The sequence below is a fragment of the Crocuta crocuta genome, unplaced genomic scaffold, assembly GCF_008692635.1.
Source record: "Crocuta crocuta isolate KB4526 unplaced genomic scaffold, BGI_CrCroc_1.0 scaffold317, whole genome shotgun sequence".
Taxonomy (NCBI): domain Eukaryota; kingdom Metazoa; phylum Chordata; class Mammalia; order Carnivora; family Hyaenidae; genus Crocuta; species Crocuta crocuta.
Genome location: NW_027530984.1, coordinates 7,022,429 through 7,094,517, shown reverse-complemented (window position 1 = coordinate 7,094,517; position 72,089 = coordinate 7,022,429).

Here is a 72,089-nt window from a genome sequence, read left to right as displayed (position 1 = left end):
TATAGGGTAGCTGAACTTTACTTGGTGGCCTGAGGTTCCAAAGACACAAAAGGAGCTACCAGATCTCTCAATGCCTAGAACTTAAACTGGGACAGGATCACTTGTGCCACATGCTGCTGATCCAAAGGAGCCACAAGGCTTTCTCAGATTAAAGGGAGGGAAAATTGATACCACCTATTGATGGGAGGAGATACATGTGCATACAAAGAAAGTTTTATTGCGAGCCATTTTGGTGACAATCTACCACACTTTATTTCCACTGTTTTGTTTAAGCACTCATTACCTTTCTGTTATCTCCAGGCTTATGTTTCTACAAAGCAATTTCCATCTTGAAACCAAGTTGTTGTATTAAAATGTTACCTTTAAAAAATCATGATTTGGACCTTCCTTAGTTCTCCACATTCATCTCTTGACCTTCTCCCTTTCTATTTTCTGCAATAACATTTGGTCACCTTTTAATTTCTCACATATTTTCTCTTGAACTCTTGCCTATTTTATAGGCCCTTCTCTCTGGCTAAAATACCATCGCTACTTTGCTTACTACACCATTTTTCCATTCAGGATTTAGCTTTGCTCCACTAAAAATATTCCCTGACTACCATCAGGATAGTATATTTGCCCCTCCAAACTATGTTATACCATCCCAGAGAAATCCTCATACTTCAACTTTAATCCTTATACCACTACTAAAAAAATCATCTGCTTTTTTTCCAACTCTCAATTTCTGTGCTTTGCTTGAATCGTTTAAGATTTTTGGATGCCAAGCTATCACTATATTCCTATATAGTCTGCTCTGCTTCAAAAATCTGTACTTGGCCCTTAAACTGAAGTATCATCTATTTGTGATTAAAAGAAACTATAAACCATTATAAGTATCCTTCAAGTCTCTTTCCTTTTCAGTTATTTATTTCTTTGTATTTTCCTCTGTAGTCTAAAAAATATATCTTTTACCCAAGTTTCTAGAAGACACCATTCTTTTTCAATTTTAAATCATAAGATTCAAAAACCATTTCTGGCTTCATACTATATGTTTTTTGCTTCAATTTTGTTTTATTGATCACTACATTTTTCTTCATTTCTCTAGAGTAGTCACCACATTTTTTTATTTGTCATATTAGGTTTCCCCTTCCAGTGCTAAATTCATTTAAATATATATAACAATTGCTTAACCTACTATATGAATTCAATAGCAAATGTGCAGGTCTGATTTATAGGGTCTTGTGTGCAGTCAGTACACAAGCAGCAGTAGAAAAAACAGTAATCTTTGTTAGATGGACCAGTATGTAGTGATTAAAAAAATGGGAGCTTCACTCCCTGAGACAAGAAATGCAGGGATTAATAATCTAAAACTTTGACCAGTATAACTGAGAGGCCAGTTACAAATGACAGCGGGCCACTACAATTGCAGGACCAAATGCAGTTCAAGCTAGGAATGCAGTATGGTGCCACGGTCCCCCCCTCCCCCCGCCCAGGGGCCAGGAGAATCCTGTGGACCTCCCAGAAGATAGTACACCGTGGCTTGGGAAATGGACCCTCCTCCACTTGCTCTTCAGGTTTCGAAACCATTCACTAGCCATGGCTGCTCTGGTAGCTGCAAAATCTGCTCTTATTGTTTTTGACCCTCTTCCATTTGTCTGGACAACAAAGCTCCTCTGCTGTCTTCTCCAAAGGAATTGCAACTTCCAGTGTACATGCTACATGAACAAATTGATTTCATTTGTGGACTCCTTCCAGCAAAGTTGAGAATTACAGGGATCTGGCATACCCTTGAGGACTCCGTCCTCTCAGAATGTCCGTAGGCACAGTGTAAGCCATCAGTGTACAATGAGCAAATAGTACTTCCACAGCTAGGGTAATCTGAGATATCTTAATAAATGTGGAAGTTTATATGGGGAGTATTTTTTCTTGATTTACTGTTTTTAGAACATACTTAATGGTTATTCCTAGGTCTTTTTAATCTGGAGTTTATACCAGTATACTAAAAAGTAATGCAACTAAATGTCTCCTGTAATATTGATAAAGTTCATTTTATTTTATTTTATTTTTTTAATAATGGCTGAGAACTTTTTTTCTAATTTTTTTAAATGTTTTATTTATTTCTAGGAGAGAGAGAGAGAGACAGCGTGAGCAGGGGAGGGTCAGAGAGAGAGGGAGATACAGACTCTGAAACAGGCTCCAGGCTTTGAGCTGGCAGTCAGCACAGAGCCCGACGCGGGGCTCGAACCCACGAACCGCGAGATCATGACCTAAGTGAAAGTCGGACGCTTAACCGACTAAGCCACCCAGGCGCCCGATAAAGTTCATTTTAATGTGTATCAGTTTCATGAGACAATTCTCTGCTACACTTGTGTACTTTAGTTATGGACAAAATGAATTGGATGCACAGTAGTATATAAAAAGATGTGATTGTCTGGGTCTTTTTTGAAGTGTAAATTCTTTGCAAATAAAAGCAGTGAAAAAAATGTCCTTTCAATGATACTGTACAATAAAGTTCTCAACTTCTATAAAAGACACAAGGGAAAAATGTATGTGTGCTTTTATTTTCTTTTGATACAAGATGGTAGTGAAGCAACCAAAAGAATAAAGTAGGCATTAAATAATTTCAGGTTAATACCAATATTTAACTTGGAAAATAACTTTAGCAACCATCCAGCATTGATTTGCTATGAAAATTGAGGCAATCCAGCATGCATATAAGAGCACAATCTTTGAAGCACCCTGTTTTCACTGTTTGAATCTGGCTCAAGCACTCACTCACTACATAACCTCAAGGAATTCCTTAGACTGTCTTTGATTGGGCTTCAGTTTTCTCATCTTTCAAACATGGAAGTTGAGGGGGCACCTGGGTGGCTCAGTTAGTTAAACATCTGACTCTTGATCTCATATCAGGTCTTGATTTCAGGGTTGTGAGTTTAAGCCCCGTGTTGAGGTCCACACATGGAGCCTACCTAAAAGTAATAAAATAAAATAAAATAATATCTATTTTATAAGTTATGAGAAATAAATGCCTTAAGATGTGAAAAACACTTAGAATGGTGCCTGGCACATAGCAAACACTGAATAAGAGTCCATTTTTTCCTCTGGTGTCATGTCTTCCATAATGTCCAGGATCTGTGACTGATATTTCCCAAGTGTCTAGGAGAGTGAATACAGTAGTTAATCAATAGTGTTAGCTAAATGAATGACTATGCTAAGTAATTCTTATTCTTGATATATATGAAAAGATGATAATGACCTTTTTTCTACATGAAATATATCATTATGGAAACATTATTCATAACTATACAGGGATTTGGCCCTATCATAACAGAATCAATTTCTAATACATTAATCTCCACTGCCAAATAATTTATTGTGAACTATTTTAAGTAAAATCCCCCTGTAGTGAAATGTCATTCCATTTCAATTGTGACTGAATTACAGGTACATGTTTCAGTATCTATATCCATTTGTAAATCCTCTATTATAGATTGAAAATATTTTTATTAACATATTATTGAGAAGACCACATTGAAAAATAATTACTTACGTGTATATACAAATCCATCTTATATTACAATTACAACTGTACTATTATTTATTACATTAAGAAATAATTTTCTACTTGTTTCATGACATTTCAATTATTCATTAAAATGCCATTTTAGGTTTGATTATACATTTAAAATGCATTTATTTTCTATGTTTATAATTTTCAAAAACTGTATATATATAAAATATATATGTTTTATTGCAAATCATGATAAAATACAAAATGCTAAGGAAGAAAATAAAAATAAAAATCTTAGAATAGAGATCTATAGAATAGAGTTTATAGAACTGGGATCATCCTCTATCTTCAGCTTTAAAGATAACAAAAAAAAACCTTTAAAACAATTAGAAAAATTTTAATATACAAAGATTCACAGAAAAGGAAAACAAATTTTATTTATAACTCAACAACATAGAAATTTTTGTAGATGGGTTTTTTTTTTGCTCTTTTAAAACATTTTAAAACATTAATCAACATGTTGACTATTATTTTGACCTATATGTATGTAAGCAGAAGTTATTCAAAGATAGAATATATTTAAGGTTTATCACAGTTTTATGCATTTACTGATATAGTAAAAAAAGCTTTTTATTTGATTAATATATTTAATATTAATGAACAAATGACTATTTCATCATTTAAAAAAAAAGAATGAACCATAAATTTATAAATCTAATAGGTTTGTATGTCATCTAAACAACTGAAACAAATTTTTTAAAATGTAATACACTTTTTCAGTAATGTGATAATTCATATAAACAGTCTGTGTAGAATACATTTATAATGTTATTAAATAAAAACAAGATTNGGATGTGGGGGGAGGGGGGGATGGGCATGGAGGAGGACACTTGTGGGGATGAGCACTGAGTGTTATGTGGAAACTAATTTGACAATAAACTATTAAAAAAAAAAAACAAACAAGATTGTCAACTGGTGATTCCCTAAAAGACTTAAAGGAAGGAAGGGAGGAAGGGAGGAAAGGAGGGAGGAAGGAGGAAAGAAGGGAGGGCAGAAGAGGGAGGGAAAAGAAAAGGAAAGGAAAAGAAGTCTCACAATAGCTGTTCATCAACCAAGATCTAGTTTCTTACTGCCGTAAGGGAGAATACCTCCTTCACTGAATCTTAGGAGTGTCTCAGAAGACTTCTAAGGTCTGAGTTGCAATACCCTAAAGTAGAACTTTCAATGCAGGAATCTGCTTCCTAATGGGTTAAGTTCTTGATATAATACTTTAGGATTGGTGGAAACATCAGATTGGGGATGTTTGAGCCACATTTGGTTAGTAAAGTATTATTTGAAAGGGAGCATGTTTGCCCAGTTGTTCTGAAAAGGAAGCCACTGAACCAGATCAGCAAGTTATTAGGCTGAGAAGGGGCCTCGCTGAGCAATTGTGGTAGGGTCTCCTCCCTAAGAAAGAAAAAAAAAAAGAACATCTCAAGGCAACCTTGCTATTCGGGTATGTGACAACATCCCTCACAACCTTGTAACATGAGAGACCACATTAGTCAGACTACATGTTTGTGTGTTACCATATATGGGAGACAAAGAAGTAGAAGATAGATAAAAAATGACAGCACGTGGTGTTCAGGGCTCAGTTCTCTGGGTACCAACCCTACTGAGCGACACTGATACCGCAGGCTGGAATAAAGTTACTTCCTGGGAAGAAAAGCCTCGGTGTCATGACTCTCTGTGCGGGAATGCTGCTACACAAGCTATTGTTTGGATAAATGGACTTGGGGGAAGTTCCTGAAGCTAGGGATAACATTATTTACTGGTTTGCAGTCTTATTTTAGTTAGCACGGCTTTTCTGGAACATACAGTATAACAGTTTTGTAGAAGCTTTTGTAGGGACCAAGGGCAGGCTGCCCTAAAATGTGCCACGTTGGCATATTGATTATTTTAAATAAAAGTTACTTAGGAAACAGCAGTGCAAGGACACCCGGTCCCTTCTCTCTTCCACTAAAGGCAACAAGCAAATCTTCCTTATGACAAATACCCTCACTATCCTTCTTACCAGAGATAGAACTTTACAGCTGAAAAAGCTGTAGAAATAAACCTTTTTACTTTTTTTAATCTATTACCTCAGCCTAAATTCTGCTTTAAATTCTCTACTAAAATCTCCCAAATGCCCATTTTCTTTATCCTGTCAATTCCTCACAAATTTATTTTCTCTTTCTCTAAAATGTATAAATACCGTCTGCTTTGGTCATTTCTTTAGGTCTCAATTTTAATACTGGGCTTCCACGTGTACATGATAAAACTTTGGTTTTTTTCTCCTGTTAACCTGTCTTATGTAAATTTAATTCTTAGTACAGCTGGAAGACCTTGAAGTGTAGAGGGAGAATTTTTCTTCCTCTACCTTCATTTCTAGTCCTGGAAGTTAAGTGAGGGAGGACAGTAATCTCAGTTCTGAGGATGAGAATTCCAATTCTTGGACTTCACTGGCAAAAGAGGAAAAAGAGTCTTTATCATCAGTATTTGGTTATTATAATGATTTAGGTAACACTCCACAAAATATGAGTTCTAAGGTAATTTTTACTTTTATTTTGAATTCAGCTATTGAATTATATATATTGTTCTACGATTGTCAAATAAGCGTGAATGACTATTACCAATAAAATTAAACAAGAAGACTTGGTGAAAAGTCTGAAAATATTGAGGACACGTACTGGTTGAGAAGGGCAGGTATAATGTGTATAGTTTTTAAACTAAAAGAGAGTTTATTGTAATTAGCTAGTGGAGATATAAAAGCAATAGCCATTAAATTTCACATGTTGTTGACCACTTAAATCAAGTTGAAAATGCACTTAAGATATAAACTGGTAAAACATCAAAACGGTTCATGCTTAAAATTATAATGCAATTAATTCTACTAGCAACCTAATATGATTTTGACAGATTGGGAAGTGATGAGCAAATCAAAGAAATTCCAATGGAAACAATACTGTAAATAACACCACTGTCAGGAGCATGCTGTGAAAGCGCACACACGGACTGTGTCTTTGTAGGGAGTCAGCTTTATTCGGTCATTAGGCAAGGTTAACATCACTATAAAGCAGGTTCAGTGACATTTCACCACGTGATTACCTTGGCTTCTTTTTTTTTTTTTTTAATTTATTTATTTCTAGGAGAGAAAGAGAGGGAGAGAAAGACAGCGTGAGCAGGGGAGGGTCAGAGAGAGAGGGAGTCACAGACTCTGAAACAGGCTCCAGGCTCCGAGCTGGCAGTCAGCACAGAGCCCGACGCGGGGCTCGAACCCACGAACCGCGAGATCATGACCTAAGCGAAAGTCGGACGCTTAACCGACTAAGCCACCCAGGCGCCCCGTGATTACCTTGGCTTCTTAATGACACACAGCACAGAACGCAAGACAAGTCACACGACAAACAATAGCACACAGCGTGTAGGACGTTAACAAACCAAACGTAAAGTCAGTCACCCACTGACTGCGGGTGCACAGTTGAGAAAAGTCCAGTCCAGGTCAGCTCTCAGCACCTACCGCTTGTTACACTGGAGCAGTAAAGGTGCTCAGTTGTGTTCGGTGAACAATTCAACAGAACCTTCCGCGGTAACTGCCTTTTTAAAGTGTTCAGACATAGAAGGGTCGGTGTCTGAGGACTCTGACACTTTGTTGCAAAATTCCCCCTTTTTCAAGGGATTTAATAGTTTTAGGCCCTCTGCTTCTGCCTACTATCAGCTGTGAGGTGTTGACAGCTGGTGCTGGTCCCAGGGAAATCTGGTGTAGCTGCAGTACCCTTACTTAACTGCTTGCATCATTACTTGACAAGGATGGGCCCCTGCTTGACATGAGTGACTCCATCTTGTTCTCTACAACACTTTCCACATTTTACGAGAAAAGTATTCAAAAGCAGATTACAACTGGCAGCTTAGCCATATCTCTAATCAAATTTCCAAGGACATATGGATCATCTTCAAAGGCAAAACAAAAATCACCATTTTTTCCCCTTTGATTGCTATACCAAAATGTGTGATCAGAGTCATAACTAAATTGAGAATTTTGCTTCTATTCCTGCTATACCATAGATTTTTTTTTTCTAATTTGCAAGGAGTTTGATTATTTAATTGCCACAAAATTTTACTCAGTTTAATCAAATGTGAGACATTAAAATTAACATTTCTTTCCTTAAATAGACAGAGATCAGTAGCTAGAAGGGGACTTTGAAGTTATCTTGCCCAGTGTTTCCCAAAACTTGCTCGTCGCAATTGCTAGAGAAGTGTGGTGCTTTTACCCAGACCTTCTATTGTAGATTCTGCTTCAGTAGACCTGAGATATGGCACAAAAATCAAATCTGTTCCAAAGGTTTCAGGTGATTTGATAATAAGCCACCATTGGAAAACACAGATTTGGTTCAATAGCACAGGAGAAAAGTATTAGATTTAGAATTAAACATCCTGTATGTATTGTGGATTTCCAAGGGATTAAAACTTGGTCCATATATTAAATGACCCTTATTTTTCTTTTTTTGAGGATTTCATGAGATCATGACCACTTTGTAAATTTCAAGACTCTAATTTTATTTTTGAAAAAGAACCCTTATGTAACTTATCCAAAATCACAAAGTGTCTTGACCAAATTGGGATCATGTAAAATAATTATCTGCTTAAAAAATGTTTGCTTTATGAGGAATATTCATAAAAGCTATTATAAATATTAACTTGTCTTAGTTTATTCAGAGCTTTTTTTTAATGTTTATTTTTGAGAGAGACAGAGACAGGGACAGAGAATGAGTGGGGGAAGGACAGAGTAAGAGAGAGGAAGACAAAGAATAGGAAGCAGGCACCAGGCTCTGAGCTGTCAGCACAGAGGCCAAAGTAGGGCTCAAATTCACAAACTATGAGATCATGACCTGAGCCAAAGTTGGACGCTTAACCGACTGAGCCACCCAGGCAGGCCAGAGTTATTTTTTTAAACTTAAATTTAGATGCAGAGTTTTTATAAGTTTATTTTTATAAAAAGTATCACATTTATCTATTTGACAAATATTAGCTTTCGTTTTCTAGTCACCAATTTTGTTTCAGTCCATGAACTGGGTATTGCATTTATTTTTGAAGCCATTTGGAAAGTAATATTATTCCCATATTCTAGGAGCAAAGCTGCAGTTTTTTCATAGCAGGTCTATGAAAATAGAAAGCTGAAACAGTATTGAGTGACAAAGTGATATTATTCAATTATAAATTTGGTCTGTACAGGTCCAGTCTGGGGGTGTCCAGAGGTGTTATGATCTGTTTCTACTGAAAAAAAGAATAGGTCCAGAAGAAGGAAGAAAGAGAAAATAAAGAAAAAGCTAACATCTTGAGGAGTACAAAGGAGAATATCTGGCAAATTGACAGGACACATGAACTTTTGACATGCCTTAATACATTTTTAGGATGATTTGCCAAAGACTGTGTTATAAACACAAGTCACCAACCTCTTGGTTTCTACCTTTCCTTGAGACTTCAGTAAGCACTTGGGTTATTTTCTAATTGGCAGGGACAGTAACATTATAGATTGCTTTGGAATATGATACTCCATAAAGTTGTGCTTTAAAAGAATGAAGGGATTCAGGAAAGGTTCCCCCCAGAGGGTGCCACCTTGGCATATGAATTACTTTGTACTGAAGGCAATCAAGACCCTGCAGGCTTAAGAGAAACTTTTGACCCCCCCTCAACACAGAAAAATCTAAATTGGGGGTATACCAGATTAAGGGTTATTAGGGAAGATAAATTTTATCTGAGTGACCCATTTCTATGGCAGGGCAAACATCTAATTACCAAACATCTGCTCATCTTATTGCCCTGCGAAGTAGATTCCTTTCCTCTGAAGTCCTAGACCCCTAGCCCTTTCTTCTTGGTTCAGATGACATACATACCTTATTTTGCTTGACTGTCTTTGAAATTTCCATGTCTGTGTGGATACCTTGTACCTATGCTATTAAATTTGATTTTTTCCTGTTAATCTGTCTCATGTCAATTTGAATCTTCGTCAGCCAAAAGGACCTTTGGGAGGACAGGAATTCTTGCTCCTGACAAGAGTGACCCCCAAAGCAAGATTTATCTTTTTTTAACAAATGCCAAATATCTTTAAATTCTATGAACCCCTCAGCTTTTCTATATCTATTTGATGTCAAATAATTTACATTGGTGGGAGTTAAAACTTGGTGGGAATTTTGATCAACTATTCAAATATTATCTTTCCATTATTCCAAACATATGTAGTAGTTTTGAAAGATTTTGTGGCTAATTTTCCATATGTCACCCAAATGTTCAACATTATTTAAACACCCTCCTCATTCTCTATAAAGTAGATATTCCAATCATTTAATGGTCAAATGTTTATCTATGAAATAAGGTTTTCAGAGACAGCTTCAGTATACATACAACCAGAAGACTGGCTGTGACCATTCCTAATAGTGGTTAGTTCACGCTTTAAAGTTTTACTCACAAAGACAGATTTTCAGGTCCTAAAACAGGTCTCTGCTCCTGAGTTAGGCCACAAACACTCTAAAGTCTCTGGAAAGAAGAGCACCGGATGCAAAGCTTTGTTATTAGGTGGCAATTAAAATGGAAATGTTATTTTATCAATCTGCTGTATGAATTTCTTCTTGTCTCCATATGAATCAATTTCCATAAATCTATTTAAATCAGTAACTCTGTATAACCATAAAGAAAGAGAAAACTGCCATAAATTTCAGGACATGTTTTTAGATTGTTCATGCTTTTGCATTTTGTCAACACTATTAAAATATATAGGCAGCAATTTAGTGAATGATATAAAATTTTATTGCAGATAACTTTTAAATATAGAGACTGGAGACACATATTCAACTCCTTACTCTTCTAAATTCCCAGAAACATAATCAAAGAAGGAAAACATACTTGAAAATGCCTGTAAAAATAAGCAAGGGTATAATGAACAAATCTAATATGTTTAGAAAGTCCTTCAAGTGTAGGAAAGATGACACTATCTCATCTGCAGAGTAATTCTAAATTCAATTGGGAAATAAATGGGTAGAATGGCAGGAGAACTTCTAAATCCCTAGTCTGAAGCAGCAGCAAGGAATGAGGAGGAAGATGGCGCTTATGCGAGTCAACTGGAAAAAAATCTGAAGTTTGCAAGAGACTTCCTGAAATACAGAGGAAATCAGCATTAGGAAATGACCCACCCTGTCCTAACTAGGTGAGAGTCTATAAAATAAGAGAGGAATCTTCTTGCAGAAATGTTCCAAGACTCCTGGCCCGAAACTACCAGCCCAGTTTATGCCCCCTCTGTCCTATTGTGTTGTATCTATTCCTAGAATCTCTTCTAGATTTCTAGAAGATTCTAGAAGCAATGATATAAGTCAACATAGATAAGAAAAAAGCTGAGAAAGAGAAGAAAACAAGCTGGTGAGAAAGTAGGAGAATGTTTTATGGTTCTGGCATAAAAGGATCAAGACTGGGGGATGTGAAAGGGTTGGAGAAAAGAGAAAAGGAGTTTTAAGAAATGTTAGTGTTATGACTTGCACCTCCTTTTAATGTATTATGCAGTACAGGAATAAAAATTACAGTATCTTTTTAAAAATTAAATTTTAGGTATTAAATTCTCAATCTCAAATTAGATAGAGTTCATAAATTGAATTATGTAGGAAATAACCTCTCTTTTGAGTGCTCAGCCAAGATGTTGTACTTAATGGACATTCTAGATAAAAACCATTGATTTAGATGTTATGCAAAGCCACATGTAACATCTGAATTGCTAACACTGGAAGGAAACAGGAATCCTTTAAATAAGAGGCGTAGTGGGCATAGTGTGTACTCAAAAGGTGCCACAAAAAAAATTCACTGGATACTTGCCGACTTCAGAGATGAAAATAATAGAATGATCTCCTTGGATATGGGTGCTTTTGTCTAAGAATGAAACCGACACAGCTCTAATGTAAATTTGTTTCAGGAGATGTTCGTTTTGACTATTCTGTTGGCCTATTTAATAACCACCCGTGTCTGTTTTGAAGTCCTTGTCAGTTTGAATGTTGCCATTTGACAGGTAGCAAAAAGAGGCTTTTGGGCTCAAAAAACATAAACTGAATTCAAAAGAATCAGAAATATACAATGTTAGACATGATTTCTATTCTCAGGAGCCATGTGATCTTAATTTTAGTGGGTGACTAAATAAATTAAACCTGAGGAAAAAAATATATGTGGACCAAATGGCCACTATGGAGCAGGACTGACCTTAGAAATTTACAAACTAAGACTCTAGAGAAAACATAAGATGTTAGAAGAAATGGAGATACCACTTCATTCAATAATAACCAAGGATCCAATGAGTAGGAAAAAAGTGGGAAATACACAAAATATATGAAAAAGGTAAAATGGCACAAAAGTAGGAAGCCCAAAAAAGCAAAAAAAAATGGACTTAAATATAAATATATCAGTGATAAAAATAAATCTAAAGGGTAATAAATCTATGGAAAATAGAGCTAAAAGATACTCTAAAACATAATAAACATGAGAAGTGAACTTATTTATAAATGCTCAACTTACTTAACATGACTTTACTGTTCTATATTCTCCATTTTTTAAGAAAGCTGCACTTGAAACATGAGATAAGCAATATATTTCTTTAATATTTACTAGATCAAGTGACATGCATAGTTGAACTACACAAATAAAAATGTTGATATATTTTAAACGCACAGAATATTGCCACAAATATTTACCATCTAACATGGACCTTTCACAAAAAGTGATTTTATTCCAGTTCTAAAGCAAGTCTTAACAAATCTTTAAAAATCAGTAACATACAGACCAAGTTCTCTTACTTAACCTATTGTGATTAAATTCAAGGCCATGAAATACAGCAGTAACACCTGGACCGAAGCATAGAGCAGCTACTTGTGGACTCTGTGAACAGATTGGGGAAGAAAGCCAGAATTTGTAGTGCCACCAAACTAGTGGTGAGATTAGCAGTTTTTTTCCTTATATCTTCACACCACTTCAGCCTGAATGGAACCATAGTCCCAGGCAGTGCACAGAAGAATAAATAAGTAGAGCCCCCCAATTTCTAACAGTAAGAACAAAAGGGGGAACCACAGGGAACTGGAAAACATCAGCAAGGCTGAAAAGATGGAGAGCTTGGGAAAATTAGCCTTGAAAGTAGCACACAAATCCCTGGGCTCACCTCTGCCCTTTAGGTCTGATTGATTTTAAGTATCTTCAGAAAGACTTTGAGAACTGAGTTAATAAATAGATGACTACCCAGATCCCAGATTAGTCACTGGGTGGCCCCACATGAACATGGAAGTGTCTCAAATGAGTACACTAAATTCCAACACTAGGCTGCAAAATAAATCCAAAGCAAGCAGAAGGAAAAAAAAATAAGAGCAGAAATCAATGAAACTGAAAACAGAAAAACGATGCAAACCACCAATGAAACCAAAAGCTGAAAAGATCAAGAAAATTGATAAACCACTAACAAAATTGACAAAGAAGAAGAGAAAGGGTACACACACATCACTAACATGAGTGGAACCCCATAAAAAGTAATTATTATTTCAAAGACAAGACAGACCACTCAATAAAATATTGGCAAAAGAGTGAAACAGAATCTTCACAAAAAGATAATCCAAAGAGCCAATATATATAGAGAGAGTCATATTTAGTCTCATGAATAGTCAGGAAAATTCACTTTAAAATTATAAATGAATACAGCTGAACACCTAGATAAAGATGAGGAAAAACTGTGAAATCTGACATCTAGGGTAGGAAAATTTTTTGATCCATAAGTAATAATAACCGTTGTCAGTGCAATTGCACTATAAATTTATATAGCCATTGTTGAAAAGTTGGGGATTATCTAGTAAAGTACAAACCTCAGCAACCAATAATTTCATTTCTAGGTTTATATATCTTAGAGAAATTATTCCATATGTGCACATAGAGTAAAACCAAAGAATATTCAAAACATCACTGTATAAGAAAAAATAAGATAGAAACAACACAAATATTAATCATGACTGCACTTGAAAAATATATAGTGCTATGTTTGCTTAATGGAATAATGCAGCATTGAAATAAATGAACTCAGACTACATACAACAACATGGATTAATCTCACAAAAAAATGTTGAGAAAGAAGCAATTTCCCACAAATTCACACACCATAATTCTATTCATATAATATTAAAAATTAAGCAGGATTCTTTCTTGAAGTTCACGCCTAAAAATGACTCAGGATCCTTCTTTAAAAATATAATGCACACCATGTGTTAAAAAACACATGGCTGTTTTCAGATGCAAAAACCTAACTGCCAAAATAACGTATTTAGAGATATAACCATGGCATGTACATGAATGCTCTCACACACACACACTCACACCCATAACCATACACTTACATTGAATTCAACACAAAACTAAATCAGTAAATTTGGAGTATTTCAAAACTTAAGGGAAATGGGTAAAGGCATGGACATAATAATTACAGATAAATAAATTAAGTGATATATAAAAGAGTATGTATTTATACATATATTCCAGTTTTACATATATACCATGTTATTATATATATATGCATATGTATAATATAATATCAAAAGATAATAATAAACCATTCAGTAGAGAAGCAATAATCAATACATAAACTTTTTTGTATTGATTTGTACATAAAGGAGTCAGTGATCAGAAAAAAATATAACCCTTTCTAGACGTACTTTGGTATCAGTTTTTTCAATGGTAAAAGGAACTGATTCAAGGCTGGCATCAAACTTTTCTGCATGGAATGTTGATAGTGGGGAAGACTGGACATGATGGGACCGGAGGAGGGCTCACTGTGCTTTCTATTCTATTTTGCTGTGAATCTAAAACTGCTCTAAAAAATAAAGTCTATTCAACAAACAACGAGAAATTAAGAAAAACAACTTTTCAGTGGCCTCAACTAATCACTGTGGAATGTTAGTGGAAAAAAAATGAACCTCATATCTAATATCATGTACGTATTACAAATTCAATGGACTTTGGACATATTCTCAGCTAGGTAAGAAATTAGGAATCATCTTATCCTTTGTACATACAAATTGTAAGAAAACTATTTGTAAGAAATACCATTAATCTGATTCCTCTTCTAAATAATATTATTCAAATAGGTTAACACTTATTTGGGAAAGAAGTTTAGATTTACTCAGGAAAGGCAGACGGGAACTGCTAGCTACATTGCTTCAGCTGGCATTTGCCAATAGTAAAACAAAATGTCTGCAATTAATAACTGGATTTAGCCTCCTTAGAAAGCTGTATAGCAACCATCTGTAACTGATTGCCTAACACCTTACCCCAAGAGTCTTCCTGTCCAGTATATAAAACATCTTCCTTCAGTGAAGTCCTAGTAAATAATTTTTCACTCTTGTCTTTACATATTCATGAATGTTTTACTGCCCCATGATATTAGTTCCCAGAAAACTGTCCACCTGTTCAGTGCTTCAATCCAGCAATATATACAGCTTATAAACACTACAAAACTCATCACCAGGTTGTGCAAAACAGTATATTACCTAAATGCTTAGGTTATAGAGAAAGCTTTCTTATTCTTTAGAAGATTTGTTTTGTGTTTAGAAAACAATTTGGCATTTATATTAAAAGAAAATATATGTGGACATTAGGCTTCCTACAGTGTAAAGTCCAGATGAGTAAGGCACATATTTACAGTAGTGATTGTTATAGATAAACTTGAAAAGCATTTCCCAATAGTTGCCATGGTATCTGACATGTCAAAAAGAAGTAAGTTGTAATTAGCAAACCAGAATCTGTTTCCATTTTTTATATTCTATTCTAATAAAGTTATATAACTGAATTTATTTTATCAGCTGGTTACGTTTTTTAAGATTGCTTCCTGATAGACAAGATTAGATGATACACCCAATCAATGTTCATGTCTGATATTTTAGTTTTTGACTCTAATAGTCTTTTAGGTAACTAAAATAGTGAATTTGTTTAAATTCTCATTTAGCACCAAGACTATTTGCTGATGGAATCATTTAATCAAAAGCACATTTAATGGGGCGCCTGGGTNAAAAAAAGCACATTTAAAACTAAATTACCTAAATTATAAGAATAATTAAGCACACTGGAGAATGTAGCCTAGAGTAAGCTGAAATGAAAACCCACTTCTGTGCATATTCATAAATTTGTGTTTTTCATATTGGAAAAAATGAAAACTAGTTATCTTTAATCAAGACATTATGTCAACTCTGGATGTGCCTAGTTTTGCTTGCATATATAGTTTAAATTAAGTTAAAAAATCATAAAATGGATCTATTAAATACAATATAATTAAATGTTATTATACTTTAAGGACAAGCAAAGAAAGAGTCCTGGCTTGAGAACAACAGCTACAAAAAAAAAAAAAAAAAAAAAAAAAAAAAAAGAAAAAAAAAATAGATACAGAGAAAGAGAAAACAATTAACCAAGATATCCAACTCAGAATTTCCCTAGAGGAAAATAAAATAGAGCAGCACATAAACCATATATTAAGAACAATACCCCTTCATTCATTTTTGTTGTTGTTAAATAAAATATAAGATTTAAGAACCCATTATAGGAATGACATATTAACTACAATTGCTTCGTTGCTGCAATGAAATCAATGGAAAACGTTGGAAGGAAAATGAAAGACATTGGAATAAGTTTGAAAGTTAAAGCTAAGGAAAAAATGACAAATAAAAAAAGGAATCTGGTTTTGAAAACTGGTAGCCAAGAGCTAAGCTATAATGGTATAACTGAGCATTAAAAACTTTTGCAAAATACAACAATAATTAGATAACATTCCATGTCTGCAGTAGAAACAAAGAAAACATGACGACTTGGAATCATGTCTGAACATAAAACAAAGACAAGGACCCCACATCAGAAAAACAACCAATCATCCCCCTCTCCAGATTTACATGAGTGAAGGCTAGTCCTTTACCAATGACAGATCATCCTCCATTTGCCCCCTGCCTCCTAGGAAAAGCAAAGATACCTCATCGTTAACTCTCCTCTGTATTCTAACGAAACTAAGCAGAGCTCAGGGAGATGAAAAGACCTAGTGTTGTAACAAGGGCCGAATCAGCAGCAAGTTATTATCAGCTGGCACTGAGAGTTTGGGACACCCACTCCTGAATTTAGTGGCTGGTGGCACCTTAAAGTTTCACTGTCCTTTTGCAGTTCTGTCTTTCCCAAGGAACTGGGCTTGCAAGGAAGTGCGAGGGTACTGGACCGACTACCTGACAAACCCATGTGGGCAACTGCACCATGTCCCGTGACTAAGCCCTTGACACTGGACCTATACAAAGCACATTACTTGTTCATTCCATTCTTTGGGTCAACCATATTAGCTAAGTGTTAATATATCCCCATACGAAAGGTAAATCTGGGTCTTAGGTTAAGTACTTTCCCAAAGCCAGGAAGCCAATTCATGGTGTAGCCTCAGTAAACAGAGATGAATGTAATTATATCTGTAGAGTTTCTGCAAGGAAGGTGGGCCACACAGATAATAATTGAACTTAAAATTGCAAAACAAACATATGGCTCACTTAGTCCAAACTCTTAATTTCAAAAATTAAAAAAAAAAAAAAAACAGAGACATAGAAATTTGTTTCCTAGGGCCCTTGGGTGGCTCAGTCAGTTTAGCATCTGACTTTAGCTCAGGTCACGATCTCATGGTTCATGGGTTCGGGCCCTACATCCAGCTTTGTGCTGACAGCTCAAAGCCTGAAGCCTGCTTTGGATTCTGCATCTCCCTCTCTTTTCTGCCTCACCCCTCTCATGCTGTCTCTTACTCTATCTCTCAAAAATGAATAAACTTTTTAAAAAATTTAAAAAAAAGAAATTTGTCTCCTAGTATGTGAGAAAAGCAGATAATGAGCACCCTGTGATAAGAATGTCAGCTGTATAGTTTTTATTTGATAAAATGTTTAGAGGCAAACGATCATTTTAAGAGAGTTTCAGACATTAGATAATTAATTTGGAGGACAGTTCACTAATGACATTTCACCCAGAAAATCTTACAAAAGTATGATCTATCTTTGTTGTATTCCTGAAGCCTAGCAAGTGCTAGTAAATGATCACTAAATGTGCTCAATGGACGAACAAACAAAATACATGATTATGATAGTTCATCATTAGAGTTATGTGGTAAATGACACCAGGATGTAACAATACACTATCTTCTGGTACTAATATTTTCCCCTTTTTCTTACAGATATTCTTTTTTAATTTTTTAATGTTTATTTATTTTTGAGAGAGAGGGAGAGACATAGCATGAGCAAGGGAGGAGTAGGGAGAGGAAGAGATGTAGAATCTGAAGCAGGCTCCAGACTTTGAGGTGTCAGCACACAACCCAACGTGGGGCTCAAACTTGCAGGCCATGAGGTCATGGCCTGAGCTGAAATCAGATGCTTAACCCACTGAGCCACACAGATGCCCCTATTACAGATATTCTAAAGTCACATATTAATTGATTTTTATCATAGAATAAGTAATAAGATTCACATATTGCATCTGCAGCCAAACTAAAGACATTATTTTCATTTTGTTTTTAAATCCTGACAGAGCATCATCTGATAACATCTGTAGAAATTTTAAAAAGTGGACTCCATTTAAAATAGACAAGAGTATATGGGTTCCCTGGGTGGTTCAATCGGTTGAGCATCCAACTCTTGGTTTTGGCTCACGTCATGATCTCACGTTTCATGAGTTTCAGCTTCACATAGGGCTCCCTGCTAATAGTGCAGAGCCTGCTTGGGATTAACTCTCTCTCCTGCTCTCTCTGCCCCTTCCATGTTAATGCTCTCTCTGTCTCTCAAAATAAATAAATACATTTTAAAAATAAATAAATAAAATGGACAAGAGTATATATGCAAAGGAGGTGGAGAAAGACATGAGAGTTTGTATCCGGTCTATTCAAATTTCACCAATAACTCAAATCTCACATTATTATAGTTTCTAAAATATTAAAATAAGCCACCCAATTAAAATTACTGATATGAGAGTGTAATATTTTCATACTTCTCTGCAAATACTCATAAGCAAAGTAACTTTTTTTTTCTTTTTAAAGATATCAGGGAGATTACTGACTTTGACAGCCATTCTGAATGCCATGTTATGAAATCTGAAAAACTGCTTCGAGACTGTAAAACTATCTATCCATAACATGTTAAACAACAAAGAATTATCTATTCTGTATTGTCTTTTATTCAGAATAAGTAACAGAAACTTATGGAAGAATTGCCATATTATACAAGACAGCATAAAAGTTAAAACATGCAATTAGCATTTCATCCAGATGCCAAGATACCATCCTGGTAAAAATAGTCATTGCATTATCCTCGGATTATTCTAATTACTATGTTTTATTAAATTATGTTCATTACAGTTTAACAAATTTTATAACAAACCTAGAATTGAGGGGTACCTGGGTAGCTCATTCAGTTGAGCATACGATTCAACTTCTGCTCAGGTCATGATCTCATGGTTCATGGGTTCAAGCACTACATCAGGCTCTGTGTTGATTGTATGAAGTCTGCTTGGGATTCCTTCTCTCTCTCTCTCTCACTGCCTCTCTCTGTCTCTCTCTGTATCTTTGCCCCTCCATCACTCACTCTCTCTGTCTCTCTCTCAAAATAAATAAAATAAATTTTAAAAAAAGAAACTAGAATTGAGCTGTGGAAGTGTCACTACATGTTGAATCTGTAAACCATGTCAGATAAAAAATGGTTGAAGGAACTATCAGAACAGTCATGGGAAAGAAAATACTGATGAGAACATGCCTTAAGTCTGAATTTGCTCTAGTTGTATGAAGAAATAGACTTATTTGTCTGTAACTCCAAAAAACAAAATTGACTCCAGTTGAATATGATCATCAAGACACGTAGCTTTGTTTCAATCATTAAAAAGATCCTGTTTAAAATTAAACAATATGATTTAGAATGGCTTCACAGATAACTAGTATTTTAACTTCTGGTAGCTTCAACCAAAGGTGAATCCTTGATTAGAAAGGGATTCTTGCACTGATGGGGAAAGTTTAGATTAACTTTCTCCAAGATCACTGCAAAGTCTAAGGGGATACAAATCAGTGAAAAATCTTGTGAAACATAGGTGAGGAAGTAGCTAAAATTGGTCACATTCATTCATAAAGACTATATGCTTTCATTTGAAAATATTTAGTGTTTTTTGAATTTTTAATTATTTTTAAAGGATGTACTTATATTTTTAGCACACTTTTTTCAATCAGGAGATTTAAGAAATTGTTGTGGAAAGATACTACAGAAAATCCAGAAAGAATATTGGATAATGCCAAATCTGCCTATACACGTTCTTTCTAGATAGGCACCATTCAATTAATAGATAAATACAAGTATGTATCCTGTTTTTCATTCAAACAGTCAATTCATATGATTTCAATCTTAATTATTCTGTAAAAGAATCTATTTGTGGGATATTTTAACATGAACCTTGTTTATTTCAGAAATGAGAAAAACTTATTTATGTGGTGACCATGAGATAAACACAGAGCCTTGGAAGACTCCCAAGTTTAACTCCATACACTGAACTGCGGAGAAGAAAGGAAATGCATTTTCTAGACAGTTGGATGAGAGCCAACAACTTGTTATAATGAAGCAGATTCTGTTCTTTGGGATATTAAAGAATGCACATGTATTCTTTAGTGGATCATAAAAATAAAGGTGATTGATATCAGTGTTATGAGTTGATCATTTACATGATCTTCACTTTTGATTTTTTTTTTTTTGGATAAAAATAATACAACAGAAACAATTATTCCTGGAAAAACAAAGGGTAAATACACATTGAGAAATAGCTCTTGGGTCCAGACATAGAATAAAGACTTCCAGAGGATCAAAGAACGAGGGCAAGCAGTAGATGACAAAAAGATTGAAGCTGTACACTGAAAGAACACACTAAATCAATTTATGAAAACCCCAAATACCAATTTTGGAACTGAAAACCTGTTGGAGGAAACAATACATACTCAATGTTAACTGCGAAAAAATTTTCTTAGTGCATTTATTAGATTGGTTGTCAAAATTATTTAGAGGCACCTGGGTGGCTCAGTCGGTTAAGCATCCAACTCTTCGATTTCAGTTCAGGTCATGATCTCACAGTTCGAGGGTTCAAGCCCTGTGTGGGACTCTGTAGTGATGGCATGGAGCCTGCTTGGGATTTTCTCCCTCCTCTCTTTCTGCCCCTCTCCTGCTTTCTTTCTCTCTCAAAATAAATGAGTAAACTTAAAATTATTTAAACAATTTACCTCAGAAATTATTCTGATGCTTTTCTTCTTTTTTAAAATTTTAAGAAATGTTTATTTCTTTTTGAGAGAGAGAGCAGGGGATGGACAGAGAGAGAGGGAGACAGAAGACCTAAGCAGGGTTTTGCTGTCAGAGCAGAACCCAGTGCGAGGCTTGAACCTATGTATTATGAGATCATGACCTGAGCCGAAGTCTCAGAAGTTCAACTGACTGAGCCACTGAGGCTCTCCCTACCTTTCCAAACTAGATATTCTATCAGCAGTGATTGCTGTATCAAACATGAAGTCATCCTTTACATATTAGAATGGATATTCAGACATAAATAAAAAGACAATATTGATCTTAAACTATTTGGAATTGAAAAGCTATACTAGACTTTGATCAGAGTTTTGAAGCATAACAAATATGCTAATCTAACTATGGACCCAGTCTAGGACGTGCCAATGTTTCCTAAGGATCTATTTGACAGATACTACTTGAGTCAGCATAAGCAAGGACGGGGATGTATTTTAAAGAGTTTGGGTTATTTTTCTGAGCTCCATTGCAAGAAACGCAGCTGGGATGTCAAGGGTCACCTGGAATTGGACAACTGTCAGGAGCTAGAATAAAAGCTTTTTTAATTGATTTCCAATTTACAAACACATTGCGTTAGCCAATAATTCCCATCCTGTCTCTAAAACATACTGATTAATTCTCTCTCGTGGCATTTGGAACACTTCTGTTTAATAACCTCCTGTGTTCCAACAGTTCTGCCATTTAGGTTTATTGGTTTGCTTAAAGTGCTTTGTGTTGTTTCTCTAGCCTTTTTATGCTGGTTGTACTTAACTTTTGTAAGTATATAATGCAAGTATTATGTAAATTGATAAAGTAAAATAACGTATAGTCAGAAAGACTTTTTCTATGGAATTTAATTTGAATGCTTTGGAAATGCTTGACAAAGATGCATTACAACCTTACAGTTAAATAAGAGTGTGAAACTACAAAGGTTGGAGAAAATTATTTTTGAAAAAGTAGAAAAATCCTTCACTCAGTTTGCCTCAAAAAGATATTTAAGTTCTTCTTCCATTAAAAAAATATTAAAACAAATTGCAAATGATAACTTATGTATTTAATATAAATACATAATGTAATTTTATATATTATATAAAAATCACAAAAACTCTAATTAGCAAGCTTATACTTTTAAAAAAGGCTTTCGAACTCCATGAGAAGATGCACTTACATTTTAAAAAGTTAGAATCTTTCGAGGAACTATATACTGCTTTTTAATGATTCCTTGCTTTAATCAAAGTTTCAATTACTCATCTTTATTTCATAAAATAAAAGGACTTCCTTCTACCATCCGAATCTCTAAATCTTTCTGGGGTCAATTGGTCACTTGTGCCTGCTTTTCTCATGTGCATTATCTCACTTTAATCTGCACTTAAAATGAGCTATATTTATCACGGTATAAGTAAAAATCTAACAACAAATTAATAAAGACGTCTTTCCTCTTTGACTGAAGGTGTAGACTATTATCCTCTTGATGAAGTCTCAGGAAAGCCACACGGATTTTTTTTTTTTTTGTCATTCTTAGATCATAAAAAAATCCTTTAGGTACGTTTAGTACCAAGAAAAATCTCACTTCAGTAATAAATGCCCAATCACAAATCATAATTACATAAATCTATACTCTTACCTAAATCAGAATTTCTTTCCTATCCAGCTCAGAGCTGCATTCTCCCACTAATTTCCTACTGTTATTGTTAACTACTTAGAGAAAGACCTGAAAATTATTCATTCTTAATTCTCTAGAATGGAACATATAGCAAGTCCATCACATATGTGTTGAACTAAAATTATTTCCCGGGAAAGAGCATCTCTCTCTGGGATATGATGAGAGAGACTTTCACCCATAAGTGAGGATGGCAAGTGTCACATACATTTCACAACGTAATTCCTACATGCCTTCCTTCCTTTCTTCTCTTTTCAGCCATACCATAGACCGCTGCTGATCACCACCACCAATGACCACCAAGAATAACAAAAATCTCTATTTATACAAAACTATTTGGTCAAAAAATTTCTATCATATCTGATTACCTCACAGGAAATAACCAGGCCAAAAGAATTTTCCTTTATATAATGCCAGAAGTCAGAGAAAAAGGCTAATTCATTTGACTGAGCCTGATAAATTCATAGCTGCTCAGTGCCTGGTTGTTGGATCTTTAAATTGAGAAATTTAAATTGATAAGTTTGCCTACAGTAATTCTCTTTCCATGATCATCCTAACACCTACTACCTCTGCCTTCTTGTTCAGAACAATTATGTGGATATATGAGTATTAATGATTACCTCATCACTGGGAGATTTGTTTGATTAAGAGGCAGGTTCTGAGCAGAGCTCATACTAAGGAAGGCAGTTCAGGAGATCAAATCAAAGATGAATGGATTCATAGAACATTCATTCATTCACTTAATAAAAAAATATGGAGTCAGCAAATAATTATCAAACTTTTATTATATTCCAGATACTGTTCTAGATGCCGGAGGTACTATGGTGAAAAAAAGCAGGTTATATTTCTGCTCTTTAAAGTATTCACTTGAGTTAGCTTACTTAGGAAGGAGAAGGGATACAACCCAATAAACAAGGTAATTTTAGGGTGATGCGTGCCAGGAAGTATTAGCTCTAATGAGGATTGACTGGGGAAGTTCACTTTCAACTGGGTATCAAGGGACACCTCACTAAGTAGCTAAGAACTGAAGGACCCGGTTACTCCATGTACTCTATGGGCAAAGTGCCCGATTAGGTAAGTGTTTGGCATACATTCTTGAGAAAAGAAAAAGAAAGTAAAGATTTGGGTTCAGAATTTCTTACTCTTAAGCTGACTGATTCTTAAGATAGCCATGAGATTTACAATAAGAGAAAGAGAGAGAAAGCACACTCATCTTAGGTCTTCAGCTCAAAAAATGTCATATACTTTGTAGTACTGAATGTTCCCAAGGGACACGTTCTTCAAGTCTTACAGTCAGATGAAGGACTTGTCTTTGCCTATCTAGAGGAAAGAATAAGAGCATTCCCTTTTGCAGCCATAGCTAGTGAAATATTTACAGACTTTTACTTTCAACTTTGATATTTTATGTCACCATGAGGGTCAGGCAAGTCATTACACAATTATGACAGAGTTTTCTTTTGCATTAATTATAGTTAACTCCTCTGTAATTATATATTATGCATTAGTTTCCTTGATTGTAAATACAATAGAGTATTTTCTGTTCACTAATGCTCTGAGTGAATATCCTATTGCTGTAGATGACTAAACTCCTTCATTTATTCACTAGTATTTATCAAAGGCTCACTATGTGCCAGATATAAGATAGGAGCTGAATGTACAGGGTAAATAAATCTGGAAGTTTTCCTGATTTCGTGGACCTTGTATTTTTGTTTATTTATGTCAATTTTGTTTTTATTTCAGAAACAGCTTTTTTTTTTTTTTACTTCATTTCCAGGCCTACAAACATGTTTCTGTGGTTCATAACTGCAAAGTGACATGTCATTCTAGGTATAAATATAGTTCTAAAGGTGTAATTCTGCAAATCATTTACTCAAATTTCTCATTAGAGGTCTCTGCAACTGGATCCTGCTGTGAAAGCTCTTTTAAGAGAGCCTAACTAAGCATTTTGTTTTGTTTTGTATTTTTCAGAATGATGAAAATGGACAGCAAGGATGATCAAAATACATTTTATCACAGCAGTCACAAAACGTGATGAATCTTCTCTCATTTCAAAAAAAACCAAACCAACAACAAAACAAAACACTGACTTTCTGTCATCGTTGGGAAAACACAATGGAAATCCCCAGAGGGTATTTAAACTCACCGCAATTAACGTGAGGCAGCAATGTTTCCTCCTCCCAAGCATCACTATGGATTAGAAAGACCCACGAGCTGTTGTGTCTCCACTGCTTACAATAATAGGCTTAATATTTACAGTAACTCACAGTAAAGCTAATAAGGTAAGAGGAAACTCAAAGAGCACTTATGTTTAGTCTGAAAAATTGACAGACATTTTGAGACTTCAGTGACAATCCCATGATGATCCCCACCTTAGAGAGCTCCTAGTGAAGTGTAACAAACTACTTGACTGATCACTTCTTTCACATGTAAACATCAAATGAAACCACCTCTGGAATCAATTCCATCCCTGAGTAGAGCTTCTTGACACCTGATTTGTGGCTGGGAGCAAAGGCAAATGAGTCAGCCAGAAGGGCTCTGGGTCTCTGAGAGAAAAAGAAAGGACAGAGCCTGAGCTCTGAAGATAAGCTTAATTTCCTCACAAGTTTTTCTGTCCAATCCTACTCTATTTACTAGAGAACAATCAGGCATAAGTTCATGGTCAATGAAGACAATCACCCACTGGTTTACAGTTCATCAGTAAGAGGAAAGGACAATGGCTGCTGCCTGGAAGAATTTGACCTACCAAAAGGGATGGAGAACTTTCAGCACCTTACCTAAATGTTATTTATGGCCTCTTTCATTTTTCCTTCTTAGCTTATTTTGATGAAAGAGTGCATACCTCCTCATTGGTACATTGTGTCATATGGATTCTGTAAGCTTATAAGGAATCTTGGTAACCAGCTTGTAGTTGGTATCTCAGTATTAGAAAGACTATACTTGACAGACAGTTTAGCTAAAAGCAGGGAACAATAAGAGTTTTGTAAAAGAAGCTGTTGAAATAAAAATACTCTTAATTGTCATGGATGGAAGATCAATGGAAGTGTTTTCTTTTTTTTTAATGTTTATTTGCTTTTGAGAGAAAGACAGAGAGACAGAGTGTGAGCAGAGGAGAGGCAGAGAGACAGGGAGACACAAAATCTAAAACAAGCTCCAGGCTCTGAGCCATGAGCACAGAGCCTGATGTGGGGCTTGAACTCAAGGACCATGAGATTGTAACCTGAGCCAAAGTCTGATGCTTAACCAACTGAGCCACCCAGGTGCTCTGGAAGTGTTTTGTATCCCTAAATTCCAGCTATAAGTAAAACTCCTCAAAGCATTTTTTTTTATCTTTTTTCACTCAACCAAGGAAGAACAAATTACATAACAGTTTCTTTTTTTTCCTTCTGTTTACTTGATTTACCAATGTGGTAATTAATTGGAAGTCTTTCTACTTTTTGTTTTCCTCGAACCAAGGTTTTAGCTAAAGAGTGGCATAAATCCTAATGTCGAGAAATGAAATTCTAAAGTGAGAATCCAAATATTTATTCAGCTATAATTTCCTCTATTCTCATAAATGGTAATTAAATATTATGGCAGTCAAGTGTCCTAATTATTTGTGATTTAATTAAATGCAAATTTATTCAGATTTTCTAGCAGAATGAAGTATATAATTCTGTATTGTTAGGTGTTATTCACTCATCCACCTATTCAGTATTGTTAGATGTTAATCGGGTCAGATGCTAAAAATTTTCTTTTTCTATCTTTAACCAAAGGATACACAACTATGTACTGACTAAGCATTGAGTGCTCAGCATTCTAGTTAATTATCATGTAAAAAGGGTGTGCAGATAGCAGTTTCTGAATCCAGGAGGTTAAAAGAAAAATTGAAAATCCAGGATTACCAGACCACTTCCACTGAATGTGGGGAGGCCTTTACCACTGGCAAAGAAAAGTCATCAGAGTTTAGGGGCTCATTGTCCTCTGTGTCATCAGGGTCTTTCCTCCTGTTGCCATTCCAACTTATGGACCCCATTCTTTGTTACTCAATACCCTCACTTTTAGCCAATAGCAGGACGAGGTCCTGTGTTTGATTTTCAACATTGTCAGCCCTATGGCTACAAGAGATAAGGCTCTCCTTTGGGACACACATACAAGATCTGAGGTCATTTATGCGGTCTCAGAGCTGGGAATTTGAATCCCTGAGTTCATCCTTTTCTTTCAACACTTTGTTCAGTGATAGAAGGAGCAACCAATCAACATCAATATATTCCTTAGGTTTCCAAAAATGTTCAGAAGTCTTATACGAGAGTCACATAGCTCCTTGCTTCCTATAAGTGGTTGATCAGGGGTAATCAGTGCAGATATTTTTGCGTATCTCTATAAACAGTTCACGCTATGAACTATCAGTGCATAGAATCATTTGCATCTTTAAATATAATCAGATGAGAGAACCAAACCCCAGAACCAGTTGAGAAAAGTTATCCAAAAAAATTCTGTTCTTCTAGAACTGCTGTCAATGCCAAATTCTGTATTAGCCAGGGTTCTCCAGAGAAGCAGAACTGGTAAAATATATATGGATATTTATATAAAAGATTTATTGCAGCATTTTTTTAATGCTATTTGGAGGCCAAGATCTTATGATCTGCTCTCCCTAAGCTGGAGAATCAGGAAAGCTGGCGGTATAATTCACTGAGACCAAAAGCCTGGAAATCAGGAGTGCTAAGGCAGGAGAAGATGGATGTCTGAGCTCAAGCAAAAGAGAGCAAATTTGCTCTTTACCTTTTTGTTCTGTTCAGTTCTTCAAGGTTTGGATGGTGCCCAGTGCACTGATGAGGGAGATCTTTGTTACTCAATCTACCAATTCAAATTCTAATCTTTTCCAGAGACGCTCTCACAGACACACCCAGAAATAATATTTTACTAACTTTTGGGGCACCTTTTAGGTCAGTCAAGCTGATACATAAAATTAACCATCACAGTGAAAAAAATGTGTTTTCTTATTTTTTAATGTATTTCTATAAACTTTTACCATGCCTGGCACATCATAAGCACTTCATAAAATACATGCTAACTAAATAAAGAAAATTTTGAAAAACACTGGCACATCCTTCCTTTCCTTGATTTTTTCTTTAGTCAAAATTTCATTACTTTTCATAATGTATTCTATATCTTCCTTCTTTCAGTATCTAGAACATAGTGGTACATTCCTACAGTTTTAAAAGTACAAGGTTCCTGAAGGATATAATTAAAGTATTTCAAATTATTCAACAAAAGTATGGAATAAATTATGTGATATTTAAATGATAACTTTCTAAATTTTGTGAGCATTACTGGCATAGATAGTCATCTTCAGGGTCATAGTATAAGAATTTATGAATTACTGAAGATATCCACTTACACATGGAGATATACAGAAAAGAAGAAAATAGCATTACTAAAAATATTAGTATGGTTAATTTCAGGTTGTTTTCTGAAAGTCTAAATGAGACAATCGAGGCACAATAAATAAGCACTTCAGACATAACACAGCTCAAGGTGATTCTGATATTGTTATAGAATATTTTTAGATGATATTTCTATCCTGCTCACTGTATACATTTTTCTAATTCTTGATTGCAAAAGCAGATGGAGATGTTAGATTTTATTTTATGGGAAATCAGACATTACAAACATAGCTCTCAAATGTGTATTGCTTGTTTAGAAATGTATTCACTTGAGATGTGACCGGAAGGCAAAATTCTTTTGCTGCTTTTTCAATCTACTTATTACTCTACACATGTAGAGTGATGTAAGTGGCACTGCCAGATGTGATCAATTATCACAAGAGCACTTTTCTTAATCTAGGATCTGAAAAAGCCTATAGCTAGACATTTCTTATATTTGATATCTCAACCCCAATTTATATGAAAGCTGTTACCAGACAAAAAATAATGCAACTGAAAAATTAGGCTCCAAAATATAAAGGGTAAAAAGGCCTTTATCATGAAACAAAGTATCATAATCCCCATGCATCTGTATTTCAACACTGGTTGGAATTTAAACTGGAACAGGCATCCAAACCTTTTAACAGCAGCAGATTAGAATTTCTGAGAAAATAATATATCTATTGACAGGAGTGCTTTGAACAGACATTGAGTTAGTGATTACAGACCATTACAAAAAAAATAAGGAAGAGCTCATACATGTTACCATGAAATTTAAGTCAATACTAAGTATGAATTCAGTCATCATTGAGTCTTAAAAAGACTATTTATTTAAAAACTGAAAATAAATCTAATAATAATAACAGTTACTATGTGCTAGGATGTGTTCTTTGAGCTTTATCTGAACTTCCAAAGATTGTCAGTTAGTTCTTAGCTCTATCTCATCCTCTTTTGTTGTCTTCTGTACTACAAGCCTAGACAACTTAAAATTATTAAATTTTATAGTATGTAAATTATACCACAAAAAGATTAACAAAAATATTATTTGAAACTATCTAAGTCAAAATGTAATAACTATAATAATTTTACTTTGTATATATATATATTTTTTTTTAATTCAAGTTAGTTAACACACAGTGTAGTCTTGGCTTCAAGAGTAGAACCTAGTGATACATCTCTTACATATGACACCCAGTGTTCATCCCAATAAGTGTCCTCCTTAATACCCATCACCCATTTAACCCATCCCCTCACACATCTCCCCTCCAACAACCCTTAGTTTGTTCTCTGTATTTAAGAGGCTTTTACAGTTTTCCTCCCTCTCTGTTTTAATCTTATTTTTCCTTCCCTTCTCTTATGTTCCTCTGTTGTGTTTCTTAAATTCCACGTATGAGTGACACCATATGATATTTGTCTTTCTCTGACCGACTTATTTCACTTAGCATGCTACACTCTAGTTCCATCCACGTTGTTGCAAATGGCAATATTTCATTCCTTTCCAATGCCAAGCAGTATTCCATTGTACATATATACCACATCTTCTTTATCCATTTGTCAGTCAATGGACGTTTGGGCTCCTTCCATAAAGCTGTAGTCATCAAGATAATATTGTATTGCGACAAAAACAGACACATTGTTCAATGGAATAGAGAACCCAGAAACAGACCCACAAATTATGGCCAACTAGTCTTCCACAAAGCAGGAAAGAGTGTCCAATAGAAAAAAGACAGTCTCTTCAACAAATAGTGCTGAGAAAACTGGACACTGACATGTAGAAGAATGAAACCAGACCACTTTCTTACACCACACACCAAAATACATCCAAAATGGATCAAAGATCTAAATGTGAGACAAGATGACATCAAAATAATACAGGAGAAAACAGGCAACAAACTCTTTAACTTTGGCCACAGCAGCTCCTTAGTTGACATGTCTCTGGAAGCAAGAGAAATAAAAGCAAACATGAACTATTGGGACCTCGTCAAGATTAAAAAAACTTCTGCACAGTGATGGAAACAAATCAACAACACTAAAAGACAACCAGTGGAATTGGAGAAGATATTTGCAAGTGACATAGCAGATAAAGGGTTAGCATCCAAAATCTATAAAGAATTTACCAAATTCAACACCCCAAAAACAAATAACCCAGTAAAGAAATGGGCAGAAACATGAATAGACACTTTTCCAAAGAAGACATCCAGATGACTAACAGACACATGGAAAGATGCTCAACATCAATCATCATAAGGGAAATACAAATCAAAACCACAGTGAGATACCACCTCACATCTGTCAGAATAGCTAAAATTAACAGCTCAGAAAACACTACATATTGGCAAATAGATTAATTTTAAAGTGCAATGCAAAATTTTTTTGTACTGTACAATAAAGCAACTATTAAAAATAAATTTAAAATCTTTTAAATACAATATTATTTTTTTACATCTTGATATTAAAGTATAAGTATTACATTCATTCAAAATAATGAAGGCAATTTTTGATCGAATGAACTTCAATAACACAGTCCATCAACATTCAGGTTTTTTTTTTTAGAAATGTATTTGATGATTATATAACTGCCAGTAGTTGATTTAAACAAAATATCAACCCAACATATAAATGAAGCCCAATATAGTTGGGCAGTCATTCGGTAAATATCACTATGTTATTGATGTATAACATATATTTCCTATCACAATAACCAGGACACATTAGCCTGCAAATTCTGCAAAAGCTCAATAACGAATGAGCTTTAAAGAGTAGAAGCAATCATATAATAGAAAAGCATCATCAATAATATTGTGATTATCATTACTGTTTAAGAGTTAAAAGAAAAATGTTGAAGAAAATATAAGAACTAGCTGCCCGTAAATATATCAGAAATTGCTTAGCTATTTTGTCATTAAAATAGTAATTAGTTCTTAGAAAACACCAAGAAATATGAAATTGAAAACAACATAAACACACATTAAGTCAAATGTTTAATATAACAATTAACCATTTGTGTAACATCACTAAGAATATTATCAAGAAATTTTTAAAACCCAATGGTAAGAGAAAATAAATGAAACATATTTTGACCTGTTTGAGCAAGTACTACTTTAATTTAAAGAATTATGCTTTGTTAATATTTCGTTACTTACCTAACACACCTCATTTTAACAGGTAAAAAGCAGATATCTCTGAGAAAGTTTACAATTTACTCGTATAACACACAGATATTACTTGTTGAAAGGCTGTGATGAATACTGAAAAGCATATCTTTAGTTAAGAAGCATATTAACAGAATTGTTTTCAATCTCAGTAGCTATTTATTCACTCATCCATACTTCCAAACAGGCATTACAAACCTACTATATCCCTACTAGTTAGTTAAAAATCTTCTGAAGTATCAGTGACCTCAGACTCAGATTTTTCAAGGTTTGGTTTCCTCTAGTATATATTGAGAATGTGTAGGAGAAGAAATCTTATATGTCACTGAGGTCTGTACTCAGTGAAGCCTCCACAGAATGTGACTTTCTGCCACCGTGTTCCATTGTGAACCATTGTTTCCTTGGTTCCCTCCACAGTCTGGAACTCCTGGCCATGATCTCCCTGACAGAAAGGTGCTCTCTCTCCAAGAGCACCACAGAATTTAACACTAAGACTAGGTGTGTTGCTCTCTACTCTTGTGTCCCTTTCTTACTCATAATATCACAATTGAAGACACTGGAATGAAACAGTTAAGGCTTTCTTCCCTTGCCTTTTGACATTTATTTGACATGATATTGCCAGATTATTTTGATGCAAATAAATAATTTGTTCAAATAACCCCAAAATTATCAGTATACATGATAAATTTCTTTGATGGTTTTTAAATATTTGTTTCTCATATTCCCCCTATTTCTTGCCTTTGCAACTTTAAGGAGTATCTCATTTAAAAAGTATTTTTAATTTATGTATTAAAAACTATCATTTCACTTTAATTTGTAAGCTATTTAATAGCTCTTTGTTTTGATTAATAATTTTTATCATTACAATATTTTTTTCAAAAGCTTATATTTTCTTCCAATGTTTTTGTACTTATTTTGTGTTTGGCTTTTCAAATATTTTTGGTATGAATATCCAGTTAGTCTTATTGAAAAGAACACATGTCTCCACTGATTTGAAAATCTACCCTATTCCTGAAATCTCATAAGTGTGTAGATATATCTATTCCCGTAATTATCCACTATGTTAACTGGCTGTCTGTTATAGGAAGATGAAGGTGCTTGTGGTAACTAAGACTTGACCTTGGTGGTTTAACGCCCCTGCGTGACTTTCCTAACCTCTGCTCCTTCCATATAGAAAATGCATTTCTCTTGTCATTGAGGCAGGAACTGATTCCCTAGTGTCATTTTTAGTCAGGATTTTTAAACTATGTCAGATCCTTTTAGTATCTTTAAAGATCCCCAAAGACACTTCGAGGACAGGCATTTGATTATTCATCCTTTCATTCCTAGGATTCAGCAAAGATCATGAAGAACTGAAATTATTTTGCTCTCATATGACCTAAAATAATCTGGGAAAACTATGTAACCCTTTTTACATTTTTAGATTTATATCTACAAGCTTTACATTTAAGTAGCTGATATTGATATGAAACATAAGTATTTATATTTTGAAGGATATTGTTATATCACATGTTTAAATAATTCTGAGAGTTGAACTGCATAACAATGATGTGCAAAATCACTTATTTAAAACTATACAAATATGACCCTTTCTAACCAATGAAGTTTACATTAATCTTTTCTATGCCAATTTTCTCTCAGAGTTGTATCATACTCTTCTGCAACAAAATATATTAATTCAAAAAATTTTTAAAGAGTGTATTACAACCATAAGGTTCTAAGTGTTAAAAAAAACTGGATTGAGTTATTCTAGTTGTTACTAGTATAAAGGAGACCCAAATAACAAATATGTTGCATGTTTTGATATGTAAATAATTATTAAACCAAAAAAGTCAATTTCTTTGGAAATTAATTTATTAATGAAATGGATAGAGCTGGATTCTTTTCTATTAGTTAGTTAATGTAGCTAGCATGAATAGTAATTATTCTTACAATGAAAAACTTTTTGTTTAGAATCTATTATTTTCTAATTCTTTATTTTTATTAACTGTAAGAGCCAAAAAAGCTGGTCTCTCATAATTAGATAGAAATGGAAGGTATTTGTTATGGCAAAATAATTCCATTCTTAAAACTCCATTTATGTTATTTGCCAAAAATAAAGTTATCTACCATCAAAAAGTACAATAACAAGTTCACTACATCCTCTTCATTTATGTGAAATACAAATAATTAGAAACTGCATGACATGCAAAAGGAGTTATTAACCAGTTATTAGAGGCTTCTGTGACCTCAGTTTGCCGGTTATGCCAAGAAGATTTTGCCAAGCATTACTGAATAGCTCTTAATTATAAAGACATACATACCTCAGATATAATGTGGGTTTGGTTCCAGACCACTGTAATAAAGTGAATATTACAATAAAGTGAATCAAAGGATTTACGATTTTTTTTGGTTTCTCAGTGCATATAAAAGTTAGACTTACACTATAGAATATTAAATATGCATCAGTTGTAAAAAAAAACAATGTACATTGCTTAGTTAAAAATTGTTGTATTTAGCAATACAGTATTTTTTAACTAAATACTAAAAAATGCTAACCTACCATCATCTCAGCTTTCAGTGAGTCGTGATCACCAGAAACAGCTCACCATAACAAATGTAACAATATTAAAAATGTTGAAATATTGTGAAATTATCAAAATGTGACACAGAGACATAAAGTGGGAAAAGTCGTTGGAAAAATGGTGCCACAAACCTTCAATTTGTAAAAATGCAGTTATCTATGAAGTGAGATAAAGCAGAGGGCAATAAAACGAGAATTGCCCAGATATATTCACTATCCAGGGCATCCCATTTCAGTGGAATCCTATTTCCATTGTCGTTTAGCTTTATCAACAGCTTAAGAATAAGGAAACAGAGACACACAGAGATTAGGTAACTTGTCCACCGACACAGTACTGCTAATGAGCAGAGTCTGATATCAAATCTGTGTCTTTCTTTGAAGACTATGTGGGTCTATCCAAAGTGAAACCATCATTAAGTTTTTTCTTTAAAAAGAAGATATAATTGCCCTAAGATACAAGGAAAATATTTAAATATAAAATAGTTGAAATAAGGATCTAACCTGAAGTCACGTTTTCTCTATGAAGCTCAAATTCATTTTCTGATGACGACACCCTGTGCATTTAAGACACCTACTTAGCTCCTCATATTTCCTGGTTGTTTGAACCACAGGCATTGAACTGGTTAAAAGCACTTTATGATAGTGGCATTATTCCCTTGCTCGTGAATTTTTCATATGTACTATTCTCATCCTCCTAATCTGAGTGGAATCTGTGTAGACCTCTCTGCTCAGTTTCGGGTCCTACTAATTTCTGGCTGTTTTCACTTGGAAATCTCCAGCGGTTCCAAGTTGAATCCTTTTAGCCCTTTCTATCTATTAGCATCCTTTTTCTGTCTTTTCCTTGTTTCGTAATTCTCAGCATAGGGGACACTACTCATGAGTTTTCCCATATTGAAAACCTTGTAACATTGTCTCACCCACCAGACCTGCTCCTGCCGCGTCTAGTTGCCGGATGTCTCCTGTATCTTTCTCATCCTTCTTCAACTTCATGGCAATGTTGTTACATGAAGATTTCAACCTCTTTTTCTGGGTTATTGCAAGATCTTTCTAACCTGTCTTTCTATACTAGCCTTGCATTCTTCTAATCTATTCTTCTCCATGCTCCAAGACTAGCATTCTGATATTCACACAACAATGTATATTCAATAAAATATTTCCAAGAAATATATTTCACGTCCATTAATTTCCAGGTATCGTTATAGGCGCAAATAATACAGCCTTTAGCAAAGCACAAAAGTTAAACCCTCCACCATACTTAATTATCTGCCTAATTCTCTTCCTGTAAACTGACACAAACCTTAATCCTTCCTCCACCTCACCACATATTACACATCCTCACCTGAATTCTTTCTAATGCATTATGGTTCTTCATGCTTCTGGAATTTGATATGTACTTTATACCATCATGAATGCCTTTGCTTATTCATCTCATCCCACTGCCTACCGTTACATAATAACCAATCATATTTCAAGCCTTTTGAACTGAAACTGTCACTCTTTAATAAAATAATCCAAGAGAGATAAAACCTACTTCACATGGTATAGTGTTAGTAGTAGAATTTTAATTAGGTAACTAAGGGAAGTTCAACAGATTCAAATGTTATTTCCTTTTCTTACTAAACAAGAATAAGTAATTAATATCCACTAGTACATTGTTTTCCATTAATTGTATAGAAAATTTTTTACATTATATAGTGGCTCTTTCAATCTATTTTTAAGTAAGAAAGTCATATCTCCATCTGGAATTCTCTAACTAAAAAATCTTTCATGTTCTGACAAACTCATTTCAAAATATCAAAAGTTCACAAAATGGATTTCAGTGTTGTTGAAATATTAGGAATTTCGCTGTTAAGACTGACTTCCATTTACTTTTTGGTGTCAAATTTTAAGAAACTTTAATAAAGCAATACCCTAACTGTTTCATTGAAAAGAGTACCTTTTTGTTTAAAAATGAGAATAATTACCATGTACACAGCAGGAACACACCTAGAAAAAAATCAAGCAGAAAGGAAAATTAGCATAAACACAATGTTCCATTTCATTTAAGAGCTTTTACTGATTGAGGGAAAATGAAAGGAAAGAAAAACAAAAAGAAATGACACGGTTGCCTTAGTTACAGCCATCATTTACATGATTACCTGTCCATCCAGTCTGCTGTTATATTTAATAAATTGAGAGCAGTGAGGAAAGAAACAGCAAAGAGTGTACAATATTATCCAGTGCAAATGGCTTACTTTTGATTTTTTGCTATTATGTCTAACTGATTAACTCCATTAAAATATTAATTCATAGACTTAGAAATTAATGGTGTATTACTCTAACATATTTTGCCTTAGAATTAATTTTTCAAATTTAAATAAGCCCTTGAAAATAGAATTAATCCTCCTGCATTCACTAATTCAACAATGTGGATTGCTTGCTTTCATTATATCACATAGTCATTAGGTTCTAAAGATAATATAGAAAATAGAGAAGGTTCATTTAATATTAAAGAAATTGAAGACTTGTAATAGAGATACATGAAAATGAACAGTTATCATATATTGTGATGTTTTTTTGAAAGATATTAATTGTAGGCTATTAGTAGTTACAGCACACAGGGTATCTCCTATGTGTCCCAGACTCTACTACGTGTTTTACGTACATGATTTCATTTATCCTTTTGACAATCCTATGCATTACCTGTCATTCCCAATGTCCAGAGGAGAAACTAAGGCTGAGAAAAGTTAATTTTTTGCCCAAATATGCATGGGCATGAAGCAGAAGAGCCAGGATAAAATGCCAGTCATATTTGATTTCAGAACCTATATTTTTTGTACACATAGAACTATGAAGGTCATTCAACTAACTCTCAAAAAGAGTTAAGTAAATACTTACATAAGATAAGATGAGACATATGATGCAATAGGAAAACTACAACTATTTTATTAAGACTCTAAAATGAGGAATGTCATAAAAGGTTGCCTAGAGATAGGTCAGAGACTAACTATAAACACCTTTATATGCCTTTGCTTTACTATTACAGTGTCTTGCATATTATCTTTTATGTTTACAGCCATATATAATCATTCTTTAAACTATAATTCCTGAGCTTTACCATATATAATCATGTGATATAAACTTCCTCAAAATCTTATGCCCTGCCACCTACATAAGAAATCTTTAGTACATATTTTTCTTGATAATTCTAATGGAGTTTAAGTCCATGGTCACTAAGCACTCTCTCTTAATCTGAATCATTTTTCTATGGTTTTAATTGGTAAATATGTAAGTGGTTTCATTTTAAAATAGAAAACTATACAGTATTTCTAAATTATGAAAGAATAAAATATTTCAAGCACAGTGTTTTGTAAACACTCTTAATATGTTATCAATATTAAACAGAAGTAACTATTAAACCACTTAATGTGATTGAAACTCCAAATTCATGTTCTATTTGCATCATTATCTTTTTCTTTAAATATCAGAAGTTATTTAGTGTAGGTCTCATGAGCATTTGCCTACTTTCTTAATTTCTGAATTTCCAGTGACAGCAGAGGGAGCTCACAGTGTATTCTTCTGAGATTTGCTAAGTTACATATTTTACTTCTGTTGCTCAATGGAGGGGTTGTAAAACTAAAGGTTTATTTTTTCAAAGGAATCTGCATACATATGTAATAGAGGATATAATTTATGAACTGTCTTATAGCAATAAAACAGAAACATAAATTGATGACTTCACTATATATACATCATTAAATTCAAATTTAGACTTTAAACTTGAACTACTTCCAATTGTTATCATTATCCTACATTTTTGTATATTGCTCAGATATTTTTCCTGAACTCCAGACTTTGATATCTATTCATTATCTCTGCTCAGATGCCTAATAGACACCTCACCCTGTCCAAAACTAATCTGGCCCCTCTTCAAACCTGTGTCTCCATTCTTTCCCAACTCTATTGAGGACAATATCATCCTTACAGTTGCACAGGCCAGAAACCCTGAAGTCATCTTGACTTCTCTCTTTCTAGTAAATCTTAGGTGTAACCGAACACACCATTGTTTTGACATGTTTTGGAATCCAACCATTTCTCAACACCCTTATCTTAACACCAATCTCCTTTCTCTCTTGGATTACTGCAAGAGTTTCCTAAAAATATCCTGGCTTTTTCCTTTGTAAAACACTTCCCTGTTCTATTTTCAATATAGCAGCAATAATAATCTTTTTAAAACAAAGAGTATGTCATGTCATTCCTTTCCTCAAAAACTTACAACCTTACTTCACTGAGAATGAAAGCCAATGTGTCTGTAATAACCCATTAGACCTTGAATGGTTTTTCACCACTTCCCTCTCTGACCCTATTGCCTGATTTTCTCCCTCAATAGCTGCAAAGCTACTGCGGTAGCCTTTCCATGTGTCATACAGGTGTGCTCCTATTTAGGGCCTTCGCACTGACACTTCCTTTGTTTGAAAAGTCTTTCTCCCAAAGATCTACACGACTAACTCTATTAAGTTCTTTGTTCTTCACTAAACTATTATCTTTCAATCATATTACCTTCTAATATACTGTATTATTTGATATATTATATACATATACTATATCATTTGTTATGTTTCGTATCTCTTCTAAAATGTAAGTAAAGGGCAAAGACTTTTTAAAAATCTCTGAATTAGTGCAGACATGTAGAACAATTTCTCACTCAATAGGTGCTAAAAAAAGATGCTGATTGGATACATATATAAGTGATAAGCATTAATTTTGGTAATGTTTATGGTATGTATGCTATTGTTAGCACTGTGCTATAGTAGTCATTTTTTTAATCTAATACACCAAAGTGAAAACTTCAAAAATAATCTTGATAAGAATTAGCAATTGTGTATGTACTTCTATGTATATATGTCTAATAAAGCATAGCAGATATTTAATAAATATAAACTAATTTATAAGATAATGTACTTTAAGCAGAAAGGTGCCAAAGCTTTGTAATAATTCCCAGGAGAGAAATACAGTGTTACTTTCTCACCTGAAAGATTGTATGATAAAAAATAATTAGTTCAGACCTCAATATAACCCTTCTTTCAATTTCTTTAAAATATAATGCTAATGTATTATGTAAATCAAATGAGTCTACTGGTATTTAGGTTGATATTTTGTACTAGTAGGTATCTGATTGCCTACTATAACCAAGAAACCATAAATTGTAACTGTTTGGTTGGCTTACAGAACATATTTACATTAAGGTTAAAGCTTTGTTTTTATAACTTTATAGGCTATAATAAAAATATGATAAAATCTTCCTATTATTCAAAATAATTGACTAGCTCTACTCCATTGTCTAAAGAACAAAATTGAAAGGCTTCTGCATGGCTTCTATCAAACTATAGCTTGTTTCTTTCTAAAATATACCAGGCATGCTCAAACTCAGGAACCTTTGAACATGCTATTAGTTCTTTTATTTGAAATATTTCCTGAGGGAAAAGCTCATCAGCTGTCCATCAAAATTTGTTGTCCTTTTCTCCAGATCTTTAAGCTCCAGAACTTTCACTGCAGTTAGGTGGCATGTGACAAAGTGCCCTCCAACATCTCTGAACCAAAGAGATATACACCACTTCCAGGTCTTCACGGAGCCTTCAGTGAGCATGTTCCTCCCCTTTGGCTGATGGAAAGGACTGTGCCCAGAGGTCCTTGGAAGGCATGTGTTAAAAATTCTAAATAACCATCAGCTTGGTCCAAATAATGGTCCTTGCCTGGCATGATTACATATGAAGGAAATAGACTTCTTGCTCTATAATCATGGAAATCGAGCAGGGTGCTTTTTCTTACAAGATTTTTAGCGTACTCTAACACATGGCTACCAAACACCAAATACCTACAACTATTAACTAGATGTCATCTGTGATCTTAACTCCACTTGCAAGGCAGAACTAGAATCCTCTGACCGGCAGAAATATCTATGTTTATTCCTCCAGAGAAATGACAACATTCAATATTACATATTTGTTTGTATATTTGCCTTCATCTTACAATTCATCTCCTACAGGACAGGGTTAAAGCCTTTCCATCCTTGGAGTCTCAGTTACAGAGTATCCAGCAGAACACACTAGGTCCGAATACATACATACATACATACATATTTATTGCTTTTTTAAATTAATACATGAATGAATGAATCAATAGCCTCAGAAATAATACATATGTTGGGGCGCCTGGGTGGCTTAGTCAGTTAAGCATCCAACTTTCGCTTAGGTCATGATCTCACGGCTCCTGGGTTCGAGCCCCGCGTCAGGCTCTGTGCTGACTGCCAGCTCAGAGCCTGGAGCCTGTTTCAGATTCTATGTCTCCCTCTCTCTCTGACCCTCCCCTGCTCACGCTATCTCTCTCTCTCTCCTAGAAATAAATAAAATTTAAAAAAATAAAAAAAAGAAATAATACATATGTCATTCAGCTCAGTACCACTCCTACATTAAAATTTTAGGTACTCAAATATTTAACAATTACAAGATGATTCTATTTCCTTTTTCCTTCCTCACCCTTCTTTCTCTAGCCACACTGACACATGAACTTGTTTCAGTTACATGAATCAATAACAAAGCACTGATAACATTTTAGGGCAGGAGTCACCATTACCATAGGGGGGGAGGAGGGGGAGTCTGACTAACATCAAACAATAGGAAACAAAATTAAAATAAATTATTCATCCAACCAACCAACCAAATACCAGAATGAGCAACAAAATAGAAATTCTACACTGATATATCTGGGTGAAAATGATGTGTGGTAGAATCCAGATAGTCACATTATAGATTATGAAGGATTTTCAGAAGTTCATCTTGTCAAACAAAATTTAAATTTTCAAAAATTCATTATTTGATATTGAATACAAGAGAATGTAGTAAAATAAAGGTAATAAAAATTGCTTTATTCAAACTGTCAATTTTCCCCTTTTAGTTGCACACGAGAGATGCTTTAAATTTATATTGGAAGCACACATCAGTACAGTAAGGGCACAGCCTTCAAAAGGTCAATTGTTATTGTGTACATGGAAACCTTAATAGAATTGCATTGCTCATTCGCTGGTAGGGGTTAATTAGTTAAGCCTTCGGTGCTCCTTAACGATTTTCACACACGTCACCCAGTTCAAGTGCACACAATACAAAGCAATTACACAGCAGTAGAAATTTGACAAAGAAGAAAAGCAAGATCAAATTCAACAATACTTACTTTTTTCTTCTAAATAGACTACAACTTGGGCTCAAAATGCAACTTGTGTCTACTAAATTAATCTATATCAGAAAACAAAGTATAAGAGGAGCAAAGAGAAAAGATGATATATAGAGAGTAGAACTTTCAATTAAACATGTAGCACAACAGCCACTACAGAATTAGATGGTTCTAGAATATTGTAAATCACTGGAAATGGTAACAAAACAGAATATAAGCCTATAGAAATGTGTAGTAAGAAGTTAAGCTGGGAAACAATTTTTTTTTCATACTTTGAAATTTAAAGCTTAAAAAATCTGCAGTAGTTTTCCTTTGGAATAATTGTGCAATATATTTCAATTATTTGTTTTTAAAAGTCGTCTATTACTTTCAGAGTTCCAACAATCTAGGTCGATTCAAGAATTATACATACTTTTACTCCCACTTTCTATTTCCCTTCTCCAAATGCCTATTTTTCCTGACTGCTTGCCAATATTTCGTTAGAATGTCTTAGTTCAAGAGAAAAGCACTCTTTTAGTTTGTTTATTATAAGAGGGAATATTTACAGGTGCGTCTTTCTTAAAATAGTATGCCTTTTGAATTGTTGTGTAAGTTTGCGGGACTATTGTACAGTATAGTTTTCAATTTGCCAAAAAGCAGAGTAATTGATGTAAGTAAAACTACGGAAAGGGTACCTCCAACCAGAGATCTGACAAATATGAAGTCTGTCATATAAATGGAGCCCTAAATAAAATTTTCTTAAACCGTTAATAACATGTCATATATTTCCTCTAACCTCTGATTTTAAACAGAAATGACAGCTCGAAAGAGAAATTAAAACAAGAATTATATGATGGATATATGAGGAGAGACATGTAAGCAACGTTTGTTGTTAGAACAGAGTAAGAACAGATTATTCTCTCTCAAGGAAAATTGAGGCATGGCCCTGAAAGATAAATAATATGTTAAGGAGAAGCACAAAGAATAATAATAGCAAAACCATAACCCATGTTCATTAATGTTACGTAGAGATTGAGTGTTTATATTGAAATATTGTATTGGAAAGACTAGTTGGAATTTTCTGGCCCATTCAGGTCCTCTATACCATACAGGTCACAATTCCATAAATTATATCCTGAAGTTTATCCTCTTACACAAAAGTTTAAAGCTAGAACCATCTAAACTGGTTCATGTAATGATATTCTCCCCAACGAGCACCAGTTTCTCTCTGTTGTCTAGCCTGTATCACCTAATATCAATGTATGATCTCATTTGTCATGTGGAACTCACACTCCGTGAACCTCCCATCCCAGGGAACTCACACATTTGCCAAACAATGTTTTACAAGCTTCACTCTCTTTGTCAAAACACCTCACCTCTGTCTGCGCTTCTCCCCATCTCATTTCTCCATATCCCTTTCTCTCTGTGCTGAAGTACAATGGCTTTTAGGGTTGTTTTTTGGTGGTTTTTTTGGGGTTTTTTTTTCTGGTTTTTGTTTTGAGTGGGGAAGGTCTTTCATGACCAAAGGGTTTTGTCCAAACTGAGGGCTTACTTTTGCTAATTACTGTTTCTTCAGAATATGGAAAAATAAGTACACAATAAGCATGTAGTACACTCTTGCTGACTGAGTTATGGCACCAAATAAATGGAGATTGCTCCTGTAGAATTCTCAATCCCAATGACTCGGAAATCAAGTCTAATCAGGAACCATTTGGGGTAGGACCTTAATTATATCCTGTAAGCAGTAGAGAATAAAGCTTTATTCAGACAGGTAAGCTGTTTAAGCTTTCAAAAAGTATCCTACCCAATTGTGAAACCCTACCGCTTCACCTTATTAAATGCTAAAGTGAAAGATTTTTCTCTTAATAAGGAATATTACTAATATGAGATTTGAACAAAAATTGTAACCTAGAACTCTCTCAACCAATCCGTAGGAAAACTCCAGTCTAAGTAGTATTATGTACAGTTCTTAACTTACAACATATACAGTCTTTAAGGAGTCTGAATTTTATAGTTGCATCATGGCATCAGAAGTCTATGAAGCTGGGTCACAATGATCTGGCTACTGGTAACGTGCTTTCATGCATATTTTGATGTTGTGCCATCTACTTTATAATATTCTGAGTAACATTAATAAAAGCGTTATATAAAATTCACATTGTATTTCATTTCAAGAACATCGTCAAATCCACTTTCTGTTACGTTAGTCAGAAGGTCTTTTTTGTGAGGCTCCCTCAATCAGAATTCCAAGTGTGCCAGTTGAGCAGCTATTTGTCGTGCATTACTTTATCAATCTTAATTTCTAATTTATTAACTTTATATCTTTATTTTTATCAGAAACTATAAATTCTTTTTTTAATATTTTTATTTTTAGTTTTGAGAGAGAGAGCATGAGCGGTGGTGGAGCAGAGAGAGAGGGAGACAGATGATCTGAAATGGGCTCTGCACTGGCAAGCAGACAGCAGCAAGCCCAATGTGGGGCTCAAACTCATGCTTGCTAATTCTTGTTTTTAACATTTAAAATTTTTTTTTAATTTTTATTTTATTTTTGAGAGAGAGAGAAAGACAGAGACAGAGCATGAGCAGGGGAGAGGCAGGGAGGGATGGGGAGACACAGATTCCAAAGCAGGCTCCAGGCTCTGAGCTGTCAGCACAGAGCCCTATGCAGGACTCGAACCCACGAATCATGAGATCAAGACCTGAGCTGAAGTTAAATGCTTAGCTAACTGAACCACCCAGGTGCCCCCAGAAACTTTAAATTCTATTTGTCATCTGTCTATTTATCTACCTATCACCTATCTATTATCTGTTTATCTACTACCCACATACCTATTTTATTTCTTTGAATTGTTTGGGGGAACAAATCCAATATTATAAAATAAAATTTTAGATAGATTAATTTTTTGATGAACTTAAAACTTCCACTATGCATGAAGGTTTGTATGACTACTTGTTTTTTTCCCAAAGGTACTTGAGTTTTGTAACATATCTGAGAAAGATGTCTCCCTTGAGATTAATTATCCAAAATGTAGAGTATTTAAGCACCAAACTTTAACTTCAAACTCCCAAATGACTTTAAAATCTCTAATGCCTCTGGAGGACAAGGAGATTAGATAAATCCATGAAACAAGTTTAGGGGTATTTGTTTATTTTGGATAAAAGGAATATTTGCATTTTAAAAACAAGGGACTCTACATAGAAATATTTTCCCTCTCATTTTTTAAAGGAATGTAGTCTTTCCATTTATCTTTCATTTTTGCACTATTGACAGAGCCATAAATAACTAGAAACATCTCTTTATTTAAGAACAATAGTACAAACTATATGGCAAATGCCAGCTGATCATTTGCCTCAGTGTTGGGAAAAAGTTGGAGTAGGCGAAAATGTGATTCAGTATCACCCAGCTGCAGCACACTGCTGCCCTAAGGAGATGTGGCACGAACATTGCCGAATCTTATTTTTATTTAATGTAAACTACAACTGCCAAACTTCAGAAATTTAAAATAAAAACACAGCTTTGCAAGCCAAATGAAGCCTATCCATGTCCTGGTTACAACCATAAGGGGCTACTTAGGACCTCTATGAGACATACCAATTTATTGTCCCCTGAATTATTGTTGTTTAGGAAAATTTTCCTTGAACTCTTTGTGATTAACATTTTTTCCCTGTAAGATATTTGTAAAGTTTTAAAAATGCTACAGAAATTCTAAATGTTTGGGTCTCTAAGTTTGAATTCCTTTATTCCTTCTCCTTGGTGCATTGAGAGCATTATTTTCCTTATACATTTAAGTCTTCAACTCTGGAACATTTTTCCATTGTACTATTGATTTTTAAATTCTACTTGTCCATTCATCTTTTTCTTGTTTGTAGGTAGTCCCTGTGCTATCCTTTATCTTTTATAGCTGTCATCTCTCTCCACATTTTTAATGTCTTTGTCCAATTCCTCTGCATATTTAAAGAGTTTTCTAAAGTTCTCATACACTGCATAGCCTTTTCCCTGGCATCATTCTCTCACTCTTGCTTGATAGAAATACATTGGAAGGGCAACTGGGTGCCTCAGTAGGTTGAGTGTCTGACTCTTGACATTTCCAATCAGGTCATGATCTCACGGTTCATGAGTCAGAGCCCTGCATCAGGCTCTGCGCTGACTGTATGGAGCCTGTTTGGGATCCTGTCTCTTTCTCTCTCCTCTTTCTCTACTTCTCCTTCGCTCATGCTCTGTCTCTCTCTCTCTCTCTCACATCTATTTATAGTGTATCTACATATAAACAGAGAAATATAGTATTTCTTTATTCTACTAGTTAAACAACTATAAAAAGCAAAAACAGGCTCTGAGAACTGCACGGTGTTTTTTTTTTTCACTTTCCCTACCTCTCTACACCCTAAACAAAATATTTAAAATTTAATATTTTTAGGATGGGGGTAAGGTGGGAAATGGTTTTCTGACATACTTCATAATCAGAAAGACAATAGACAGTTTTTTAACCCTTTCAGGCCAAGGGCAGAGCTAACCCACTTACAGGCAGCAGCAGGCATCATGTGGGAGAAGATGGAGATGGGAGAGAAAGGCCGGGCCTCACCCTGTGCTGGAGCCCTGTCTTCTTAGTCTGATGACATAAAAGAAAAACTGGAAGAGAAGATCCAAATTGGCTGTGATTCACAACCAGAAGGAGGATCCTGTTAATGTTCTCAACTTTGTCAAACAATTCCTATCTCATTGTAGGGAATGAAAAGAAAGATAGGGACATAAAGAAAGGTCAGAGACCTTAAATTCTTATGCGGAGTCAATAACGCTGATTCTAATGCATTTTATATTGTTTCGTTGTAACCTTAATTCTAGTAAGCTTTTCTCTTAGCTCATTCATTTCTTTTTGAATTCATCCATTTCTTATTTTGAGTGCTTCTCAAGGAATCCTTTACCCATCTAAATCTAATTCCTTATCACATTGTATATCATTTTATAAAATCTATGTTTTATTAAATTTTGATATCAATAATTTTTCAAAAATACTCTCCTATTTCTGAGGAAAAATACTTTTTGGCAATGTCTTCTTCCTCTGCTTCTTTCAGTTATGTGTTCCTTGATTGTGCATGAGCATGTGTATGTTTTGAGTGTTTCCTAATATTTGTGTTATGAAACTTACTCCAGCCATGGTACTAGATTCTCAAAGAGTTTGAATGTGTTTTTCTTGGATTTGCGTGTTTTAAATTTATTTATTTACTAAGCAGTCACTGAGAGCTTATTTTCATACTAGGAGGAGCCATTCCACCTGGTTGTTGATATATAACTCCTCTCAGATATCAAATTTAATCCTCCCTCATGGTTCTCAGCCTTGAGCAACAATGAGCAAAACTTGTATAACTTATTAACTTTTTCTCATTGTCTTTGTAAATTTTCTATCTGGTGCACAGACTCTGACTTGAGATGTGCTCTTTGTGACCATTTCTAAATCTGATGTTTATCATAACAGAGAAGGTGACTCCAAAAGTATTTGAAATTTTTTACATGTGGATGACACCCTTCCCCAATATCAACACCAATAAATATTTTACCTTTGTAAAAGATAATTGCTTTTTGATTCAAACAAGTTCACTCAGTCAGCTTTATTGGTCACGTTACCAACACAACTCCTGCTGGTTTGGTTAGAGGGTCCTCTTGCCTTAGTGTGAGCTGACCTTGAACGCCACTGCTCCACACAGCACCAAAGATGGTTAAGGAACTCCTTTCCAAAGTTACTTCAATCCTCTCTTTTGCCTATAGAAACTCATCCTTTATTAGACTCATCCAGTTTTGCATTATAACTGTTTCTTTGCATACAAAAACTCCGTAGTGTTGGCCTAAAAATCAAAGTACATTTTTTTCTTGAATTTGATGTAACTTCATTATTAGACTTTAGTATTTTTTACTGACCTTTGAGTGTGAATACAGCAGAAATGAATCAGAACATAGAGGATTCAACTTAGCATTTATCATTAGAGTTGTTTTTAAAAGACGGAAATGTATACATTTACCTTCTATATTTATAAATATACAAATTTTATAACATATCTATAAATTTCATGTACATTTCTCCACAGTAAGTTTCATTTACTGACTTAAGAATTTTAAAGATTTGAAAGGGGTACCTAGTCACCCACTTATCTTTCTCTGAACCAATTGAGAATAGAGACGGTACTGGTGGGAAATTTTAAAGAGTATTTTTTATTTAGAAAAAAATTTTTAACGTTTATTTATTATTGAGAGACAGAGAGAGACAGAGCATGAGCAGGGGGGAGGCAGAGAGAAAGGAGACACAGCATCTGAAGCAGGCTCCAGGCCCTGAGCTGTCAGCACAGAGCATGGTACGGGGCTCAAACCCACAAACTACGAGATCATAACCTGGGCTGAAGTTGGACGCTTCACCAACTGGGCCACCCAGGTGCCTCTTAAAGAGTATTTTAAAAAATTATTATTAGGAAAATTTGTTGGGTGAGTGTGACATTAAAAGGCCAAAAATGCATTTTTAAATGTTACCTTTTCACTGAATAAAGTTTCTCCACCAGGTGTGGAGAGGGTAGGTAGATACTATTAGATCTTTCCTCAGGTGGATGAGGAAGAGAAGACCCTGTGCTTGTGGTATGGAAATATCACCGAGGAGGACTGTATCACTTGTCAGAAGACAGAAGACAACTCCCAGATAAAGGAGAACAGACCGCATTAATATCAAATCGATGACTGCAGATCGTCAGCAATACTAGTGACTCCCACCCCACTGGGAAGCCTGGGTATATTCGTACAGCACGGGCTCTCCTTAAGAAGGAAAAGAGATGGTGCAAACATGGGTAGAAGGATCATAAGTATTTTCCTTAACATACAATTTCCCAAATCATCTTTGATTAAATAAGAATTGTGGCCTTATTTTAAGGTAGATATCACAGAGATCAAGAAACTCTCGGAGTAGAACTTTCTGCCAGGTGGAAGCAACAAAGAGATCATGGCTATGGATGCACAGGATGGTATCATTGACATCTTCCATTTTCTCAATGATCCCACTCTTCATCACACTGTCTTTATCTCGAAGATTATTTCTCTCAAAGAGCAGTACAAACCTCCTGTTCAGACACTCTTGTGCTACAATGTGCCTCATACTGGAAGAAGGGATCTTTCTGTGATGATTCAGTGCACTTTATAGTTTATTTGAATGTTAGCTTGTTTTTCAGTATTTTTGTCCTATTTTCGAAGGATTAGAAGTGATTAAATTTATTTACATCAGAATTTTATGTATAATGTAAGTATTTTTTTAATTTTTAAAAATGTTTATTTATTTTTGAGACAGAGAGAGAGAGAGGCAGAACACAAGTGAGGGAGGCATAGAGAGAGACACACACACAGAATCTGAAGCAGGCTCCAGGCTCTGAGCTGTCATCACAGAGCCCAATGCAGAGCTCAAACTCACATGAGATCATGACCGGAGCCAACCTCAGAAACTTAACCTACTGAGTCATTGAGGAGCCCCTATAATGTATTAAGTCATTGATAAGTGAATTGTTTTGAGTTGATTTGACTTTAAGATTAGAAAAATGGTTTAGATTTAGAAGTTATGATAATATGTAAATTTATCTTAGCACATATATTTTGGTTTTATAAACTATTATATAAGTTTAAAGAAAATGACACATACGCATACACATTTCCCATCTGGGTAATTGTTTTTTTTTTCCCTCTCCAAGTGATGGGATCTGGCTCATTTTAAGAAAGCAACATTTTTATTCCTTAATAATTGATAACCTTAAAGATTCTCAGATTAGGTGACTCAAAACATATCAAGATATTAAATTGGGAAAAAATTTTAACATTATTAATATATCATTGTTTCCCAAGGGAAATGTTAACTATGAAATGAATACATTCTAATAAAAAAGTAAGTTTTTGCATGTTTTTGTGATTTTTTTCAATACTGATAGATGCATACATTTCTAAAAAACAAACAGGATTCTGGTTTCTGGTCTAGCATGTAAGAAACTAGAAAAAGAAAAGCAAATTACATCCAAAGTAAGCAGAGAACAAGAAATAATAAAATTAGGGCAGAAATCAATGAAATTGAAAAGAGGAAATCAATAGAGAATACCAATAAAACCAGAAGCTAGTTCTTTGAAAAAAATCAGAAAAATTAAAAAAACTTCTAGTCAGGCAAATAAATAAATAAGATATTACAATTTGTAATATCAGACACAAAAGAGAGCACATCACTGGAGATCCTGTAGGTATTAAAAGGACATAAAATCATTATGACCAACTCCATGCTTGTGAATTTGATAATCTAGACAAAATGGACAAATTCCTTATAAGATACAGTCAGCCAAATCTCACACAAGAAAAAATAGTTTCAGTAGGCCTACATGTTAAATGTACCCATTCTAATAGGGCGGCTTTTAATTTGATGTAGTCCCCCATGTGGATTTTTGCTATTTTTACTTGTGTTTTTGTGTCATATCCACCAAGGAGATTTTATCAAGGAGATTTTAAACCTATTTCGTATTCTTCTAGGAATTTTATGCTATAACTTAAGGCCTTTATATTTGAGTCTTTAATCCATTTNGACAGAGCATGAGCATAGGAGGGGCAGAGAGAGAGGGAGACACAGAATTTGAACCAGGTTCCAGGCTCTGAGCTGTCAGGACAGAGCTCAATGCAGGGCTTGAACTCACTGACTGTGAGGATCATGATCTCACGGAGGATCATGATCTGAGCTGAAGTCAGATGCTTAAACAAATGAACCACCCAGATACCCCAGAGGCATTCTTCTGAATGTTAAAATCCAGTTTTCACAACACAATTTATTGAAGAGACTATCTTTTTCTCTATTCTTGTCTCTTCTCAAATATTAGTTGACTGTATATGTATGTGGGTTTTTTGGGGGGAGCTCAAATCTGTTCCATTAGTCTATGCATCTGTTTTTATGGCACTATCATACTGTTTTAGTTACTCCATTTTCGAAGCACAGTTTGAAATCAGGAAGTGTGATGCCCCCAGCTTTGTTCTTCTTTCTTGAGATTGCTTTGGCTATTCAAGATCTTTTGTGGTTCCATAAGAACTTTAGAATTGTTTTCTATTTCTGTAAAAAATGCCATTGGAGTCTTGATAGGAACTACATTCAATGTATGGATGATTATGGGTAGTAGGGATACTTTTACAATGTTAATTCTGTCCAATCATGAACAGAGAGTATCTTTCCATTTATTTATGTTTTCTTTAATATTTTTCATCAATTTTTTTCAGACTTTCATTTTTTTTCTTATCTCAAGTTCTCTTTTTTAAGTCCAGTTAGTCAACAGATGGTGTAATATTAGTTTCAGGAGTAGAATTTAGTGATTTGTCACTTACATACAACACTCAGTGCTCATGCTCATCACAAGTGCTTTCCTTATACCCATCACCCATTTAAAATGTTGTTTCTGAAATTTCATATATGAATGAGATCATATGGCATTTGTCTTTCTCTGACAGACTTATTTTGCTTAACATAATACACTCTGGCTTCCTCCACCTTATTGCAAATGGCAAGATTTCATTCTTTTTTATGGCTGAGTAATGTTCCATTATATACATAAAATGTTATATGTATAGTATATACTACAACTTTTTTATCCATTCACTAGTAAATGGACATTTAGGTTCTTTCCATAATTTGGCTATTATTAATAATGCTGCTATAAACTTTGGGGTGCATGTGTGCTACCAAATCAATATTTTTATATCCTTTAGGTAAATACCTAATATTGCAGTTTCTGGATCATAGGGTAGTCCTATTTTTAACTTTCAATTTAACTTAAAAAATTTTTAATGCTTATTTCTTTTTGAGAGACAGAGCACGAGCGGGGGAGGGGCCGAGAGAGAGGGAGACAGAACCTGAAGCAGGCTCCAGGTTCTGAGCTGTCAGCACAGAGCCCGATGCAGGGCTTGAACTCATGGACCATGATATCATGACCTGAGCTGAAGTCGAATGCTTAACCAACTGAGCCACCCAGACGCCCCTAAATTTAACATTTTAAACTCCATACTGTTCTCCGGAGTGACTACACCAGTTTGCTTTCTCACCAACAGCCTAAGAGGGTTTCTCTGTCCCCGCATCTTCACCGACACCTGTTGTTTCTTGTGTTGTTAATTTTAGGCATTCTGACAGGTGTGAAGTATCTCATTGTGGTTTTGACTTGTATTTCCTTGATGATGAGTGATGTTGAACATTTTTTCATGTGACTGTTAGCCATCTTTGTCAATATCTAACAGTTCGCAGCTCTTTTACCTCCTTGGTTATATTTATTCCTAAGCATTTTTATCATACAAATTTTACTGTCATAAATGTTTTCTTTATTTCTTTTTCAGATAATTCATTGTAAGTGTATATAAATGCAACTGTATCTAGTATATGGATAGTTGCTAGTTAGTCTTCTTGTGAGGGGAAATGAAATTGGGAATGACCTATGTCACCGTTTGGATGACCAGTGTTAGCATTTTCTTACTCGTTTGTATTTATTCATTATTATATCACCAGCAAGGATTATAATAATTGTAACACTGTAAAGCTGAATTGCTTTACCTCCAGTGAAGCCACTGACTGTTCAAAGATGCCCACTCCAAACTAGAAACATTAGTCTTCCTCTTGGCTCCTAAACTATTTAATGCACATTACTGAAAGTACATCTATCTTTACCATAATTTTTCATAGTTATAGTACATTGTTTCATCATTTCTTCAGTGTTTCTGTAGAGTACAGTTTTCCTTCATAAATATAAAGGTTGGTAAGTCCTGTGTGTGAGATAATTAAACAAAGACAGTTAACTTGAATGTCAGTGTCCAAGTGCATCAAGAGTATCAGATAATGTGGGAAGCACACTTAGATTTTATACATCTCAGATAATTTGAATGTCAACACTGATAATTAATTCACGACTCTCAAAATGTAAAGAACAAAATGGTAATGTAGAAATAATTTTGAACAAACATCTCTCCAAGTGAATTTAAATTAATTAGGCACTTTACCACAATCAGAGTTATAGCCAGAGATTGGACATAATCATGTGCTTCTGGTTTCTGGGCCCAGCAATATTAGCCTCTTCCTGTAAAATACTTGTGCAATAATAACATCGATTTAAAACATTCTCTGCAAAATGTTTTGAGCAGTTCACATATTCAGGGCTGCTGCTGTTACATAAGACTTACTTGCTGAATTAGAAAAAGGGGCCCCCTCTGGGAAGATGAATTAGAAAAAAGCATGGTTTTCCTCATGCACTACCTTGCATCAAAAGCACACTGAGAGGATTTTTAGCCCCAACAGGCTCCCTTGGCTGAGGGCCCCAGTTCCGGGCACAGCTTGCATGACAGTATAAGGATTGGCCTGAATATATTGTTCTTACATTCGCTTTTTTTCTCAAAGTGATGAGAATAAAAGCTTAGTAAAATACAAAAGTGCTCTTTTAGGTAAATGTCTTCATCATTTGATTTATTATTTGTGAATCTCTTCAAAACTTGATCCAAGTACCATCTTGTTAGCCTTATGCATTTGAACACTGATAAGTTCCATGAGAAGATGAAAAGAAACTACAAAAGCTAGTATTTATAACCATTGTTACAAGTGCACTGACAGTATATCCTTTCATGAATTGCCACTGGGAAATTTGCATAATCTCAAATATCATGTAGAAGCAAGTGAAATGGTGAAAATTTTCAATATTTCAAAGGGAATTTATTTCTCTACTCTTAATGCCAGGGTATAAATATATGATATTTCCTTTTAGACACGCAAACTGACAAAATCCAATTCTTTGTTCCTATGGTTGATTACTTACTAATCAGAACTACCTTCTAGCAATTTGTGATATTCATTATCGCAATGCTATCAAGGAAGGAAATGTAATCCCAGTGCATACAGTATAATATCTTAACTTCTATAATCAGATGACCTAGTTTCAAATTCTTGCTCAACAGTTTACCAGCTGTGCAACATTGGAAAAATGATAGTTTGCCTAAAATATGGGGGTTGGAGGAGGTATGGATAACAGAAATCAAAAAATGAGTTCTAGCAATCAAAATGTCTTCCAAAAATATTTTGTTTTACTTTTGATTTTTCTGAATGGGAGGCTTTTATGTATTTCCAGGACCTCTCGTTTTGCCTAAATGGAACCGGAGACAAACATAACTAGAGATCTTAAGCTTTAAAGGAAATTAAGAATATTTCAAGATTTATTTTACCTTTCATTATCAGGTTATTAAAGTACTTTTTAGCATAATTTAATCTGTAGAATGTGAGGCAGATATTCCACCCATTTTGTATGGTTATGATTACTAAGTGACTGACAAGTAGGGTTCTGATGACCAATGATTTATAGCTCTTAAAACTGTATCTGGAACTAAAGAGTAAGCACTCAAGGGATGCCTGGGTGGTTAAGTGTCCTACTTTGGCTCAGGTCATGATCTCGCTGTTCCTGAGTAGGAGCGCATTGTAGGGCTCTGCACTGACAGCCTGGAGCCTGGACCCTGCTTTGGATTCTGAGTCTCCCTCCCCACTCACAGTCTGTCTCTGTCTCTCAAAAATAAACATTTAAAACAATTAAAAGTAAGCACTCAATAAAGGAAGTTTTTACTATTAACATCTTTGAATTTCACAGAAAGGTAAAAATTCATAAAACTTGAGATTTCTGTTGATGTAATAAGAAACAAATTTACAATAAATGTTAAAATCTTTGTGAGGTCATCTGGCTCACAAAGCTATTTGAATAAATGGCAATAGCAGAAAAAATTCCACACTTGTAGATTTAGTTCAGAACAAGTGATATCGACATACTGAACATTTAAAGGGAAAAATCAGTAAAAGGAGAAGAAAAAAACTAAAAGTAAATGATGATATGTCGGCATTAGGAAGAAGAAAAATATTATGCTGTTATTATTAGAATCCTTTTAAAAATACCAGGTTTGAGTGCTGCCTTCTCAGAACCCACACACTCTGAGTGTTAAGAGGAGGAGTTGTTAGGATGAAGTAATTATAACGAGAGTGTAAGTTTCTGTGGGTGGGAAACAACTTATTATATGGAGATGCCTATTTCAATCTTAGAATAATATTTTATTGAATTTAGATATTCAGGCAAGTGTACAGTTCTCCTTCCAATGCAGAGTAGAGGATCGACAGAATGAAAGTGAACTTCTGTTTATACGAAGAGACTGAACTTACCGTGTGGAGCAAAATACAAGTCAGGTCTTGCACCCCTTAAGAAAGACAATTTCGGCATTTTCCTTTGAAGATTTATTTGCCTAATATCTTCATTGTCATTAAATGTTAATAAGAATACTCTAGAGCACTTAATTTAAAGTTTGAATTATGATATAAATAACTTTTATATGAAAATATAAAATAAATGTCTTCATCACTCTGTTTGTAAATAAGTACAACATTTCTTTTTTTAAAGCAGTTCCATAATCTGATCACTATGCACCACTGTTCAATGTTGTTTCTGGGCCACTTTAGCCCGAGTGAGGTCCTTCATTGGTGTCATTACTCAGAGAAAGAACAGTCGTACCATGATTTGAAAGTTTCTCATTTGTTTTGCCATCAGACTTGAAGAATCCTGTACTAATATGTACATTCTATGTGAGGGCATCTTTTTTTTACTTAAAGACTTTATTTTTTTAAATTTTTTAAGTTTATTTATTTATTTTGAGAGAGAGAGAGAGAGAGAGAGAGAGAAACCCCAGCAGGCTACATGCTCAGAGTGAAGGCTGACTTGGGCTCAATCTCACCACTGTGAGATCATGACCTAAGCCAAAATTAAGAGTCAAATGCTTAACCAACAGAACCACCCAGGGGCCTCCAAAGACTATTTTTTAGAGTAGTTTTAAGTTTACAACAAAATTGAGAGGAAGGCAGATGTTTCCTATACACACCTTGTCCCCACATATGCATGTCTTTCCCCATTGTCAACATCACTTACCAGAACAAATGTTTGTTACGATCCCTGAACTATATTGACACATCATAATCACCCAAAGTCCATTGTCTATTATGTAAGTGTATACAATGCAATGTTATCTTGTCTATGGATAGTTGCTAGTTGGTCTTCTTTTGAAGGGAACTGAAATTGGGAATGAACTATGTCACCATTTGGATGACTAGTGTTAGCTTTTCCTTAGTCATTTGTATTTATTCATTATTATATCACCAGCAAGAATTATAATAATAATTGTGTTCATTCATTCTTGCTGTATGAGTTTGGGATAACTCATATAGTCTATGAGTTTGGGAAAAGTATAATGACATATATCCATAATTATAATATCATATAGAGTATTTCCACTTTCCTAAAATTCCTCTGTGCTCTATTTGTCACTCCACCTCACCCCCACCCCAATACCCTTTGTATACTTTTCTCCTAAGACCCTATTTGAAGAAGACTGCAGTGGCTGTTCACTGTGAGAAAGTTAGACTTGCTCCATAATCTGCAAACACTGCCTTCTGCTGTCCCTAAGAATGCTACTGCCATGCCCTGGCCCGGACATCAGGCCCCTCCAGTCTCTTCACTGATCCTGGGAAAGTCCTATAATCCTCACCATGTTGCTTTGATATCTGGAGTCCTTAGTGCTATGCTCATTTTCTCTTTTATACTACGTTCTTCTAGAATATACAAGTACTAAACTTGTATATTCTGATGTTTTTCAGACATTTCCCACCACCTTTCCTTTCTCTCTATTTCAAATATATGTCCATGTGAGTATTGAACTGGAAGGAATTAATTGTCCAACAAACAACAGGGTGTACTCAGAATAATTATTCTTTTCTTTAGGAGATTTTCAGTGGGAAGTATAATTTCTGCTGCAATGAAATGTATAATATATTTCATTTTACCCTACACACCCATTTTAATACATGTTTTATTAATATTTCTGAGTTATGTCATCATAATCCCTAAGCTGAAATTTTAAAACTTGGGCTAAATTGAGCCAAAATCTATCATTGGCTTGTAAGGAACACTTCATAGTTTCAAAACAAAACAGAGTTTTATGCATAATGTGTACAATAAGGAGTATTAAACTTATAATGTTAAGGGGAAAAAATAACTGATGCAGAAGACCATACAAAGGGTTTGAGTAAAATATAAATTGAAGAGAAATTTGCTTATGAAGACAAATATTGCTAAGTTCTCTCTTATGACCTTGGAAGTCAACCTTGTGATTTTGTTCGTCCTATTCTTTCTTTCTTACATCCAAGTGACTGTCTAAACTCTAATTTATTCCCATTGATGTCCACTCCTACTGCTCTATTAATTTCCTAGTTGCTCTAAGATCCAAGGACACTTAAGTTGGCTTTGTTCCAAAAATAGCTTTTCTCCTCCTGTGGGGGGGAAAATGTTGCTTATTGTTTTACTTTGGTTTGTTTTGAGCCCCAGTGGCCCAGTAATACCTATAAACTCAAAAAATCACATAGAACACCTGGATTTTATACTCAAATGTCTCTTCTTTAAACACAACTTTTATTACCTTCTTCTCACTTGCCGTTATCTTGCCTTCTTTTCATTCATTTGCTCCTTCCATCATCTTTGTTAAATTTCTTCTCTGTTCAATTTTAGGTCTAAAGGCAAACACATTAATAATAAATTTCTAAAAACAATTTAGAAGTTATTTCCTTTGTCAACTAATTTTTTATATATCTAATTAGTTGATTTGGTATATATTAATCCAATTCCAATTTTAATATTTCACTTATTTGTTGAGATTTTGTGAGAATCTATAAGCAGTGCCTATCTTTGAAAGTCAAAAGAAATATTGAAATATAAACTTGTTAAAATTACTACTGTAATACATCTTATATTTCATGATAACTGTATGTCCTAAATGTTCTTGAGTTACAGTGACTGAAATTATTCATTGTTACTGTTGGTTTTTTTCACCAGAATCAGAGAAAAATCCATAGAAAAGGGATCATCTGGACTTAGATCTGAGGCATAAGAAAAAATTCATCAGGTAAGGAAATGTAAAAAGGGAATCAGAAAAAAAACAACAACGAAAAACTAGCTAACAAAAATCAAACTAGGGAAAATCATAGATAAAATCAGGGACTCTTGAGAGTGGGGTCCAGAGATTAAAGCACATTAATCCATGAGCTTTAATGATTGTGAGTATACACCTTATCCAGCAAGAAAGGGAAAGTACATCAAATACCAAACCATCATGTTGTAGACCTGAAACTAATATGTTAAATGTCAATTATATGTCAATTTTTTAAAAGAAGAAATGGAAAGTCCACAGAGATTTTAAATTTGGGCTTTGTCTATGTCTTTAAAAGTTTTCAAACACAGCAGTCATTACTTAATAGCTGTATGTGATTAAAAATATATAGGTATTAAAAAATTAAATATTTTTTCCATGTAAACAACCCCTATCCAACTCTGTGAGCCTCACTTCATTTGTTTGAATTAAAACCTTGAGAATTTCTGGGAAAATAATCTATTAACTTATCCACAGTTAACATGAGTTAACAAATCAGAATAGGTAGTTGAAGAAAAAGGCTTGCATGAAGGAATATAGGAGAGATTATTTCAGTGAAAAGAAATAAACACGTACATAACAGATAATGTTATCTAGAAGAGCAAATCAGGGAGGGCACCACAGTCATATCCAAGCAGTTATACCAGTTCCAGGAAACCAGAAAATTAGTGCCCACATCTGAATTTGAGGAAAATTTATCAGCCAGGTCTTGATAGGAAAAAAACAAAGAGCGTAACAAAATAACTTAATAAAGGGGACATGAACCAAGAGCTTAAGGGAGGTTAAGGAAATAAAAATCAGCTGAAGAAAACTGTTACCAACCAGGTCTAGACCTGAAGAGGCAAATGGAGGGAACCATGTTGCCAGAATCCAGAGAAAGCTAGAGCCATGAGACAGCCAGAGAGGAGCTGGTGCTCTGGAATGACACCACAGTCGTGCAGTGAGTGGAGCTGGATAGTGGAGCTTGTACACACAGTCTCTTTTCCTTCCTACATTCTGATCTCCTGCCCATGCCTCCCACTGGAAAAATCTATCCAGAAATCAAGAACCAGAGAACCTGGGTGGCTAGTCTGTAGAGGTCAGTCTTGAGGAGCATGAATCAGGGCAGAAAAGGACAAGGAAAAGACAAATAACTCAATAAATAGAGAGTATGAAGAACTAAGTGTGGGGAATTTGTGGGAAATGCATTTCTGAAGAAATACATGTTTAAATATTTAAAAATGGTTCACACTGTGAGATATATGTGTATACGGTATGAATACTTGCCAAAAGGACCCATTCCCTGAGGCAGTTATTTAATAAGCTACCTACAATATCTTCCACTAGGTAGATTATAGCCTATCCTTTTCCCCAGCCACGGCAATGTTTGTTCTATTGTCTCATGAACAAAGTTGCTAAGATGGCAGGATGCTAAGATGAAGTTTACACAAGGTTTAATAAAATGGACTTCCCCTCAATTTGCCAAAAGAACCCAGACCCACCACCATGTTAGTGGAAGATTGACCCTCCCCCACCCCCCAGACTCTTTCTCTGATAGACAGATGGAGGCAGCAGTTTTTATTTGCTGGAATATACACAGTGATGATAAAGACTTAACTTCCCTCACTGCCAAGCTTTTACCTGCATCACCATTCATAGACTTCCTAAATTCTTTACTCACATAATAGTTTCCCACATAGTATTGTTTCTCAAGAAGAAAATCCTTTTAAGACAAATCAATTAAGGGAATGCATTGATTGTTAAGGGTTTTATTAGTCATTCCATGTTTTCTTTCTATATCTAATCCAGAAACAGCTGTCCTTATAGAATAAGTAGATTGGCATAATGAAGATAGGTTTTTGGTACAATAAANGGGTGTTATGTGGAAACCAACTTGTCAATAAACTATTTGTAAAAATAAATAAATAAATAAAATAAAAGCTTGTGATATTGGGGTATGATTCAACAGGATCATTATATATGTATAATGGTTCCCATCCTCACCAAGGCAACCAAGAAAGGCAAGATGAAGTTCCTGTTGGATCATTATATATCATCTATATGCACATACACACACGTATACTTTGAAGTAGTTATCAAAATGTGGTGCTTATTTATATGCTAGACTTGATCACTATTACACCTATTGAACCACATACAAATGTCTACTCTGTCTATGCTGGATTCGGATATTTCAGAGATTATAGCATCTAATGGAGAAAATCTTCTACCAGGAATCGTGATTAACATCTTTATTAGATTCCAAGTTATGATACCTTTCTGCCATTTGGTGCTCGTCATGCCACTGAAGAGGGCAAAATGGGGATGATTTTGCAGCTACCATAATTGTCAAGTAGAAAAAGAATTACTGCTACACACAGCAGGCAGGAAAGCATGTGTCTGGGAATACTCTAAACCACTTCTTAGTTCCCCCATGTCCACCAAACCATACAAGAAGAAACTCTTGAGTGTTCAGAAAGTCTGTTTTCACTGTTACTTTGCTGTGTCATGGAGAATATTCTACCAAAGTACAGTGGGAATCAGAGAACTCGTTGAAAGATAGTTTCAGTGTTCCAGACAATAGATGATGGTAGCTTGGAAATGAGTAGTGGCTATAGAGATTATGAGGGAAAGGCACATTCTTATATATTTTGAAGATATTTCTCATAGAAAATAACAATCAACTAATAGAAAATACATAATTTAGCCAAAATACAAGATTGAGATATTAAGATATTTTCTATCTTGAGAGAAGGTAAAATTTAAATGTAAGAAAATGACAGATGGATTAAAGGTTAATCCATATTTAATATTTATTTTAAAATATTTATTTAAATATTTATTTAAATAAATATTTTTTTATTTAAAAATAAAACAAAATTATAGAAAAACGGGAAATATGGGTGCATTGATAACTGATTTGGGGTTGCAGGGAGACTTTCTAAGCAGAAAGTCAGTAATAAAGGAAATGATGGGTACAGAGAAATTGAAAAGGTTTGACATCAAAAATACTGAAAATCAGGGGCGCCTGGGTGGCTTAGTCGGTTAAGCGTCCGACTTTCGCTTAGGTCATGATCTCGCGGTTCGTGGGTTCGAGCTCGCATTGGGCTCTGTGCTGACTGCCAGCTTAGAGCTTGGAGCTTGTTTCGGAGTCTGTGACTCCCTCTCTCTCTGACCCTCCCCTGCTCATGCTGTCTCTCTCTCTCTCTCTCCTAGAAAAAAAAAAAACAAACTGAAAATTAAAAGGCAAACATCGAAGTTGTAAAAATATCTGCAACATTAATAATGAAGTGTTAGTTTCCCTAGTTAGAGAAATATTTTCCAATTTACTTGTTTAGTACCCCCTCTCCCCCAAATGACTCCTTCTCTTTAATGGCACCTTCAATCTATTGATCTGGCCATTGTTTATCTCTATTCATTTTATTTGCTTATTTTTCTTTTTAGTTTATTGATTTTTGAGAGAGAAAGCACATGCACAAATGGGGAAGGGGTAGAGAGAGAGGGAGAGAGAGAATCCCAAGCAGGCTCCATGCTATCAGCACAAAGCCAGAAGTGGGGTTCCATCCCATCACCCTGGGATCATGACCTGAGTGGAGATCAAGAGTCAACACAATTGACTGAGCCACCCAGGCGCCGCTATTAGCATATTGTTATTTGACTCCATATCTAGCTAAGAAACTGTGCTGCATGATTATAATGATTACCTCACAAACATCCTCAATTCTCTAGCTCTTTTCTTCTCATTTTAATTCTCTGGCACAAACATAACCTTAGAAAATCCAACCCATTATATGTCTTCAATTGAGCAGCGGAGCATTGCTAGAGAAAATGACACACATATTGGGATGGGTGTAGCTCATATTCATTGTCACCCATAGTAAATGCTCATTTAACAATATATACAACAATGCAGCCTGTTTTTCTTTTTCTTTTTCTTTTTTTAACATTTGTTTATTTTGAGAGAGAGAGACAGAGTGCAAGCAGAGGGAGAGAGAGAGAGAGAGGGAGACACAGAATCTGAAGCAGTCTCCAGGCACCGATCTGTCAGCATAGAGCCCTACATGGGGCTTGAACTCATGAACTGTGAGATTATGACCAGAGCAAAAGTTGGACGTTTACCAGACTGAGCCACCAGGTGCCCCTGCAGCTTGTTTTTCAATTAGCAATGTACTATGAACATTTATATGTTAATAAATTCCAGTTTATGGATCTATAAGGCACTATAAAGGAATTAAGAGATCTACGGTCTCAGTCATATAGTTTGATTCCAGTGGCGGACTACTGTAAGAGGATGTAATGAATAGTCATGTATCTCCAAGTATTACTTTAGCAAAAATCCTTAAAAGCAGAAATATGTGACAAAGAATATAAAAATTTTATGGTATCTTAGATGTATTTCAAAGTTTCATTCTATTTCACAAAGGTGAATGAGAGTTCCTATATTACTTTTTGATGAATTTCTAATGTACAGATTTATTTTTAATATTGGTTTCTCAGGTTACTTTATGTCATAGTCTTAGCCTTTGTAACAACCTACCACAGACTGGGTGGCTTATAAACAGCAGAAACCTACTTTCTCACAGTTCCAGAAGCTGGACACCTGAGATCAGGGTGTTAGCATGGCCAGGTAAAGGCCCTCATCTGGGCTGCAGGCTCCATGTTATATCCTCACATGGTAAAAGGGGCCCTTTGTGGGGTCTCTTTTTAAAGAGAATGACTTTCATGAAAATTTCACCTTCATGACCTAATCACCTCCCAGAGACTCCACATTCTAACATCATTATTTTGGGCATTAGGATTCCAACACTTCAATTCTGGGAGGACACAGACATTCAGACCATAGCACTTTACATGATCTCAATTTTGAGTTATGTTGAATATTTAACATGTATATTTATTATATTTTAATTTTATTGTAATTAATTAACTAATATCTTATATTTATAGTCCTTAAGTAATTAATATTACCTGATTTCTATTGCCTAGCTTACTTTAATAATAAGAACATTAAAAACACTGAGTTATAATAATATTGTAAATAAATATTATTTTCTCATAAATTTCTTTTTACACACTTTTCTGCCAAAAGCATCTTACTTTTTATTTAAGTTTTATTTATTTTGAGGAAGAAGGAGAGTGTGTACACACATGCATGAGCAGTGGAGGGGCACAGAGAAAGGGACAGAGAGAATCCCAAGCAGGCTCGCACTGTCCACACAGAACCTGATGCAGGTCTTTGTCTCAAGAACCATCAGACTATTGAGCTGAAACCAAGAGTTGGATGCTTAAGGGACTGAGCCACCCAGGCATCCCACGCATCTTACTTTTAAAATTAAAAAAAAAAATAATAAAACTACCACTATTTAAGAAGGGATTTAATTTTGCCTATATGAAGAAAATATCCCATAGCAGTTTAGTTTTTGGTATTAATATTATGAAATAGGGGCGCCTGGGTGGCTCAGTCGGTTAAGTGTCCAACTTTGGCTCAAGTCATGATCCCGCTGCTCATGGGTTGGAGCCTGCTTTGGACTCTGTATCTCCCTCTCTCTATGCCCCTCCCCCACTCATGCTCTTCTTTCTGCCTCTCAAAAATGAATAAACATTTTAAAAGAATTTTTAATGATTACATAATTTGGAAGACAAATGAGAAACTGACTATAAAAGACTAAAACCTAGTGGAGTAATATATAAATGTAATAGTAAATGTATAGTAATGTAATATATAAAAATCTAATCCATTGTACAAATTTCGAATTATCCAGGTCTTCTGATTATATTTTGCATAAATTAAAGCATGCTTCTTCATATTTAAAAAGATTAGTGTTAGGAAATCATATATATATATATATGAAGGGCTTGATTAAGCTCCAAGGGACTAAGAAGCATAGAGAATGAAAATGAATCCATATCAGGGAGTTCACAAAGCAAGCAAGAAGTGCTTGAACTTCAAACTGTAATTGCAAGAAGTAGAAAAGGAATATGTACCTTCAGCCTCTGGTCAGTTGCTATCTTTCAAGAATATAATATAATTCTTAAAAACCAGACTGACAAGGCTTTCAACTTATAGAGAAATGTAATAATTATTAAGTAACAAAAAAAAACCCATGTATTTTTTCATCATTATTTTAACTAACAAGATTTTCCAGAGTGTCAGCCAACACTAGTATTTAATGAGGATGTTTCATAGTGAGTTAGAGGGTCTTGTTCTGGACCTGGCTACTCTATTCTAGACTTTCAGACTAGGTAGTCAGTTTGATGGTACTAGATTTAGAGACAATTCGAACTATAACATAAAATCTGTTAGATAAATAAAACACTTTAAATATTTCCCTTTTTCCCTAAGACTTAAGATACTGTAACCAAAAATACCACTTTTTATTAATCCTCTAGTTGTTCTCTGAGAATATCGCATTCATAAAAATTCTATTTCCCCTGCCTTTCTAGTCCAAATTTCAGTAAGTCTATAAGTTGGCAACCAGCAGGTCTGATTAGGTTTTAAGGTGAGAAACCCTCAGTAGCTAGAAGATGTGGGTATTTCTGGGTTCTGTTAAGACTCATAATTGATAGATTCTGCTTCATTAATCACAAACTGGACACAGCCCCAGAATCCATTCTGCACCATGCCATTCTAAACAAATAACTTACTGCTAGTTTGGTAGTATGGTCCTACAATGGCTCAATGATTGGATTTAAAATTATTAAAATGTTGCAACAAAAATCACATCTTAAAATTATAACAATGAATTAGAAGTTGATTTATAACTGTCAAGTACATACTCTAAGCAGGAATACTTTGAGGAAATGCAACGGAAACTTGCCATTCCTGGAGAATGTGAAGATGATATCTGACTCAGATGATCTAAATTACTGGGTTTGGAAAGCATTACAGATCTCATTCTCCCCCTAGCATGTCTATTGTTTAAATAAAATTTTTAGATTGGTACTAATATAAATTTGTATTCTTTGAACAGGCTTGATTGGGAGGAACAGAAAAACCGACTCTTCATTCATTCTGTTCTTCTTCCTTCCCTTCTCTAACATTTTTTTTACCCTTTATCTTTTCTTTACCCTTTAACTCTCTGTACTTCTCATTCCTTCACAATGTTTTGAAAATATTCATTTCTCCCTTCCTCGTTCATTCATTTTTTGCAAATATTAGCTGCTTTGTCTAAGGGAAAACCTCCTGCCTTCTGATAAAACCTCGACCCCTGCTCCTTTCTGACTCAATCATTTTCTATGCTTGGATGAGAGTTTAGTGTCATGATGATAATATTCGAGGGCAATATGTAATAGAAATTGAATAAAAAGTAATACTTTAAATAATAATGAAAACTATTAGGATACAAGCTTCATGAGAATAAAGATTTTACATTTCTAATGATATATCCTTAGTGCTTCAAATATTCCTGACATCTGGTAAGAAAAAAATCAGAAGAGTAGAAGCTAAGGAGTCTCAGATCAGGGAATTTGAAGATGGCATAGTATCATTTTGGAAATGGAATCTGGGAATCCAGAATTGAACTTTTCTTTGGTTGTCTTATGTGGTCTAGGCTTTTTGATAATGCTAGGGTTCCATTAAGGGGCTTAGGAAACATAAACAATAGAGACAAATATGATACACACTGTAGTGGAATTGTGGGAAGGACATGAAGGGAAGTTCTGACATAAGAGCCCTTAGGTTTGTCTAAAAGAATGAGAAATTGGGGCGCCTGGGTGGCTCAGTCAGCTGAGCCTCTGACTTTGGCTCAGGTCATGGTCTCACAGTTTGTGAGTTTGAGCCCAGTGTCAGGCTCGGTGCTGACAGCTCAGAGCCTGGAGCCTGCTTTGGATTCCATGACTCCCTCTTTCTGACCCTCCCACACTCACATTCTGTGGCACGCTCTCTCTCAAAAATAAATAAACATAAAAAAAAAAAAAGAATGAGAAATAAAAGTCACAGGGAAAGTACCATGAGAGATAAATCTAAAAAAATGCATGGGAATTCATCCATTGGAGAGAAAAGAGGGATGTGCCGAGAAAGAAAAGAGCAAATAAGTGATGGTATATTGAATAGGGACTTTTTCCCTATGCTCCAGAATTAGTGCCTGATGATCTCCTCTCTATTACCAAGGCTCACTGATACCCAGAAAAAGGACTTGCTAGAATCTTCTTCCGCTTGCTCACTTCCAATTTTATTTGGAAAGGACCATGTTGGGGTGGCTGTGGTAGTGAAAGTCACTGGGTGTTTAGATGGGTGGCAGGGAAGCAGCTTGTCTTGTCCCTTTTGGAGAGGCAAGGCTGTGAGAGATTCTCAGAGATAGAGTAGATCCTATAGAAAGAAATTACCAACACACTCCAGATCAAAAAAAGAAGAAGAAGTTTGATGCCTGTCCGGAAAATTGCCAACTTCAGCCTAATTAGGGAAAGGGAAATGTCTCCACCTCCACCCCACATCTTTCCTTCCTGTCTTCAAACATGGAAAATGCAGAGTTTAGAAGAGGGAAGAAAGAAGCATAGTAAAACAGCCGAATCTCTCCCTTCCCCAAGCACAGGTCTGGTTTGCATTGGGTTTGGGGACCAATTTAGAATGGAATAAGAGATGGGAGATTAAGCCAGAATAAACTAATTTTAAAAGCAGGAAGCGACTGTGCATTTATGTTAGCTGCCCAGATGGAATGAGAAAGTAGAATTTGACCTACTTTAGTTCAGGGCAATAGTTGGGAGAAATATAAGCTTTTCATATGCATTCTCCCAATTAATTGGGAGTGATTTATATATGTAAAAAGAGCATGGTATATTCCAAAGGCAGTAAGTAACTTGGAATAACTAGAAATCAAAGGATATGCTAGGGAATGTTGAGAGATGAAGCTAGAAAATTAGGAAGGCTTTGTATTCCATCTTTGGAACAAAGACTATGTATTTGGTGGAAAATCTACTGAAAGATGTTCAGAATAAAAGGGATATGATCAGTTTTCTGCTTTGAAAACATTGAATGTCCAATAAATTAATTTTAATCAGTCAACAGCTGGAATCCAAATTAAATTTTAAGAAATATATTTTGAGGGATGCATTATTAATGAAATGGACCTCACTCTGCTTATGCAAAATTGAAAAATAAAGAATTAAAAGCTATGTGATACAAGCTATGCCTATGTGGCATTCAATTTATGCTTTGAATACTGGTAGAACTTTTATAGGTAGGAATAAATTTAAAACAGATAAAGAGAAACAGGAAATAACAATGTTTGATTTGGGACAAGTAACATATCCAATGTGCCAGAAAATAGAAGGTATATAGATAGGGTAAATACATAATTTGTTGTTCAAAATGGGATACCTTTTGAGATGAAATGGGAAATTAATAATTATTCTGGGAAAACAGGTGTAAACCAGACCTATCCTCAAAAAGCCGAACTGTGTTCACATACATGTGAGAGCCAAGCAAAGATATTAAAGAAGAACTGTGAGGGACCCTAAATTTGTCTGAGTTTGTACTTCAAGTAATAGGGAACCATAGAAGAGTTTTCTAGCAAAATAGCATTTCACTAAAATTAATGGGTTACAAGGACTTAAAGACAGAGAGAATCATTAAATACTTTACCCTGAAATCCACAAAGGCATAAAGCCCTGAATAATTATGATGACAATGAGAAATCAAGAAGAGAAGAGTTATGAGAACCATTTAAGAAAGCAAACAGAAGATTCTGGTAAACAACTCTACATGACTAGCAAAGTTGTGGGTGGGATTCAAATATGTCTTTAAAATTGTGATAGTTTGAATTAAATTTTTGTTGGTTGTAGATATGAAGTCGGTGGAGCTGCATTATTTATTAGTTCAATGTTGCTTAATAATATGTAATCTTTTGGAATCTCTAAGTTAAGTAATTCAGCTTCCTTTTCCTCTCTCTTTATTTTTTCCCCTTTTCTTTACATCACAAGACTTCTCAAAGCCTTAATTCACTAATGAACATCGTGATTCTCTAATGTGGAGAATTATTATGCACTGTGAGGCACAAATAAGTGGAATGACCATTTCAAAGTTACAAACTAGTTTGTGTCAAAATAAGATTAGTTCTCAGGCCTCCTAACTCTCAACTTGAATTTTTTTTCCCCTATCCTGTTGAAATGATAGAAGTGAATGAGAATATTAAGTAGGGAGTGGTAAGAGGGTGGAAAAGCTTAAAGCCAGAATCTTCAGGAAAGTGCACATATGCAGGGGAAGAATGTAATTTCCGAACACAAGGGCTTAAGAGGGGCTCCTGGGTGGCTCAGTCGGTTAAGTGGCTGACTTGGCTCAGGTCATGATCTCACAGTTTGTGAGTTCGAGCCCAGCATTTAGCTGTTCTGGAGCCTGCTTCAGATTTTGTGTCTCCCTCTCTCTCTTCTGACCCTCCCTCACTCACACTCTGTGTGTGTGTCTCTCTCTCTCTCTCAAAAATAAATAAACATTAAGAATTTTTTTAATAAAATCTAAGTAAGAAAAGTTTGAAGAAACACAGCCCTAGTCCATTCATATTGCTACGACAAAATGCCACTGATTGGATGGCTTATAAACAAAAGAAAATTATTGTTCACAGTTGTGGAGCTGAAGTCTTAGGATGCCAGCATGATATGATTTTGGTGAGGATCTTCTGCTGGGTTGCATACTGCCAACTTCTTGCTGTGTCCTCACAGGGTGAAAGGGAGCAACTTACCTCTCTGGAGCCTCGTTTACAAAGGGACTAATCCCATTTATGAGGGCTTTTCCCTGGTGACCTAATCACCTCTGAAAGCCTCCACCGCTTAATACCATTGTCTTTGTGGGTTAAGATTCATCTTATCGATTTGGGGGAAAAACAAATATTCAGACTGTAGCAAGACTGAACTTCACTGTGTAAAAATGTTTCAGAAAACTAGAGTGAAGAGAAACACTAAGAAACATTTGGGATGTAGGACTGGACAAGATACATAGTCAGTACAGGAGAATGTGTCCCATGGTGAAGTGAGGATTCAGAAGAAGGTGAAAGAAAATGTAGACACAAAAGTCGATCATGTACACTAATATATAACACCATTTTTAGAATCCAATGATAACTAATAACTCTTTTTTAAGCTCATTTATTTATTTTGAGAGAGAGAGGGCATGAATAAGAGAAGGGCAGAGAGAGAGAGAGAGAGAGAGAGAATACCAAACAGGCTCCACACCATCAGCACAAAACCAATGCGNAAGGTGAAAGAAAATGTAGACACAAAAGTCGATCATGTACACTAATATATAACACCATTTTTAGAATCCAATGATAACTAATAACTCTTTTTTAAGCTCATTTATTTATTTTGAGAGAGAGAGGGCATGAATAAGAGAAGGGCAGAGAGAGAGAGAGAGAGAGAATACCAAACAGGCTCCACACCTTCAGCACAAAACCAATGCTGGGGTGTTGATCCTACAAGCCCTGAGATCATGACCTGAGCCAAAATGAAGAGTGCTTAACCTACTGAACCACCCAAGCACCCCATTAACTAATGACTCTTGAAGGAAGGGCCAACGAAGGCAAGTAGACACATTAGGAACTTGATCTGATATAACCCAAAAATTGGATATATGCCCAGAATATGATGTTCCTAGGAGTTGATCTCCCAGTAGACACGTAGGGCATAATGTAGAAGTAAGGTGAGGTATGTGGACATTTCACAATTTCTACAATGGTAATAGACATGAATACACTATATCTTTATCTATCTATCTATCTATCTATCTATCTATCTATCTATATCTATCTATCTATCTCTACCTACCTACCTACTTATCTATCAGTATTGAACAGAGATATATTTTGTTTTAGGCATTTTTTAATGAGTTATGTGAATATGTTTATAGACAGAGGTAGAAGAGTAAGTGTAGAAGGAAAATAAATGTGCCAGCATGAGGAGCAAAAGGTAATAGAGACAAGAGCATAGCAAATAGTAAGAGAGGGAAGGATTATGAAATCTAATAGGCAGCACTAAGAAATGACTGGGATGAGAAGAGGAAAGTAAAACTTGACTGAATTTTAATGGTATATTTCATCAACAATGAATAATTAGACAGCTTATAAATGAAATATACCATAGAAAATTAGAAAACAATTCTTACACAAAAATTGACATCATTTTAATGAATGACTTAAATTAACATCATGATACATAATTCAATTATGTCAATAAAATGTTGTTACCTTTATTAAGATAATCAAGAAATATCTGCTATTAAACTTTGCATTTTCACTTCTTTTAATTTGGTTTAAATCCTATTGCCTATTTAATATTTCAAGTATAATTTACAAAGTATTTTTAGTATTTTGCATAACAGTCTGATATGCTTGTATTGATACTTGTTCAGATGCCTCCAAAATTCTTAATGAATTGTTTAAATTTCCTAGGATCTGCAGTTTTGTTCATCTTATCTCAATTTGTCTAGGAATAGATACGTGGTCAAAACATGGTGCTTTCATTTACAAATCAACACTATATTTAGCATTATAACTTATTCTCTAACACATAAATGATGCAAAATAGGTTGGTTGAATTAATATCAGCCAAACACAATAATATTATGTTTTCATCAAAGTAAAACAAAAAAGAAACTCTGTCAGTGTCAGACTAAAAAAAGGAACAATTTAAGTCACATTGGTCTATCACAAGCATTCTTTTTGATCAATAAGTATAGAGGAAATTACATTCATTATAAAGGAGAATTAACCTTTCCTAGATATTCTTAGTGTTTATTATGTGAATTAGAGCTCTAATGTACTAGTCACTACTTACCAGAAACTAATTTATTTGAAATTAACATACCACACTCTTGTCTTCTTCTTGGATCAATTTCCTATTAGTTTAATTTATTTCATTTTTGTTTACAGGCTACTGTTAATACATCAAACTGTTGTTCTGAACTGATGAAGCACACAATAATTCATACAAATTGACTACCATCTTTCCTCACATAAATTCAAAAACCTAATTTCAATAACAGTCATTTTTTGTCATAAGATAATAGAGGTTTACAAAGTCTTTGCTGATAACACATTTTAATATATGTTTGGGTATATTTTAAGAGACAGACCAGCTTAACAAGATAAATTTCATAAAAGCAAAAATAATCTTTAAACATTTAGCATAGCAAGAAGGAGAGTGAAAACCAGAGAGAGACTATCAGGTATAAGTTCACATATGGTTAGGACACTAGGTGTTTAAGTTTGGAGATACAAAGGTGACATGGTTTCTGTCCCTGAAGGTATTTAAAATCAACGTTATTATTAAGAAGTACTTAGTAAGATGTAGATGGTCATAAAAAGCTTTCATTAAAGAGATTTAAGTTGAACTAATGATTTAATCTAAAAAGTTATTTTCTTCTTTTACTCTGTTTTCATCCCCTCAACACCAGCCAGCCTATCTAAAAACATTGGACTTTGAAATCACCTGTATTTAAACCATTTCTGAAATCTTAAGTACTGTCTCCAGCCAAACACTTCTGATTCTTCCAATCCTTTCACTAAATGTTTCCTGGGATTTCTATACATCAACTTTATTAAGACCTCTAAAGAAATAATCAGTTAAGCAGTGTCATAATTAACATACTTGTTTTTCAATTATTTATGAGTGTTTTTGACATTAAGGTTGGTAGTATAAAACTCAATTGCTGTGGGTTTTAAATCTGGACTTTGCCACTTACTTTGAATTTCACATTGATAAAATCGTCTAGATTATATGAACTTTAGTTTTCTCATCTGTAAATTAGGTAGTACGATACCTAATTTACAAAGGGTACGATAAAGATGAAAAAAGTAATGTAAACTCCATAGCAGAGAACCCTCAAAATAATAATTAAAATATATATTGAATGTTTACTATCACTACTAACACTATCTCTGTACCACTCAGGGGATTCTTTTCATTTCTTTTTGTAAGTTTATTTATTTATTTTGAGAGAGAGAGGTCGAGTATGCAAGCAGAGGGAGGGGCAGAGAGAGAAGAGAAAGAATCCCAAGGAGGCTCCACGCTGTCAGCCAGCGCAGAGCCCAACAAAGAGCTCCGTCCCAGGAACTGTGAGATCATGATCTGAGCTGAAATCAAGACTTGGATGCTTAACCAACTGAGCTACCCAGATGCCTCAGGAATTATTTTCTAAATTGGCCTCAGCAATATATTTCTTTTTTCTTGAATGGCTAATGGAATTTGATCTGAAAAATCACCAATTTTTTTGTAGTTGTAATGGGTGTATTGTTAACATACAATTTGATCATATATAATTAAATGAATTTACTATCATTTTAATTAGCGCCTTAACTAAGGTAAGTATGCCTTACTTATGCGTAAGAAAAATGGAAACCACTTTTCTTAAAGGAGAAAAGTGACGGGTTTTTCTCTCAAATAAAAGAAATTCAAAGATCATCAGGAACCTAGCTCTACCTTTCTTTTTTTTTTTAATATTTTTATTACTATTTATTTCTAGGAGAGAGAGAGAGACAGCGTGAGCAGGGGAGGGTCAGAGAGAAAGGGAGACACAGAATCCGAAACAGGCTCCAGGCTCTGAGCTAGCTTTCAGCACAGAGCCCGACGCGGGGCTCGAACCCACAAACCGCGAGATCATGACCTAAGCGAAAGTCGGAAGCTTAACCGACTAAGCCACCCAGGCACCCCATAGCTCTACCTTTCTGCCACTCCACCCTCAGTGCAAGTCTGCTCTCATGATTTAAGGTGGCTGCTGGAGTTTGACCTAAATGTTTTTGCTCTAGAAAAGAACAAAAGGAAGTAAAGCAAGCTCTAAAGGACATCCATTTTCCATCTGAGTTACTTTGTAAAGAGGTTCTACAGTGCCCACGTATGTATATTTATTCTTCCCTTTTTGTTACAAAATTCAAATTGTTATTTCAGACACAGAACCTCCACGGGCATGGATCCAGTTTACTTGAAGATCAGTTATTTGTCCTGAAGATGCTTAAATTGTACCCTGAGAAAGAATTTAAACTAGTTCAAACAGACCTAGGGATGTAAAATAATGTAAAAAAGCATTTGAAAATCAGTCAGTTAAGTGTTGCGCAAGAGTGGTGACAATCTACTGGGAGCTAAAGTTAGGAAAGCAGTTGGGTTGCAGCTCAAGGAGGTATGCGGGTGCTAAGGTAGAGTAGAATAAAAATAATACTATCTAACATGAATCGAGTAATTACTGTATGGCATGCCTTCACAATGACCCAAAGAGATGATGTATTATTTTAATAGAAAGAAACAAACAGAATATGGAGTCGGGGAGATTTAGTGACTCACTTAAAAGTAGACA